At 34.6% G+C, this 53321-nt stretch overlaps 1 protein-coding gene, 1 long non-coding RNA gene and 1 other non-coding gene across 3 annotated transcripts; 2 read left to right on the top strand and 1 right to left on the bottom strand.

The window, feature by feature from the left end:
* The first annotated feature begins 4114 nt into the window (after window positions 1-4114).
* Window positions 4115-4222, top strand: LOC112760089 (small nucleolar RNA R71). The gene has a single exon (XR_003180543.1). It is a non-coding gene; the product is annotated as a small nucleolar RNA R71 (small nucleolar RNA).
* Window positions 4223-35693: 31471 nt separating this feature from the next.
* Window positions 35694-38170, bottom strand: LOC140179846 (uncharacterized). The gene is made up of 3 exons (XR_011873673.1): window positions 37813-38170; window positions 36539-37459; window positions 35694-36460 (listed from the first exon to the last, which is right to left on the bottom strand). It is a non-coding gene; the product is annotated as an uncharacterized lncRNA (long non-coding RNA).
* An 879-nt stretch (window positions 38171-39049) lies between these two features.
* Window positions 39050-50518, top strand: LOC112754856 (G-type lectin S-receptor-like serine/threonine-protein kinase At4g27290). Its single transcript, XM_025802650.3, has 8 exons — window positions 39050-40000; window positions 43457-44132; window positions 48254-48364; window positions 48517-48665; window positions 48933-49143; window positions 49272-49509; window positions 49588-49738; window positions 49827-50518. The coding sequence occupies exons 1-8, from the start codon at window positions 39404-39406 to the stop codon at window positions 50130-50132; spliced, it is 2439 nt and encodes an 812-aa protein (XP_025658435.1). The 5' UTR covers window positions 39050-39403; the 3' UTR covers window positions 50133-50518.
* Window positions 50519-53321: the final 2803 nt, after the last annotated feature.

The raw sequence follows: 53321 nt of genomic DNA, 5'->3' as shown, positions 1-53321 counted from the left end.
CCAGAAAATCCACTTTGAATGCAGGGAGGTCAGAATCCAACAGCATCAGCAGTCCTTCTTCAACCTCTGAATCTGATTTTTGCTCAAGTCCCTCAATTTCAGCTAGAAAATACCTAAAATCATAGAAAAACACACAAACTCATAGCAAAGTCCAGAAATGTGAATTTAACATAAAACTAATAAAAACATCCCTAAAAGTAACTAGATCCTACTAAAAACATACTAAAAACAATGCCAAAAAGCGTATAAATTATCCGCTCATCACAACACCAAACTTAAATTGTTGCTTGTCCCCAAGCAACTGAAAATCAAATAGGATAAAAAGAAGAGAATATACTATAAATTCCAAACTATCAATGAAACATAGCTCCAATCAGATGAGCGGGACTTGTAGCTTTTTGCCTCTTGAATAGTTTTGGCATCTCACTTTATCCATTGAGGTTCAGAATGATTGGTATCTATAGGAACTCAGAGTTCAGATAGTGTTAGTGATTCTTCTAGTTCAGTATGTTGATTCTTGAACACAGCTACTTTATGAGTCTTGGCCGTGGCCCTAAGCACTTTGTTTTCCAGTATTACCACCGGATACATAAATGCCACAGACACATAATTGGGTGAACCTTTTCAGATTGTGACTCAGCTTTGCTAAAGTCCCCAATTAGAGGTGTCCAGGGTTCTTAAGCACACTCTTCTTTTGCTTTGGACCTTGACTTTAACCGCTCAGTCTCAAGTTTTCACTTGACACCTTCACGCCACAAGCACATGGTTAGGGACAGCTTGGTTTAGCCGCTTAGGTCGGGATTTTATTCCTTTAGGCCCTCCTATCCACTGATGCTCAAAGCCTTGGGATCCTTTTTATTTACCCTTGCCTTTTGGTTTTAAGGGTTATTGGCTTTTTGCTCTTTCCTTTTGGTTTTAAGAGCTTTTGGCTTTTTCTGCTTGCTTTTTCCTTTTCTTTCTCTCTCTTTTTTTTTCGCTATTTTTTTTTCTGCAAGCTTTTTGTATTCACTGCTTTTTCTTGCTTCAAGAATCATTTTTATGATTTTTCAGATTATCAAATAACATGTCTCCTTGTCATCATTCTTTCAAGAGCCAACATATTTAACATTCTTAAACAACAACTTCAAAAGACATATGCACTGTTCAAGCATTCATTCAGAAAACAAAAAGTATTGCCACCACATCAATATAATTAAACTAAGTTCAAGGATAAATTCGAAACTCATGTACTTCTTGTTCTTTTATTTTTAAAACATTTTTTTTATTTAAGAGAGGTGATGGATTCATATTCACTACTTTAAGGCATAGACACTTAGACACTAATGATCATGTAATAAAGACACAAACATAGATAAGCACTTAACATAAAGAAAATGAAAAACAGAAAATTTGAGAACAAGGAATGAGTCCACCTTAGTGATGGTGGCATTTTCTTCTTGAGGAACCAATGATGTCCTTGAGCTCTTCTATGTCTCTTCCTTGTCTTTGTTGCTCCTCCCTCATAGCTCTTTGATCTTCTCTAATTTCATGGAGGATGATTGAGTGCTCTTGATGTTCCACCCTTAGTTGCTCCCAATAATTGTGTGGAGGAAAATGTATCCCCTGTGGTATCTCAAGGATCTCTTGATTTGCAGTCAAATGTTCTACCACTGAGCTATAGACCCTTGATGGAAGCTTTTGTCTTCCCTTTCTTCTTTCTAGAGGTTTCTCTGGCCTTAGGTGCCATCAATGGTTATGGAAAAACAAAAAAAAGCTATGCTTTTACCACACCAAACTTAGAATATTGCTCGCCCTCGAGCAAAAGAAGAAAGAATAGTAGAAGAAGAAGAAGATATGGAGGTGAGTTGATGGTTTGAATTTGAGTGGGTGGGTGTAGGTGGGTTGTATGATGGTTTTAGGGGAGTAATGGATGTGAGTGGTGAAGGGTTCTTGGGAAAGGGTGATATAGGATTATGAGGAGGTAAGGTGAGTGGAGGTATGTGGGGATCCTGTGGGGTCCACAGATCCTGAGGTGTCAAGGATTTGCATCCCTACACCAATTAGGCATGTAAAATACCTTTGCATGCAATTCTGACGTTTAAACGCCGAACTGATGCATGTTCTGGGCGTTCAATGCCCAGATGTAGCATGTTTCTGGTGTTGAACGCCAGTTCCATGCTTGTTTCTGGCGTTCAGCGCCAGCTCCATGCTCTGTTCTGGCGTTGAACGCCAGCCAGATGCTCCTTACTGGCGTTTAAACGCCAGTAAGCCCTTCCTCCAGGGTGTGATTTTTCTTCTGCTATTTTTGATTCTGTTTTTGATTTTTCTATTTATTTTGTGACTCTACATGATCATGAACCTAATAAAACATGAAAGAACAATAAAATAAAAATAAAATTAGATAAATAAAAATTGGGTTGCCTCCCAACAAGCGCTTCTTTAATGTCAATAGCTTGACAGTGGGCTCTCATGGAGCTTCACAGATGTTCAGAGCATTGTTGAGACTCCCCAACACCAAACTTAGAGTTTGGTTATGGCCTCCCAACAGCAAACTTAGAGTTTGACTGTGAGGGCTCTGGTTGACTCTATTTTGAGAGAAGCTTATTGTGCCTCTTTTTCATGTTTACAGAAGGATGACCTTGAGTTTTAAACACAAGGGAGTCCTTATTCATTTGAAGGACTAGTTCACCTCTGTCAACATCAATCACAGCTCTTGCTGTGGCTAGGAAGGGTCTTCCAAGGATGATGGATTCATCCTCATCCTTTCCAGTGTCTAGGATTATGAAACTAGAAGGGATGTAAAGGCCTTCAACCTTTACTAACATGTCCTCTACTTGTCCATAAGCCTGTTTTCTGGAATTGTCTGCCATCTCTAATGAGATTTTAGCAGCTTGCACCTCAAAGATTCCAAGTTTCTCCATTACAGAGAGTGGCAGGAGGTTTATTCCTGACCCCAGGTCACATAGAGCCTTCTCAAAGGTCATGGTGCCTATGGTACAAGGTATTAGGAACTTTCCAGGATCCTGTTTCTTCTGAGGCAATCTCAGTTGATCCAATGCATTTAGTTCATTGGTGAACAGGGGAGGTTCATCTCCCCAAGTCTCATTACCAAATAGATTGGCATTCAGCTTCATGATTGCACCAAGGAACTTGGCAACTTGCTCTTCAGTAACATCTTCATTCTCTTCAGAAGAAGAATACTCATCAGAGCTCATGAAGGGCATAAGGAGGTTCAATGGAATCTCTATGGTCTCTAGATGAGCCTCAGATTCCTTTGGTTCCTCAGAGGGAAATTCCTTATTGATCGCTGGACGTCCCAGGAGGTCTTCCTCCTTGGAATTCACGTCCTCCCCTTCCTCCTTGGATTCGGCCATGATGGTTATATCTATGGCTTTGCAATCTCTCTTTGGATTCTCTTCTGTATTGCTTGGGAGAGTACTAGGAGGGGTTTTAGTGATCTTCTTACTCAGCTGGCTCACTTGTGCCTCCAAATTTCTAATGGATGACCTTGTTTCATTCATGAAACTCTGAATGGCCTTAGATAGATCAGAGACTAAATTTGCTAAGTTAGATGGATTCTGCTCAGAATTCTCTGTCTGTTGCTGAGTGGATGATGAAAAAGGTTTACTATTGTTAAACCTGTTTCTTCCACCATTATTAAAGCCTTGTTGAGACTTTTGTTGATTCTTCCATGAGAAATTTGGGTGATTTCTCCATGAGGGGTTATAGGTATTCCCATATGGTTCACCCATGTAATTCACCTCTGCTGTTGCAGGGTTTTCAGAATCATAAGCTTCTTCTTCAGAAGATGCCTCTTGAGTACTGTTGGATGCAGCTTGCATTCCATTCAGACTCTGAGAAATCATATTGACTTGCTGAGTCAACATTTTATTCTGAGCCAATATGGTATTCAGAGTATCAATTTCAAGAACTCCTTTCTTCTGAGGCATCCCATTACTCACAGGATTCCTCTCAGAAGTGTACATAAACTGGTTGTTAGCAACCATGTCAATGAGTTCTTGAGCTTCTGTAGGCATTTTTTTAGGTGAATAGATCCACCTGCAGAAGTATCTAATGACATCTTAGCTAATTCAGACAGACCATCATAGAATATATCTAGGATGGTCCATTCTGAAAGCATGTCAGAAGGACACTTTTTGGTCAGTTCCTTGTATCTCTCCCAAGCTTCATAGAGGGATTCACCTTCTTTCTGTCTGAAGGTTTGAACATCCACTCTAAGCTTACTCAGCTTTTGAGGAGGAAAGAACTTGGCTAAGAAAGCCTTGACCAGCTTATCCCAAGAGTTCAGGCTATCCTTAGGTTGAGAGTCCAACCATATTCTAGCTCTGTCTCTCACAGCAAAAGGGAAAAGCATGAGCCTGTAGACTTCAGGATCTACTCCATTAGTCTTAACAGTATCACAGATCTGCAAGAATTCAGTTAAGAACCGAAAGGGATCTTCAGATGGAAGTCCATGAAACTTGCAATTTTGTTGCATCAGAGAAACCAATTGAGGTTTCAGCTCAAAATCGTTTGCTCCGATGGTAGGGATGGAGATGCTTCTTCCATGTAAATTGGAATTAGGTGCAGTAAAGTCACCAAGCATCCTCCTTGCATTATTATTATTTTCGGCTGCCATCTCCTCTTCCTGTTCAAAAATTTCTGTAAGGTTATCTCTGGATTGTTGTATTTTAGCTTCTCTTAGTTTCCTCTTCAGAGTCCTTTCAGGTTCAGGGTCTGCTTCAACAAGAATGTTCTTGTCCTTGCTCCTGCTCATATGAAAAAGAGGGAACAGAAAAATAATAATAATAGGGATCCTTTTTACCCAGGTATAGAGGTTCCCCTGTGTGAGTAGAAGAAGAAAAGAATGTAATGTAAAGAAGGAAAGAAGAGAAAATTCGAACACAGATGGCAGAGGGGATTCGAATTTGGGTGAGATGAAGTGTTAGTAGATGAATAAATAAATAGAAGGAGATGAGAGAGAAAGAGGATTTTCGAAAATAAAATTTTGAAAAGGGGTTAGTGATTTTCGAAAATTAGGAATGAAAGCAAATTAAAATTAAAAATTGAAACAATTAGTTAATTAAAAAGAATTTTTGAAAAAGAGGAAGGTATTTTCGAAAATTAGAGAGGGATGGTTAGTTAGGTAGTTTTTGAAAGAGATAAGAAACAAACAAAAAGTTAGTTAGTTAGTTGAAACAAATTTGAAAATCAATTTTGAAAAGATAAGAAGATAAGAAGTTAGAGGAGATATTTTAAAATAAAAAAAATTTTATGAAAAAGATATGATTTTGGAGAAGATAAGATAAAAAGATATTTTTGAAAAGATATGATTGAAATTAGTTTTAAAAAAGATTTGATTTTTAAAATCACAATTAATGACTTGATTCACAAGAAATCACAAGATATGATTCTAGAACTTAAAGTTTGAATCTTTCTTAACAAGTAAGTAACAAACTTGAAATTTTTGAATCAAAACATTAATTGTTGATGATATTTTTGAAAATATGATGTAAAATTAAGAAAAATATTTTTGAAAAATATTTTTTAGAATTTTCGAAAATAAGTAAGAAAAATGAAAAAGATATGATTTTTGAAAAAGATTTTGAAAAAGATAAGATTTTTAAATTGAAAATTTGATTTGACTCATAAAAACAACTAGATTTTTTTTAAAAATTTTTGAAAAAGTCAATCCAAATTTTCGAAAGAAAAGATATAATTTTTTTTTTGAAATTTTTTTATGATGAAAGAGAAAAAACATCAAAAAGACTCAATGCATGAAAATTTTGGATCAAAACATGTGATGAATGCAAGAACACTTTGAATGTCAAGATGAATACCAAGAACACTTTGAATGTCAAGATGAACATCAAGAACTTATTTTTGAAAAATTTTCAAGAAAAGAAAACATGCAAGACACCAAACTTAGAAATTTTTCATGTATAGACACTATGAATGCAAGAATACATATGAAAAACAAGAAAAGACACAAAACAAGAAAATATGAATATCAAACAAGAAGACTGGCCAAGAACAACTTGAAGATCATGAAGAACACTATGAATGCATGAATTTTTTCAAAAAATGCAAAGATTTTTTTTTTTGAAAAAATGCAATTGACACCAAACTTAAAAATTGATTCAAGACTCAAACAAGAAACACAAAATATTTTTGATTTTTATGATTTTATGATTGTTTTGGATTTTTGTAAATTTTTTTTTTCGAAAAACATTTAGGAAAAAGAAAATAAGGATTTCAAAATTTTTAATATGAATTACAGGAATCTTGTACTCTTAGTCTAAAGCTCCAATCCAAGGGTTAGACATGGCTTAATAGCCAGCCAAGCTTTAGAAGATACAAATCAGTCATACAACAGCAGGTGGATTAGGAACAGCTAGCTTGCTCTTGTGATGATGGTTTGGGAGCCTCAGTCTAAATGAATTAGACATGGCTTTACAGCCAGCCAGGCTCCAACATTTTTCATGAAACGCTAGAATTCATTCTTAAAAATTCTGAAGAAAAAATATTTTATTTTTTTGAAAATATTATTAATTTTTTTTCGAATATTAATTGGAAAAAACAAAAAAGAAGAAAAAATTTTTGAAAAATTTTTGAAAACTTTTTGAAAATAAAATAAGAAGAAAATTACCCAATCTGAGCAACACGATGAACCGTCAGTTGTCCAAACTCGAACAATCCCCAGCAACGGCGCCAAAAACTTGGTATGCGAAATTGTTACTCTGAGGTTGTAAAATTTGTTGTTCGTTCTTTCCCTGGCAATGGCGCCACAACTGGTGCACAATACCATGGTCCAGACATAACTTCATAACTTCGCACAACTAACCAGCAAGTGCACTGGGTCGTCCAAGTAATAAAACCTTACGTGAGTAAGGGTCGATCCCACGGAGATTGTTGGTATGAAGCAAGCTATGGTCATCTTGTAAATCTCAGTCAGGCGGATATCAAATGGTTATAGTATTCGAATAATAATAATAAATAAACAGAAAATAAAGATAAAAATACTTATGTAAATCATTGGTGAGAATTTCAAATAAGCGTATAGAGATGCTTTCGTTCCTCTGAATCTCTGCTTTCCTGCTGTCTTCATCCAATCAGTCTTACTCCTTTCCATGGCAAGCTTTCTGTAAGGGCATCACCGTTGTCAATGGCTACATCCCATCCTCTTGTGAAAAAGGTCCAAATGCTCTGTCACGGCACGGCTAATCATCTGAGATTCTCGATCATACTGGAATAGGATTCACCCTCCTTTTGCGTCTGTCACTACGCCCAGCACTCGCGAGTTTGAAGTTCGTCACAGCCATCCCTTCCCAGATCCTACTCGGAATACCACAGACAAGGTTTAGACTTTCTGGATCTCAGGAATGGCCATCCATGGGTTCTAACTTATACCACGAAGACACTAATATCTCGGACTCGGTCCCCTGTATTAGATATCCAAGAGATACCCATTCAATCTAAGGTAGAACGGAAGTGGTTGTCAGACACGCGTTCATGGGGGAATGATGATGACTGTTACGATCATCACATTCATAGTGAAGTGCGAATGAATATCTTAGAAGCGGAATAAGTTGAATTGAATAGAAAAACAGTAGTACTTTTCATTAATCCTTGAGGAACAGCAGAGCTCCACACCTTAATCTATGGAGTGCAGAAACTCTACCGTTGAAAAATACATAAGTGAAAGGTTCAGGCATGGCCGAATGGCCAGCCCCATGATCTAAGAACTATACGTCCCAAGATGTCTAATACAATAGTAAAAAGTCCTATTTATACTAAACAAATTACTAGGGTTTACAGAAGTAAGTAATTGATGCATAAATCCACTTCCGGGGCCCACTTGTTGTGTGCTTGGGCTGAGCTTGAAGTTTACACGTGGAGAGGTCATTCTTGGAGTTGAACGCCAGTTTGTAACGTGTTTCTGGCGTTCAACTCTGGTTCGTGACGTATTTCTGGCGTTTAACTCCAGACTGCAGCGTAGAACTGGTGTTAAACGCCCTTTTGCATCATCTAAACTCAGCCAAAGTATGAACTATTATATATTGCTGGAAATTCCTGAATGTCTACTTTCCAACGCAATTGGAAGTGCGCCATTTTGAGTTCTGTAGCTCCAGAAAATCCACTTTGAATGCAAAGAGGTCAGAATCCAACAGCATCAGCAGTCCTTCTTCAACCTCTGAATCTGATTTTTGCTCAAGTCCCTCAATTTTAGCCAGAAAATACCTGAAATCACAGAAAAACACAGAAACTCATAGTAAAGTCCAGAAATGTAAATTTAACATAAAAACTAATAAAAACATCCCTAAAAGTAACTAGATCCTACTAAAAGCATACTAAAAACAATGCCAAAAAGCGTATAAATTATCCGCTCATCACTATACTCGTGAATTCGACAACCTGTGCCGTCTCTTAAGAGTTTGTCAGGAAAATCCAACCGACTATGAGGATTGGAAGTGTGCTCAGTATGAGAAAGGACTTAGGAGAGACATCTTTAACTACGTGGATCCGCAAAGGTTAACAAATTTCACTGAATTAGTTAAGAAGAATCAATTCGCAGAAAATTACTCCATGAAGTGGGCGATGCTACAGGAAGGCTATAGAAAGACTGCTCTAGACGAGCCTCATAGGGCCGGGCTAGATGAATGCTACAAGTGCGGGAAGCCGAGGCATATGGCTCGAGACTGTCCATACAGGAAACGCCGGGATGCATCCGAATCCGATTCTCAGACCCGAGGTAACCATAAATTAGCAGTTGAATTTTGAACTTCCTTGCATATTATTAATATGTGATATTCATTCGTAATATATGGCGCGCGTTGATAATTGTGAAGCTCAAGTCGATGACTGGCCGAAGGCTATTAGTTATTAAGACGGAATAATGTTTAATTAACTTAGAAGGGTGGATCGGTTTGGAGTGATGTTAGGTTTAAAATAGATGAGGGTTAGAGATGAAAATATTTTAAAAATTGCTTTTAGGACACGTTATGGTCATACGATGATGCCTTTTGGGTTAACCAATGCTCCGGCAGTATTCATGAGTTATATGAACAAGATTTTCCGGCCGTACCTGGACAAGTTAGTTATTGTCTTTATTGATGATATTCTTGTTTACTCTAAGACTGAGGAGGAGCATGCTAATCACTTGTGAACTGTGCTGCAAATTTTGAGAGACAGGAGGTTATACGCTAAGTTATCTAAATGCGAGTTTTGGAAGAGTGAGGTGAAGTTTCTTGGTCACGTAGTGAGCAAGCAGGGAATAGCTATGGATCCTGCTAAGGTAGAAGCAGAAATGAAATGGGAGCGACTAACTTCAGTAACAGAGATCAGTAGTTTCCTAGGTTTGTAGGATATTATCGGAGATCCATTCAGGGATATTCACAGCTCGCCTTACCTTTAACTAAGTTGACTAGAAAGGATACCCCTTTTGTCTGGACTTCAGAGTGTGAAGAGAGTTTTCAAGTATTGAAGCAAAGGTTGACTATTGCGCCTGTGTTGGTACTGCTTGAGCCAAGTGAACCGTTTAAAGTGTACTGTGATGCATCATTAAAGGGTTTAGGGTGCGTTCTGATGTAGCATCGAAATATTGTAGCATACGCCTCACGGCAACTAAGGCCACACGAGATGAACTACCCGACTTACGATTCAAAATTTGCTGCTGTTGTGTTTACTCTAAAAACTTGGAGGCATTGTCTCTATGGCGTTAAGTTTCATATCTTCTCAGACCATAAGAGTTTGAAGTATCTCTTTAAGCAGAAAGAGTTGAATATGCGTCAGAGGAGGTGGATGGAGCTTCTGAAGGATTATGATTTTGAATTGAATTACCATCCAGGAAAAGTGAACGTTGTGATGGATGCCTTAAGTCAGAAGTCTTTATATGCAACTTGGATGATATTTCAAGAAGAAGAGTTATTAAAGGCATTTCAAGGTTTGAAACTGAGAATTAGGGAAGAATCTGGAATTCTATTTTTGAATCGGTTACAAATTTCAAGTAATTTTAAATTTGAACTTCTGAAGGCTCGTCAAGATGGCGAAGCGTTACATAAGGTATTGCCAGTAATCGAATAGGAAAAACAGTGGAGAGTGTTAGAAGGTCAGGATGGTTTGTGGAGGTGCAAGAACTAGATTTTTGTGCCAGATGTCGGAGACCTGCGACAAAGTATCTTGAAGGAAGCTCATAAGAGCGGGTTTTCAATTCATCCAGAAAGCACCAAAATGTACCAAAATCTGAAAGTGATGTTCTAGTGGCCAGGGATAAAGAATGATGTGGCATTGCATGTATCTAAATGTTTAATGTGTTAGAAAGTTAAGATTGAGCATCAGAGACCATCAGGAACCTTTCAACCTTTAGAGATTCCATAATGGAAATAGGAGAGTATCGTAATGGATTTTGTGACAAGTTTGCCTAGGACTCGGACTGATTGTGACGCTATTTGGGTTGTTGTGGACCGACTGACAAAATCAGCTCACTTTCTCCCCATCCAAATAAGTTGCACAATAGAAGAATTAAGCTCGAATGTACATCAAAGAGATTGTCAGATTGCACGGCGTGCCTTCTACCATTATATCTGACAGAGATCCTCGTTTCATATCAAGGTTCTGGGGAGCTTTTCAACGTGCATTTGGAACTCAGTTAAGTTTAAGTACTGCATATCACCCTCAAATAGGACAATCAAAGAGAACTATCCAGACCTTGGAGGACATGCTAAAGGCTTGTGTTTTGGACCAGCCGGCGAGCTAAGATCGATATATGCCGTTAGTGAAAGTTGCTTATAATAATAGTTACCATGTGAACATCGGAATGGATCCGTATGAAGCTTTGTATGGTAGAAAATACCAATCCCGCTATGTTGTAGAAACTGGAGAAAGGAGCTTATTAGGGCCTGAGGTGATAGCTGAAACTACTGAGCATATAAAGAAGATTTGTAGCCGAATGCTTATAGCCCAAATCCGTCAGAAGAGTTATGCTGATCACAGGCAAAAGCCTTTGAAATTTGAAGAAGGGGAGCATGTCTTTCTAAAGGTTACACAACTACTAGAGTGGGAAGAGCTATTAAGACTAAGAAACTGAAATCCCCGTTATATTGGACCGTTTGGGATCCTGAAAAGAATTGGGCCGGTGGCTTATAGGATTGCTTTACCACCATATCTTTCGAATTTGTAGGACGTGTTTCATGTATCACAGCTTCAGAGATATACTCCTGACGCAAGTCATGTTCTGGAACCAGAACCGAATCAAGTGAGAGAAGATCTAACACCTCCAGTAATTCCCGTAAAAATTGATGACACCAGTGTTAAATGATTACGCGGAAAGGAAGTATCATCGGTAAAAGTAGCTTGGAGTTGAGCTAGTATTGAGGAACATAATTGGGAACTTGAATTAGATATGCGAAAAGACTACCCACATCTCTTTTTAGGTAACTACATTTGAATTTTGAGGGCAAAATTCTTTGTTAGGTGGGTAGAATGTAAACTCCGTTAAATTAGTAGATAATTGGTTGATAAATTAGTTTTAATAAAGAAGATTAGAAAGGTGAATATTATATCAAATTAGGATAGAGCTCATCGAAACGAGAATTTTGACACTAATTTCGAAGAAAACGGTCTAAGATTGGACCGAACGGGCCGAACTGGTTGAACCGGGCCCAAACCGGACCGTGGGCCCAACCGGGACAGCTTTTAAATGATCCCAATGCCCTTCTCTTCCTCATTTCAGCTGAACGTTGTTGAAGGCTTCAGGGAGAGAAAGGAATGTCGAAAACCCTTACTGCAAAATTTAATTCACCGTAGCTTCTCCGTTCGAGCTCCGATCGCCGCACCGTTTGTGGCCACACATCCACCGTATTGAACTCTACGTTTCTACTGGAACAATTTCATAGGTAAGCCAATAATTACTCTCAGCCACTCTTTTCCCCTAATTTTCGAAAAATTTGAAAGAGATGTTGATTTCTTGGATTTTTAATGTTTTAGGACCCAATTAGCTTGAGAAAAATATTCACTCTTGCTTATGTGAAGCTTGGGTAAGGTGAGGATATAATAATTCTATCTAAATATTCTGAATTTGTGTTTTGGGAATTAAATTGGGTATATATGTGTTCTGAATGTGTATTAGGTTGTGAATAAATAGTTGGAGCTTGAAATTGTGAATACCAGTACTTGGAGGAAGCTGTTTAGTTGATATTTTGGGACTGTGTTGGTTTTAGTTAAATTGCCTTTATCATTACGTTGGAATCGGCCAAGGTATGGTTTAGGTTTCGTGCATTTAATATATAATGTTCTGTGAAAATTTAGGCTAGATGACCATAGGATAAGTTGGAATGCAGGTGTATATATATAATGTTTAGTAATTTATGAACATGTTGGTTTGATGCTTGATGGATAATTAGTAATTTGATTTTATGGTTAAAAGTTTATTGAAGGAAAGTATGATGGAGTTGTTGAAATATGAAATTGTGCAAGGTTATTAAAGGGTGGTTGATGAGATGATGTAGTGTTTTGTTGAATTTTGCTGCTGGTGTTTGGATTGGTAATGATAGGTTAGGTAAAGAATGGAATGGAAATGTTGATTGAAAATGAGGTTTAATGAGTTTGTAAAAGTTAATTTTTGGGCTGAAATTTGGCGGGATATAACTTGGCTTCTGGAACCCCAAATTGATTCCAAGTTATTTTAAATAAAAATTGGGTTCGTGAAGTTTATGTCGTTCGAAGAATGGAAGAAAAACAATTTAAAACGAGCAAGTTATGCTCGTCAGAAGTTTTGGAATATAATATGTTGATATGCAGGTGGTGTTCTCCCCGATTGTGTAGCTCTCTGGTTTATCCTTATTTTTTTAAGAACGTACATCCACGCGTACGCGGCTGGTCTCATGCGCACGCATAAGGGGTTAGCAAACATGTCCACGAGTACGCGTGACCCACGCGCACGCGTGATATGAGTTTTCACCCACGCGTACGCATGATAAGGGACGCGCGCGCGAGCTGCAGTTTCACACTCCCACGCGCACGCGTGAGCCACGCGTATGCGTGGCCCCTGTTTCAGCAAACATAATTTTTGGAGTTTTAAACTTTATTTCAAACCTCTAAACCTCTATTTTCATTCCTTTAGTCATTAATAATAGTATTAAACCTGACATTCATATGAAGTTAGGAAATGCAGATAACTTGGAGATGAAGTAAAGCTGAAAAGTAATGAATTGACTATGAAATGTTACGGATGATCATGTATGGTACTTGGCTTGATAATCAAATGAATGATCATGTATGATATTTGTCTTGAATGAGTGAATGATCTAAGATACGAGATTCCCTGGGTAAAGTACCGTGGCTCGCCTCCACGTGTACCAGGTTGAAAGCTCGATACTTTTTTGACCCTACGACGTAAGGGTGACCGGACACTTATAAATTCCCGGGAATGTTAACCCCATTGAGCAATATTGATTATTTCAGAAAAAGCTATGTATAGACTCTTGGGGATGCACGTCAAGGGACAGTTGATGAACGGATTTTTCGTATGGTTTAGAATTTCACAAATAAAATCTCGTTGCAAGTATAGTTCTAAACCAACAAACAATCCTCTCATGCAAAAATTTGTTTGTCACAAGTACAAACCCCAATAAAAATAAAAACCAAAGTATTCAAACCTCGGGTTGTCTCTCAAAGGAATTACAGGGAAGTGTTCTTGTTATTGGTTATGGATAGTATATTTTGGGGTTTTGGATAAGGGACATGAAAGATAAATGGCAAGAAAGTAAATGAAACTCAAATAGTAAAAAGGTCTTGGCAAGGGTTGATAGTTAAGGATCTTTATCCTTGTTACTAACCACAACATGATAGTTGTAAGGATCAATTCCATTAAGTCATCCTCTAATGAATGGAGGAAAGTCAAATGAGCTATACCAATCCTAATCCATAAGTCCTAACCACTCACTAATTAACTTAGTGGAAGCTAGAGTCAATGAATTCCAATTATCAAGACTTGGACATTAGCAACTCAATTTCACCTAACATCCTTCCAAACATTTTGTCAAACACTTGGAAGGCACAAAAGGAAAGCAAGATAAAGTTGCAAGAAATTTAAATCTATAACTACCAAAAGCAAAGAATTAACAACAACAACTCAAATCAACAATAAAAGAAATCAAACATGAATTGCATTAAATGAGAATAGAAGAAACATGAGTGCATCAACAACAAAGTAAACAAATACAAAGAGTAAAATACTAAACTAAGAAAGCAAAGGTAGAGGAACAAGAAATTAGAAAAGAAAAGTAAATCAAAGCATGAATTAAACCTAGATCTAAGAAATCCTAATCTACATCTAACCTAATTCTAGAGAGAAGAGAAAGCTTCTCTCTCTAGAAACTAACTAAAGCATGATGAAAACTCAATTATGTGCTCTCTCCTTGACTCTTCCTCAATTCTGCATGTAATAGGCTTAGAAAATGAGTTGGATTTGGGCCTGGGAAGCTCAGAAATCGCCCCAACGTTTTCACTTTAATGATGTCACGTACGAGCATCGACACGTACGCATGGGTCACGTGTACGCGTCGATTAGCATTTTTGCTTTCCACGCGTACGCGTCATGTACGCGTACGCGTCGCCATGCGACTTCAAATTCACGCGTGCATGTCGTTCCACGCGTGCGCGTCGGTGAATGCACTCCCAATCCTTGATTTTCCATGATTTCTCCACTTTGCATGCTTTTCTCTTCATTCCTTTGATCCATTCCTAGCCTTTTCAACCTGAATTCACTAACAAACACATCAAGGCATCTAGTGGAATCAAAGGTGAATTAAAATTAACCAATTAAGGGCCTAAAAAGCATATTTTCACACTTAAGCACAAATTAAGGAGAATTTATAAAACCATGCTATTTCATTGAATAAGTGTGAGAAAAGATGATAGAATCCCCTCACTTCAGCATAAAATACACCACAAAATAGTGGTGCATCAACAGTCTAAGGTTTTCAGACTTGTCGGACTGGCTGGATAACCGACAGATGAGCTTCATCAGCCATAGGAAAGGAATGCATCATATGCATACTACCTGAATTACTTGTTTGTGCATTAACTGGGTGTGCCTAAATGTACTTGCCATGTTAAATGTATATTTGTTACCTGCAGTACTGGTAACCTTCTTGTGCTTGCTTTTATCTGTTTATTTGCCTGTGAAATATTGACGGAGATGGAGGTATGGAGGAATGACAGTATGGGACTTAGATTTTAAAGTTAAGTTAAGTTAGGCTTAGATACTCTTAGAAAACCACCTTTATGACTTCTTCTTAGTACTTTAAGCTCTATAATCTGAGTGTCAGTGTTCTAGGATTGCCTCTGGCATTTCCAAGACCTTATATATTATGTGTATGGCACCTTTACCATACTGAGAACCTCTGGTTCTCACCCCATACTATATTATTATTTTTTAGATGTAGGTCGAGAGGCAACTCGTTAGGCATCTGGATTCCTGGAGCAAAGTGGTTACTGGGTTATTTTGTTGTACAGTGATGTATATATATGCACTTAGTTTTCTCTCCGCATAACTTATTCTCTTTGATCCTTTATGTACTTTTGGATTTTGGATATGTATATATATATATATATATATATATATATATATATATATATATATGTGTGTGTGTGTGTGTGTGTGTGTGTGTGTGTGTGTGTGTGTGTATGTGTGTGTGTGTGTGTGTGTGTGTGTGTGTGTGTGTGTGCCCTGACTTCGCGAGCTGAGTTAGGAGCTTGTTATTTTGTATCTTTGGCTATCTATTCCTACTTTTATTATCTTAAGTTTGATAGTTATAGTTTTCTTCACACATAATTTATTCCGTTTCCGGAGCGGTGCGCTTTTCGTTTCGCGATTTTGTTTTACCCATTTTTCAAGGCTCCTAGTCTATTATATTCTTTCTGCTATTATATGTACACATTTTATTTTAGAGGTCATAATACCTCGCCACTTCTATTTTACATCCTAGGTGTAAAGCTTTGGGTAGTAGGGTGTTACAGATTTACGATTAACTGTAATTGATTTTGAGAACTGTTAAAGATTGAAGTTTAATTATTGAATTAATTTCTTGAAATCTGACTTTTAAAACAAAATAATAACTTTGCTAAAGAGGAAATGACTTTAAAATAACTAGAACTATGGAAGGCTGATTTCTGGGATTACTAGTTGATTGAGTTGAATTTTGGAAAGGATTCTATGATATGTGAAAATAACTATGAATTGATGAGATTGGAGTTGGATTAATGGATTACATGAGAATTGTGGGGTATGATTGACTGAGAAATGTCTGTTTGATAATTGTTGAGAAGGAGGGAACTCGTAAGGGTATGGCTAAGCCCGAGTTTTAGGCGAAGTGCTGTCGAAATTTTTATAAAATTTGAGATTTTATTTGAAATGCTATTTTAAAGATTTGATTTGGAAAAGTTAAATTATTTGAGACTTATTTAGTTGGAAAAAGATTTATTCTATTTTGAATTCGATTTATTAAGAAAAGTATAATGTTTTAAATTCTATCTTTTGAGAAGGATTTTGCTTTAAGTTAGAAATTGAGTTCGGTTTATTAAGAAAGTAACTTTTAACTTGAATAAAAGTTAAAGAAGTTTGGGTATTTGAAAATTAAAGGCTTTGATGTTAAGATTGAAAATATACCTATGAGGCGATGTGGATGTAAGAGTGATTGATTATTTGGTAATGCGGAGGTATGTGTAATTAAGCGGTGATGCGGGTGTATGTTTAATAATGTAGGTGATGTGGAGGTATATGTACGTAATTGGTGATGTGGAGGCATAATAAAGAGAAAGAAAATAAGAAGCTATGTATGAAAGAGATAATCATGAAAAGTGTATGTCGAATGGGCCTCGTGCCAAACTGCTAATGCGGAAGTGCCCACCTGACTGATAACCTAAGATTACTAATGCGGGAATGTCTGCCTAACTTATAGCATATGGAATGTGAATGGGCCTTGTTTCAAATTGCTAATGCGAAAGGGCCCGCCTAACTAATAGCATGAGATTGCTAATGCGGGAATGTTCACCTAACAGATAGCCTGTTTCTACCGTGATGCCAAGATATCCTAATTGACATACCCATGATGATAATTGTGCCTGACTGACATGGTAAAAAAACCATATTCGGGGTTCGCCCCGAGTAACGTCAGGTTGCGGGTAGACAACCGACACGTGAGCTCATGGCCTGCTTAGGACAGACATGCATCACATTGTTTGCGCATTTGCATTTGATTGTGCTGTTTGCCTTATTGCAATTTGTTTGTGTGTTGATCTGTTTCTTGTGCTATTGTTTCTCTGTGATTGGGAACTGAGGTTGTGATTGAGATTTTCTTTAAGTTCGGAAATTTAAAGAAGGTAATTAATTATGTAAAGTAAAAGTAAAAAGTATTTCCAAAGGTTTAACAAAATAGTATTATTGAGTAAGTTAATTATTTGTATTATATTCATTACTTTTATGGCATTCCCATTCCCTACTGAGAATGTGTGGTTTGTTCTCACCCCAACATCTTCCACCATTTCAGTGACACGGGTTGAAAGACTCAGTTTGAAGCTGCAGGCAATTACTAGTCTTATTTGAGTTAAGTTTATGTGTTGAGTTGCTTTCATAGAATTGTCTCGCCTTTGTTATTTAAGATATATTTTATACAGAGGGATAGGAATTGTATCTGAATTTCTTTTGAATTCTTTTATATAATATTTATTATTTTTAATAATTATGTGATTATTATTACTTGGTGGTCTTGGATATATGATTTTGATTAGTAGAAAATAAAATTTTCAGGCATTTTCTTAAAATTGAAACGCGACATCGAACTAAAGGCTCAATATTAAAGTCCATGTAGCTGCTGCGTTCGCCCCCTTCTTAGCCCCATTGACTAAGAAGAGGCTGCAGGTTCGGCATCTACTAAAAAAGAAAGAATCCACTTGATATAACCACGCCTCTGCTAGGCAGCGTGTGGTTTGTTAATAAGAAAAACAAGTTAGTAATGCCTTACTTTTGATACGATTATGACGTGTTAAAAGTTAGGGTATTACATATCGGGGCTAAAGAAATGTAATCTCCAAACATGACTCAACATATGTGTTTTATGCCATTAAGGGCACAATTCAACACCATCGGTTTGAACTTTTTTTAATTAAAAATGGTAAAACACAAAATGACACAATTGTTTTATATTTTTCAAAAATTAAAAATGATAAATGACAAAATATCATATCACTGTCATTTTATCTTTTTCAAAAATAAAAAATATAATAAATGACAATTTTGTCGAATGGTGCAGTTTGCATTCTATACTTATATTCATTCACATGTATGAAACACAAAAATCATCAAATATTTTTAGAAACTATTGAAATTATCTCAATATTTAAAAATTCAGCCTGTATTTAACATATGAATCAGCATGTAAGAATCAAACTTTTTATAAACAGCTTTTTTTGACTGAAAAAAAATGAAAATTAAAAAAAAAAGAGAGTTATGAGTTTAAATTTTGTTTTATGAAGATACTAATGAATATTAAATACTATCTTACCATTGGCTTTGTTACCACACCAGAAACTTTTGAGCCGCAAAAACGCTTTTAGTGACGATTGTGCATATACCGAGAAAACTCTAGTAACCGAAAACTTCATAACCGGTGGTAAAAGTAAATTCTATTCAAGTAAATATGTCTCTAGATTCATGTTAGCTATCCCTTCATGATTAACCTCTTTAAGAATAACTATTAGCCATTAATTATTTTACCGCCCGGTAAAAGTTATCTGAACCGAATTTTTGCTTAGTATTCCGCAAACGACTCCTAGGGGCTTCGAATTCTCTTGCTTGATACCTAAGTAACTTGCCCCCCCCCCCCCTCTCTTAGCCTCTAGGCCAAGATTATCTCAACCTCTCACCCCTCTCAGCTGTGTTTTAAACTACGAGTAATTAACCACGGTTAACTGCAGATAAATACGCCATTATGATGCTGACTGTGTTTCCTCGAAATCACGCCCCTTCTCTCTTACTATCAGCCCATTCCTCTATAATTTTTCTAGTCCTCTTTTATCACATTTAATTAGGTTAGACTTCAGATTTTATTTAAGACAATTACCAAGCAAGAATTCAATAACATTTACCATAAAGAGAGAGATAAAAACCGTAAGTGGGAGAGGAGAAACAGAGAAAATTATGCGCATACTACCTGCAATTTCAGCCCCTTATCTCACTATTCATACACTATTCTTGAAGTGTTCTTCAAGGACTCAAACCATACAAGTACAAACTCTTGCCGTTTTCGTCAATCCTTGCGTTTATACCGAATTTCGGCTAGGTAAACTCGTGTTCTTTCTCATTTTCTTTTTCTTTTTAAAAATAGTAGCCATGATAAATTCTTACTCTTCTCCATGTATATGGAACTTCTCTTGAAGCACCCATGGAGCACGCCTAAGGAGTTTAGGAGTTTCGAGCCCACAGTGGTTGAATTTTGACGTTTTGCGACACATTAGGCCAAAAACAAAACTCACCACCACCAGCTGTGTTTCTACCCTTGTATGCATGTTTTATAGTGTGAGAAAGGTTTACTAACTGAATTACATAAGAGGTAAGGATTATGATTAGTTAGAGTATGGTTGTGCTTGTTTTCGGTGCTAATATGAGCCATTTTGTGGTGAATTTGTGCTTGTTTTGAATTTCTGAAAATTTTGTGAGTTACCACTATATTGACTTGCTAAATATGTGTAATATATTGTGATATTGCCTCTGGGTTTTGTGTGAAAACAGCCGAAAATATGGAAGCGCTTGGGGTTTAAGTTTCAAGCTTTAAAAGTCACAAAAAATGAAGAAAAATATAAAAAACTGCACCTCTGAAATTTTCAGTCACTAAAAACATGAAAATTATGATGGAAAAGAGTTAAAAAGTAGTTAGAAAAATAGTTTTAATCCTATGGAACAAAGGTGTAAAAGTAAAAAGGATGTTATGGTCATTTTTGGGTAAAAAGAGAGTTAAAAATGTAATTTAAATGAAAAATAAGTAAAATTCTAAATTTGGTGTCATTAGAGGTAAAATAGTAATTATATAAATTATTTGGATCAAGATTATAATTACAATAAAATTTCGGGCATAAATAAAATCTCTAGTAAAAGTTAGAAGTAAAACGGTAAAAAAAATGGTAACTAGAATAAGTAAATAAATTAATAAAGGAGTAAATTAGTTTTAGGTCCCTTATGGTGAAAAATAGTATTTAATAAAAATATTATGAATAATTTTAATTATAGGCAACTATTAGAATTAATCCGGTGAAATTTTGACGCTAAATAAGGTTAAACGTTAAAACTAAAGTACTTAGGGGCATATTAGTAATTTCAGGTATAAAGTCAAATTAAAAGTGAATAATTAACTCAATGAAGGAGAAAAGGTATATTAAGAAAAATATGAAGATACAATGGTAAAATAATATTAGGGGGTGAAAGCATCATAAAAAACCTAATGAAAACGGTAAAAAAAAAAAAAAGTTAAATAAAAAGGGCAAAATGGTAAAATGTGAGAAGGCTGCGATATTTTAAAGAGCTGGGCACAAGTTTTTATAAAATAAGGGAGGAAAAGTCCCTTAGAATTAAATTCTGTTGAGATGTGCCGCAGAAGAAGAAATTGTAAACCCCAAGGTGTTAAAAAGTACCTGGCAGAGCGGACTTCCATTCCGCCTAGCCAGAGACTATATGAACGTGGGAACATCTGCCATATGGACTGTTACTCAGCGGAAGCACCTTGTATTTTTGGGCCATTCTTTATTAGTGCTGTGATTGTATTCCGGGCACCGGTGCACGACTGACCCAGTGGAGTAGCCATATTCGTACTTGGGCCGGGTAACGTCGAGATGCGGGTAGCCAACCGACGCATGAGCTCATGACCTGCGTAGGACCAGACATGCATCACACTTGGTTGCTGTATTTCCTTGCTTGTGTCTGCCTGACTATTATACTATTATATACGTGTGATTGCATCTGTTTGTATGATTGATTACTGTTGTGACCTTATAAACGATTAGACTTAGGTTGCAGACCCCCTTAGGTTTTTCATATAGTACCCTATTGGGAACCTTAGGTTCTCACTCCTTTTTTTCCCATGTCCGCAGATGGGGACCGGCGTGATCTTCTTTGAGTACCCAACATATGGCCGCTATGTGGACCCCGCAACAGGGAGCGCGGTGTTTTGAGGTAGTCTGCGTACACGCACCTACTATCTTCCTGACCGTCCTTTCTCTCACCCTCTGCTCAGCTAGGAGTTTGACCTTCACATGCCTTATGATACACTGCTATCCGAGCTTCACCTCGGTAGACGCCAGTATCCTCTTTTGCCTTATCCTATGAACATGGTAGAGCCAATACCGAAGTCTCCGATCATTGACATACTCGAGTATCCACCATGGTTCAACCTCGAAGAGGATCAAATAGTTCCTGATGTACCTATGCCTGACACTCCACCACCATCCTCTGTAGCCGAGCCAGGATTCGACGGATCAGGGATTCCTGAAAGCTCTGGTTTTGAACCTTCAACCGAGTTTAGCTCAGAGGCATGGATTGATCAGATGATGGCGGATTTGTACTCTAACTCTTTTGAGATCGGGGAAGAGGACTCCACGGAGGATGCGAGCAGCAGCAACATCACAGGTACGTCAGAGTGATTCCTCTGCTTCAGCATATTTTGACAAGTTTCCGAATATCCAATATCAGCAGTTGCAGTAGTAGAAGTAGTAGTAGTGGTCCTTGTCCTCGCTTTTGATAGTCTTTTTAGATGGCTAGCTCTTTTTATTTATTTAATAAAGTAGATTGGGTCCCAGTCTAGGGTGGCCCTTGTGAGCCGGGGCCTGTAAGCATTAAAATGATGCATGTAATTAAGTATGAACTTGGATTTTGTGATGAATTAAGTCTACGGGCGTTTCATGTATGATATGATTATGCTATGCTATGCTTCTTCCATTTCATGTATTAACTGCTTAATTTATAATTATTCCAATATGCGCGAATAGATACACGATTCTCGACTACATGAGTATGTAGCGCAAGTCGAGAATCGTGTATCTAGTTACGCATATTGGAATAATTGTAAATTAAGTAGTTAATACAAGAAACGGAAGAAGCATAGCATAGCATAATCATATTATACATGAAACACCCGTAGGCTTAATTCATCACAAAATCCAAGTTCATACTTAATTACATACTTCATGGGGCTCACAAGATCCATCCTAGACTGGGACCCGATCTACTTTATTAAATAAATAAAAAGAGCCAGCCCTCTAAAAAGACTATCAAGAGCGAGGACAAGGACCACTACTACTACTTCTACTATTGCAACTGCTGATACTGGATATCCGAAAACTTGCTATCACAATATGCTGAAGTAGAAGAACTACTCTGACGTGCCTATGATGCTGCTGCTGCTCGCATCCTCTGTAGAATTCTCTTTTCCAATCTCAAAAGAGCTAGAGTACAGACCTGCCATCATCTGATCAATCCATGCCTCTGAGCTAAACTCGGTTGAAGGTGCAGAACTAGAGCTTTCAGGAATTCCTGACCCGTCTAATCTTGGCTTGGCTATAGGGGATGGTGGTGGAGCGTTGGAAATAGGTACATCAGAAACCACTTGATCCTCTTCGGGGTGAACCATGGTGGATACTTGAGTATGTCAATGATCGGAGACTCCAGTATTGACTCCGCCATGTTCATAGGGTAAGGCAGAAAAGGATACTGGCCTCTACCAGGGTGAAGCTCGGATAGCAGTGTATCATAAGGCATATCAGGGTCAAACTCCTGGCTGAGCAGAGAGTGAGAGAAAGGACGGTCGGAAAGATAGTAGGTGCGTGTACGCGGACTATCCCAAAACACCGCGCTCCCCATCGCAGGGTCCATGTAGCTGCCGTACGCTGAGTACTTAAAAAAGATCACGTGGGTCCCCATCGGTAGACATGGGAAAAAGAGGGTGAGAACCTTAGGTTCCCAGTAGGGTACTATACGAAAAACCTAAGGGGATCCGCAGCCTAAGTCTAATAGTTTATAAGGTCGCAACAGTAATCAATTATATAAACAGATGCAATCACAAGTATATAATAGTATAACAGTCACATATATAAGTAAGCTGACACAACTAAGGAAATGTAGCAACCAAGTATGATGCATGTCTGGTCCTGCGCGGGTCATGAGCTCATGCGTCGGTTGGCTACCCGCAGTCCGACGTTACCCGGCCCAAGTCCAGATATGGTTACTCCACTGGGTCGGTCGCGCACCGGTGCCCGAAATACAATCGCGGCACTAATAAAGAATGACCCAAAAATACAAGGTGCTCCGAGTGAGTAACAGTCCATATGGCAGGCGTCCCTACGTTCATATAGTCTCTGGCCAGGCGGAATGAAAGTCCGCTCTACCAGGTACTTCTTCGCACCTTGTGGTTTACAGTTTCTTCTTCTGCGGCACATCTCATCAGAATTTATTTCTAAGGGACTTCTCCTCTCTTCTTTTATAAGAACTCGTGCCCGAATCTTTCTTAAAATGTCTCAGCTTTGTCATATTTTACCATTTTGCCCTTTTTATTTAACTTTTCTTTTTACTGTTTTTATTAGGTTTTTAATGATGCTTTCACCCATAATGTTATTATTTTACCATCGTATCTTCATATTTTTCCTAATATACCTTTTCTCCTTCATTAAGTTAATTATTCATTTTTGCCTGAAATTAGTAATATGCCCCTAAGTACTCTAGTTTTACCGTTTAACCTTATTTAGCGTTAAAATTTCACCGGATTAATCTTAATAGTTGCCTATGATCAAAATTATTCCTAATATAGTTATTAAATTCTAATTTTCACCATAAGGGACCTAAAACTAATTTACCCCTTTATTAATTTATTTACTTATTCTAGTTACCTTTTTTTTTACCGTTTTACTTCTTACTTTTACTAGAGGTTTTATTTATGCCCGAAACTTTGTTGTGATTATAATTTTGATCTAACTAATTTATATAATTACAATTTTATTCCTAATGACACTAAATTCAGAATTTTACTTATTTTTCATTTAAATTATATTCTTAACTCTCTTTTTATCCAAAATGACTATAACACCCTTTTTACTTTTACACCTTTGTTCCATAGTATTAAAACTATTTTTTAACTATTTTTTAACTTTTTTTCCATTATAATTTTCATGCTCTTAGTTACTGAAAATTTTAGAGGTTCAGTTTTTTATATTTTTCTTCACTTTTTGTGACGTTTAAAGCTTGAAACTTAAACCTCAAGCGCTTTCATGTTTCCGACTGTTTTCACAAAAAATCCAGAGGTAATATAACAATATATTACACATATTTAGCAAGCCAAAATAATGGTAACTCACAAAATTTCTAGAAATTCAAAACATGTATAAATTCACCACAAAGTGGCTCATATAAGCATTGAAAACAAGCACAACTATACTCTAACTAATCCTAACCCTTACCTCTTATGTAATTCAGTTAGTAAACCTTTTCCACACTAGAAAATATGCATACAAGCGCAGAAACATAGCTGGTGGTGATGAGTTTCGTTTTTTGGCTTAATGTGTCGCAAAACGTCGAAATTCAACTACTATGGGCTCGAAATTCCTTAACTCCTTAGGCGTGCTCCATAGGTGCTTCAGGAGGAGTTCTCTATAAATGGAGGAGAGTAAAAATTCATCATAACTACTGTTTTTAAAAAGAAAAAGGAAAGGAGAAAGAACAACAGTTTACTTAGCCGAAATTCGGTATAAACGCAAGGATTGGCGAAAACAGGCAAGAGTTTGTGCTTGTATGATTTGAGTCCTTGAAGAATAATTTGAAGAATAGTGTATGAATAGTAAGATAAGGGGCTGAAAATGTAGGTAGTATGTGTAGAATTTTCTCTGTTTCTCCTCTCTCACTCACGGTTTTTATCTCTCTCTTTATGGTAAAATGTTATTGAATTCTTGCTTGATAATTGTCTTAAATAAAATCTGAAGTCTAACCTAATTAAATGTGGTAAAAGAGCGCTGGAAAAATTAGAGAGGAATGGGCTGATACTAAGAGAGAATGGGCCTGATTTCGACGAAACACAGTCAGCGTTATAATAACGCACGTTTTTATCCGCAGTTAACCGCGGTTAATTACTCGTGGTTAAGAACACAGCAAAGATGGGTGAGAGGCTGAGATAATCTTGGCCCAAAAGCTAAGAGAGGGGGGCCGAGTTACTTGGGTAGCAAGCAAGAAGATTCGGGGCCTCTAGGAGTCATTTACAGAATACTAGGCAGAAATTCGCTTTGGATAACTTTAACCAGGTGGTAAAGTAATTAATGGCTAATAGTGATTCTTAAAAAGGTAAATCATGAAGGAATAGCTAATATAAATCTAGAGACACATTTACTTGAATAGAAATTACTTTTACCACTAGTTTTGAGGTTTTCGGTTACTAGAGTTTTTCTTGGTGCACGCATAATCGTCACTAAAAGCGTTTTTGCGGCTCAAAAGTTTCTGGTGTAGTAACTAAGCCAATGGTAAGATAGTATTTAATATCCATTAGTCAAATTTGGCTTAGAGGGTTTAATTACCCTCATAAAGCCAAGTTTGACCTCGTAACTCTTTTTTCTTTTTAATTTTCATTTTTTTCTGCCAGAAAAATCTGTTTACCAAAAATCTAGTTCTTACATTCTACCCTCTTGAAAGAAAATTTTGCCCTCAAAATTTAGTCACCTAAGAATAATTGTGGGTAATCCATCTTCATTGTGCTCTCTAGCTCCTAGGTGTGTTCTTCCATGACATCTCGTCTCCAAGCAACTTTTACTAACAGAATCTCCTTGCCTCTTTGCTGTTTGATACTCCGGTCAACTATTTGCATGGGTGGTACTCAAAATGTCAAGTCATCCCGTAATTGTACTGTTTCAGGTTCTAGTTACTGCTTTTTATCATTTTACTTCTAATTTTTACTAAAATTTTTATTTAGTCCTGAAACTTTATTGTAATTATAATTTTGACCTAAATTATTTATAGAGTAAAGTATCGTTTTTGTTCCCAACATTTGAGGTAAATCTTATTTATGTTCCTAACGTTTGAATCGTCCTATTTGTATCCCTAACGTTTGTAAAATTGATTTAATGTTATCATGTCGTCAATTACATATCATGAGCGCTTTAGTTTGAGTTTTAAAAATCTCTTCTTGAAGTTAGAATACAAATATCTGGGATAGAATCGATGATCTACTCCGATAAATAGCACATCAGATGTTGAAACTAATTCCTACAGCATTTACATAATTCACTTTTCTAGGGACGTAATTGAATTTAAACACAAATAGTGGGTATAATATTAAAATCGAAGACATCCAAGTGAGACCTAATTGAGAATGAATACATCCAAGTGAGAATAATTGAAAAATATAATCTGATTTGTTAGTATAATTGATAGTAGAATAACATTGAATCACTTTTATAAACGTTAAGGATACAAATAGGACGATTTAAACGTTAGGGACACAAATAGGACTTACCCCAAACCTTAGGGACAAAAACGATACTTTACTCTTATTTATATAATTACTATTTTATTCCTAATGACACTAAGTTCAGAATTTTGCCTATTTTTTATTTAAATTAACATTTTTAACTCTCTTTTTACCCAAAAATTGATCATAACACTCTTTTTACTTTTACACCTTTATTTCATAGGATTAAAACTATTTTTCTAACTACTTTTTAACTCTTTTCCATCATAATTTTGTGCTCTTGCTGACTGAAAATTTTAGAAGTGCAGTTTTTATATTTTTCTTCACTTTTTGTGACGTTTAAGATTTGAAACTTAAACCCTCAAGTGATTTCATGTTTTCGGCTGTTACCACACAAAATCCAGAGGAAATATAATAGTATATTATACATATTTAGCAAGTCAAAACAATGGCAATTCATAGAATTTTTAGAATTTCAAAACAAGCACAAATTTACCACAAAGTGGCTCATATAAGCACCGAAAATAAGCACAAACAAACTCTAACTAATACTAATTCTTATCTCTTATGTCATTCAGTTGTTAAACCTTTCACACACTAGAAAACGTGCACACAAGGGCAGGAGCACAACTGGTGATGGTGCAGTTTCATTTTTGGCCTAAAGTGTCACGAAAATGTCGAAATTCAATCACTTTGAGCTCGAATCTCTCTAACTCCTTAGGCGTGCTCTATGGGTGCTTCAAGAGGAGTTCTCTATACATGGAAGAGAGTAAGAATTCATCATGGCTACTATTTTTAAAAATAGAAAAGGAAAGGAGAAAGAACAAGAGTTTACCTAGCCAAAATTTCGATATAAACATAAGGATTAGCGAAAACGGGCAAGAGTTTGTGCTTAACTTTATTTTAAGTTTCAAACCTTAAAAGTCACTAAAAGTGGATACAAATAAAAAATTGCATCCCTGAAAATCCAGCCACTAAATAATCATGAAAGTCACGTGTATAACGGTTAATAAGAGGTTAAAAAACTGATTTTAATTCTATGGAATAAAGGTGTAAATGTAAAAAAGGTGTTATGGTCATTTTTGGGTAAAAAGAGGGTTAAAAATATAATTTAATTGAAAGATAAGTAAAATTTTGAACTTAGTGTCAACAAGGATAAATTAGAAATTATATAAATCAATTGAGTCAAAATTAAAATTACAATAAAGTTTCATGCCTAAATAAAAGCTTTAGTAAAAATTAGAAGTAAAACGGTAAAAAGCAGTAACTAGAATAAGTAAATAAATTAATAAAGGATAAAATAATCTTTTAGGTCCCTAAGGGTAGAAATGGCATTAACTAAAACTATTATGGATAATTTGGTCATAGAAAAATATTAGGATTAACCCGGTAACATTTTGACGGTAAATCAGGCTAAACGGTAAAACTAGAGTACTTAGAGGCATATTAGTGATTTTAGGCATAAAGTCAAAATTTAAAATTATTAATTAACTTAATGAAGGGTAAGAAGGTCTTTTAGAAAAAATATGAGGATAAAATGGTGAAGTAATAACATTAGTACTAAAAGCGTCACTAAAAGCCTAAAAAAAACTAGAAAAACGAAGTTATGTACAAAAAGGATAAAATTGAAAATGTACAAAAATACCAAGAGCAAAATAGTAAAATATGTTACAAGGTTGAGACATTTTAAAAAGGACCAGGCACAAGTTTTATTTAAAAAGAATGGCAGAGAAATCTCTTAGAGATAAATTTTATTGAGATGTGCTGCGGAAAAAGAAATGTAAATCAAGGTGCTTGAGGTTGTTTGGAGGCGGGTATTACTCACTGACTGCTAAAACTCTATTTTTCTTTTGTGCGTATATTATGGCATCAAGCTTTGCAACGATTGCCTGTTGTCACGAACTGGTGGTATTTTTAACCACATCGACACATATGCACGGATGGACACAATCGGGAAACCATATCTAGGACAAGTTCCTAGGTAATGTCGGGTTCCGGGATGTAAACCAACACGTAAGCTCATGGCCTGCATAGGACCAGGCATGCATCATACTTGGTTGCTGCATTTATCTGTGATTGTGGTTTGCTTCCTGTACTTTGTGTTTGTTTACTATTCTGCTATATACTTGTGCTTGTACTTGTTTGTGTGACTTACCAACCTAATTGCGCGAAGTCTTAGACTTAGGCTACAGAACTCCGTAGGATTCCTGTATAGTACCCTGCTGGGAACCTTAGGTTTTGACCCCTTACTTCCCGGTTCCATAGATGCAAACCGACGAGATCTTCTTTGAGTCTCCAACCTTGGGACTAGCGAGCAGTAGTAGCATTACCGGAGGGTCAAAGTAACTTCTTTTACTTCCACACAACGCTTTCGTGTTTCTTCAGCTGCCAAGGATCAGTGAATAGCAGTAGTTATAATAGTAGCAGTAGTAGTACTAGTCTTGGCCCTCGCTCTGTATAAACTTTTAGAGGGCTAGGTGCTTTTGTAAATACCTATATAAACAAGTTAGAACAGGTCCCAGACTAGAGTGACTCTTGTGAGTCGAGGCCTGTTAGTTTAAATATAGAGTCTATAAATATTTTCATGAATAAGCAACGACGTAACCCGTTGTAAATTATGATGTACAAAATGAGCCTTCGGATATATATGTATATTACTATGTTTTCTGTATTTTCGATGCTTCATGTATATATTATCTATTTAGTTATTACCTATTTTGTTATATCTATATATCTAATACGCGATATCGAGTAGCGCTACAGGCTCATATGTATATATTTAATATAAGGTCTAAAGTCTCTAGGAAAAGCCGTGTAGTAGTGCCTGGCGGCTAGCTTGGAGATGACGTGCTAAAAGTTGGGTCGTTACAAATGGTATCAGCACACATAAAAGGTAAAACATATCAAATGATGAAAAAAGTTGGAGAAAGATAAAATAAAAATTAAAATATAAAATACACATTAAAAGTTATAAATATATGTATTATACCCCTAACTAAAAAAACAAAAAACAAAAACGATGAATAAGGGGGAAACGGGGAAGGGATTCGCGGGGGGGGGGGGGGTGGGGTGGAATGGAAGGGAGTTGGTTCAGGGAAGAAAAGGGGGGAGGGGGAAGGGCCACCGTCGCTGCTCGTCGTCGTTCGGTGGCTTGATCTCGCCGCTGTTCCTCTGGGCTCGGCGGAGGTGCTCGATGGCAGTGGGTTCTGGTTCAAGGCAAGAATAGGGGAAGGCTTCAATGGTGAGCCGAGGGAGGAGAAGAGGTCACGCTGTGATGGTGGCGCGAAAAGAGAAGAAGAAAAGGATTGTGGCACTGTGATGGCTGTGATGCCAGTTTTGGGGTGGCTCGCCAACTTCTGCTTCCATTCTTCAACTGCTTCTGCTTCCATTCTGCTTTTGCTTCTATTATGTTGTTGATTTTTTATTATTGTTGCTTCTGCTTGCTTCTGTTTCTGATTGATTATATTGTTTTATTATTGTTGTTGTTGTTCTGCTCCTGCTTTTGTTTCTACTCATGCTTCTATTTCTGCTCCTGCTCCTACTTCTGCTTGATTACATTGTTGATTCATTGTTGTTGTTGCTTCTGGTTCTATTTCTGCTTCTGCTTCTGCTTGTCTACTTCTGCTTCTGCTTCTGCTTGTGCTTGATTTTAGGGAAGAAGGAGAATGAGTATTTTGGTCTGAAGGACGGTTTTAAAACTAAGTTAAACCTTCGGGACCATTTTGTAGCGAAAAAAGGCCGAGGACAAAATAAATTTTCGGCCTCTACGTTAGGGACCAAAATCATATTTAGCCTTTTAAATTACTACGTATCTTTCAAAATATTTTTTCTCACAAATTTTTAATGATATTTTGATATTTAAGAGTACCAAAAATATCACAATTATTTATAAAGACCAAACTTGGGCCATCAACATTACAAATGTTAAAAAAAGAGTAAAAACTAAGACTTTGGGGCAATCTGGTCTTTAGTAGACTGGGAGGTTCCTCAACAAGAGCAGCAGAAGAAGTTATAGGATTATCAGATTGTGAGGCATCATCATCGTCATCAGGAATGAAGGCGATCTCACCATCTATCATGACCTTGTTAAGGTCGATTATTGAGATATCTAGCTTGGGAGCAAGGACTTAAAATTGGGCCTTCAAATTATCTTTTGTATCATCCAATCCCATAACAGGAGCTTCTTCCAACTCCTCATACTTCTGCTTTTGCTCTTCAAGTATCCTCTCTAGCTCGACCTCTCCCCAAAGATGCGAATATTAGTTCTCCTTCACTCTCTTTTGGGCTGTCTCAACCTTATCACACTTTTCGTCAGACTACTTCACCATCTCGCAAAATCAAACGGCATCCGACTTCATTGCAGTCCTCTCAGCATCCTACTTAGCTTTAGCCTTCTCGATCTTGGCCACTTTGGCACGAAGCTTGGTCACTTCACCTTGAAGAGCATTTGGGGGAGCTTGACAAAGTTTTTTTATGAGAGCTACGCAGACCCCACTGTTTGGATACCCCTCATTGGCTAATACTTCTAAGATACTCGCTATGGCAGTTTCATCCATGCCAATTGAACTATCACTACAATATTTTTTGTCTAAAGTAACCCTTATTCGAAGCAACATTTAATAAAAGTTGCCTTAAATAGAAAAATACAATATTTTTTTGGAGTTGTCTTTGAGTAAGGCAAAGATAACAAATTTTTTGGCCACCCACAAAAATTGTTGTCTTTAATATCTAAAGCAACACTTAAAAAATATTACAATATAAACTATTTAAGGCAACATTTTTAAATAAAAATACAACATTTTATAAGAGTTATCAAAAAATTAAATAAATAACTTTTATAAAATGTTGCCTAAAATCATTCATAGCTAAAAATTTTAGAGGAAAACTTTTCATCATATTCCCCCCAATAATTACTTTCCAATCAAATAACACTTAGAAAAAAAAGAAAAGACCTTTAGTTTCTTTAGAAATGCTTCAGCACGTTCATCACTACCCAGGCCAGCACCCACCATAAGCCCTAACTTTCCTAATCAACCCAAAAGGCGACACAAATGGTAGCAGGAGGTCTCCTTCACGTACAACTTCTGGTCTCCTTCGCGGTGCTGTCGGTGACGGTGCGGTGCTCTCTTTCATAGGCGTTGGCGCGTTGCGGTGCTCTCCTCCAGGGGCGTCGGCGCGGTGCTCTCTTCCAGGGGCGTTGGTGCGGTGCTCTCCTTCGCGGTCATCGTCTCCACGCACGCTGCTCGACGGCTTCTCCTCCTCCTGTCTCGGCTCCACGTACGCGGTCACCTTCGAGAAACCCCTCTCGTTCTTCCTCTTCTTCCCCTGTCTCGCCTCATCCTCTTCGCAACTGGCATCGGCACCGGAGCAGGCAACTCACATCATCACTCTTTCCGATCAACACTTCTACCGTCGTAGCTCAGCAAGTAATTCATTTTCTTCTTGCGCTCTCTGTTTTACCTATCTGATTTTCTCTTCCGTTTAATTCAATTCTTCAATCGATTCCAACTAGTGTCTCTGTAGTGGTGTCCATTGGAAAAAAAACTAATATGGATTAGATCTTTGTACTCGCAAATTAGGAGAAGCTGTATTTGATGATAGATATGATGCAGAAGCATGGTTATTTTAATTAATGGATAGAAAACTGCAGAAGCATGGTTCCCATAGATTCTAAGGGTTTTGTAGACAAAAGTAATGTCCGACAAGTACGGTGGGGGAAAACAGAAGAAGGTGAAGATGAGCCCATGATTATTATTGGTGTGATGTGATGATCACTACTAATTTCAATTGATTATTGCTATCTTTATATGTTGTTAATTAACAGCTACAGCACATAAGCTCAAGCCAGGCAAGTTTTTTATGATAGATATGATGATGCATCATCCAAGCCTAAAAATTGAACTCTTATTGATTCATTAACTTGAATTCATTAACTTGAATTTATTAATTTCTCCTTCCTCTTTACAGTTTACCTTCATGGGGCCAAAGCTATATGTGAACACATCACAGATAAACATTTTCCTTCTTGACCCTGAACATCTAGCTATTTCTTGGCTGTGCCTCTGATCCTAAGAAATCCACGTTCATGCCCTTTAGATGGTGTTATTTAGCAATTAGCAGGGAAACAAAATAAAAAGTGTGATAGAAAAATCTGTGTGAAATGACTTTTAGGATGTGTAGTAGTTTTATGTCTTTATTAGCATGTGTAGTAGTTCTAACTTGGACATTCTGAAGTTTGTGCTCGACATTCTTTTATTTTATTTTACCTTAAGTGGAAACTGGGTGTTTATTTTACCAAGAGAGTTCCTTTAAATGCATCCTCAACTCGAAATTAAAGTTAATGGGGATGGTGAATATAGTGAAAACCTAAAATTCTTTTAAAAGCATGAGTTAAGCTGGGTGTATTTAATGTTATTAGTATCTTTGTGTAGTATGTTTACACTTCTTTAATCTCGCAAATACATCTATATATTCTGAATTTTTAATCAGAGGCCAATAAATGTATTAAATGAAAAGTAAACTTTTACTTCTATTTAATTTGTTGACTTTGTTTTGACTAATCTCTTAGCCAAATAAATATCTTAATTGAAAGTTATGCCATGCTGCAGGTACCAGAGGCTCAGCTAGCATAGTAGAACTACATCTTGGTTGTTAGAGAGCAGGAAGCAAAGACTAGACAGGTGCTACTTATTTTCACTTTGGAGTTTGGATGCTGCATTAACAGTTCTCACTTTCAGGTACAATTATTTAGTTGAGTTATACTGAATCCATTTGATAATATTTTGGTTGCTGTTATCTGCATAATCCATGCTAGCGTTTTTAGTAAGAATTGAATTCATGCACTTTAGCTTGTTTATACTTTATAGTAGCATTTAGTGATGCATTATTAAGCAAAGTTGCTCTTATAGTCTCTATGAATTTGATTGTTTTCCTCCACCTTAAATTGAGAAAGGCAAAAACACTGAATAATAATGTTTTTTATCTTGCTGAAAGTTAAAACATATTGAAAATATTGTTTGGAGATTATTTTTTGCAGGTCCTTATTGATTAGATTATGTTACTTTCCGGTTGCAGGATTTTAAAGTAGTTCGTATATTAAAGCTCTCGATATTTATTGAAGCATATGTCCTAGTTCTTTGAAGTTATCATTTGAAATCACAGGCATCTTGCCTTTTTGAACTAATATTTCTGCGAGCCTGCAATTTTTTTCTATCTATATTCATGGTGTTCCTTTTGAAATAAACTTTTTTATAGTTAAAATATAAATCTAGCTGTTATATATATCATCAATGTTGAAATTAGTCCTTGTACAATAAGAAGGCCTTTATTTCAGTCTCTACCCATGTAGCTGTTTTAAAGAAGCCCCTACCATCAAGTGAAATTAGTGATTATGTTTCACTACTTGATTTGCTCCTCATTTTGCTGTTTTATGTGATATAGAATTTGACAATTTTTATTATGTTTCACTACTTGATTTGCTCCTCATTGTGCTGTTTTATGTCTGTTTAATATTTTTATACAGCAACATAATAGAAAATGGAGCAACTTCAAAGAGGAAAAGGCTAGTAAAAAAGTATCAAGCTCATTTGGAAAGAGAAGAGGAGCATATTGAAGTTCCAATTACTGAGGATGATAGATCTAGGCCATTCCCAAATGATGGAGGAAATTTTCATATCCCCATGAGGAAGATTATGTTAGTGATGAACATGAAAATGACAATTTTGATGTGGAAGCAGACCAAGTTATGGAAGATGCTCATGTAGAAGGTGATGTCCTTTTGTTTGTTACTATTTATTTTATATTTTCTAATTATCATTATTTGTTTTACAAATCCATATTTGATTCACGGCTTCCCTTTCTATATGAATAGTAACATGTGCATATACTTGTTTAATTTGAAAAGACTTTTATATGATTCACGGCTGTCCCTTTCTATATGAATAATGGCTGTTTTTTTGTTTTAATTTGTACTATTTCTCAATTTTTTAATTTAGAAACTCCAAAGGTTAAAAGACTCATGGAAGAACAAGATGCCTAAAGATTTATGCAAGAACTTGGAAAGAAAGGGAGGAAGTGACTTTTGATCGTGGAGTAGTCGTGGGGCCAACTCCTCAGAGAGTGAAGGAATTAACCAATTTTATTGGAACAATGGGAAGGAATAGTGATTTTATTACCTTGATGTACACTAATTAGAAAGTTGTGCCTAGGCAAATCAAAAAACACATATGGAAGTATATTAATGTAATCTCCACTTATTTTTATGTTATGCCATATGTTTATAATCTTTTTATTCATATGATATGATAAAATTGATGTGTTTGTAGTCAAAGTTCATTCTTCCAAAATTCTCAAAGCTATGGGTGATGACGGGTGTTCAAGAAGCATGGAAGCGATACAAGACAAGAATAAAGAAGAAACACTTTGAACCATAATTTATTGTAAGTTAGTCTATAATTTTCTTGTTTTAGTTGTTGTTTTATGGTTGTTTTGGTTGTTGTTTTAGTTGTTGTTTTATGGCTGTTTTATGGCTGTCATGGTTGCTGGTTTATTTGCTACTTTATGGTTGTAATGTGGCTGTCATGGTTGCTATTTTATGGCTGTTTAATGGCTGTCATGGTGGTTGTCGTGGTTGCTGTTTTAGTTGCTACTATTGTTGTAACACTTGAATACACATGTTATTGTTAAGCTAATGTTTTGACTATAATTTTTTTGTCCATTTAGATTTGACTGCGACTTTCTTATGGTTGGATGAATTTTTCTGAAGAGATAAAGGCGACTCTTGGTACAATGGTGAAGCACAAAGTCTTTTTGGTTTCAAATGAAAAAACTAGTTTTTTTTTGTTCAATTTCATCATGAGAAAAATATGTATTTTGTTTACTTATGTTTATCATTTATTTGACTTGGTAACTTAGCAAGTATGTTAATTGGTACTTGGAAGACCTTTCTATATATATGCAATATATTTTTATTAGCTTATTCTCTTCTTATATTGATTAAATTGAATTTAAATATTTAAATATTGTTCCTTTAAATATCATATAAATATAATAAAGATAAAAAATATATTGCTTTAGATATAAAAAAAGAGAATCTAAGAAAAACTCAATAAGGTGTTACTTTAGGTATTAGAAAAAGACAACTATAAATAAATTTAGATAAATGTTGTTTTAGGTCTATAAAAAAGGCAACTTAAAAAAATCTGGACAAGTGTTGCTATAAGCATATGAAAAAGGCAACTTATAAAATTTGGACAAGTGTTGCTTTAGGTATATGAAAAGGCAACTTAAAAAAAATCTGGACAAGTGTTGCTTTATATATTAGAAAATACAACTCGTAGAAAATGTTGACATAAAGTCTTATCTAAAGTGTTGTCTTTGGGTGCTCTAAGGCAACCCTTTCGTAGAGTTGCCTTTTTTGTAGAAAAGGCAACGTTTTTTGAAGGTTGCCATAAAAAGGGTTCCCTTTGATACATAAAAGCGTTGCCTTAGAGCAAAGGTAACGGCCATATAGCCAACCCCCCAAAAAACGTTGCGTTTTGTCAGAAAGTGTTGCCTTTGATCAAAGGCAACACTTTTTTGTATTATAGGCAACGTTTTCAAAGGGTTGCCTCATCCCGAATTTGTTGTAGTGATATATATCAGGAATAATAAACTCTTCATTAAATCCAAGAGCGTCAAACCCTTAATGAAAGATGCTCTCGTATTTGTTAGAAGGAGTTTTCCTCTTATTACGAGAAGCTCTAGACTTTGATTCTTTTGAGGGCTTAGAGAAAGGGGGCACTAGAGGGATCACCCGAGGAGGAAAAGTCTCTTGCAAAAGAGGAGGGGGTTGTGCATACTTGCCCGCTTGATAAGAGGTCGAGCCAGAGTTGGGAGGAGGAGTTGAGTTACCACCCGACTTCTCAGCCTCCAACTGCTGGGACTGACGAGCTGCAATGTTTTCTTTACCTGTTTGAGCTTTCTGTAGGTGTTTGAGTTGTTGACCATTTTTTCTACAAAAAATCAAGAAGTGATTACGTAAATGCAGAAGTTATATATAAGAAAGCTATCTACAAAATAAAACTATATACCTAACTTTGTCAAGACATAACTCAGTTTAGCTACCAAAAGGATTTTGGTGTTGAGTTTAGGAGCTCGACTCCAACACTCTTGAAATAAAGTTACGATCAATTGCTCCTCTTCATCAAGATCCTCGAAGTCATACTTTACAACTATTGACTTTTCTTCCCAGTACAAGCAGAACATATATTGGGATTTGCCACTAATGTAAAAAGGTCAGACATCCTCCCGAGGTTGGATTTTGAAGTAATAATTTTTGAAGTCATGGAAAGACTCTTCAAAAATAGAAAATACTTTTCTACCCTGAATAGCTTGAAAAGAGGTCCACTATTGCTTTTTTGAGCTAAAAGGTCTAGTCAATTAGAACAAATAAAAGAAAATTTAAAGAGTCATGAGAAGGTCAAGCACACGACTATCTAATTAATAGATTTTCATAAAGTCCCAAAAATTCGGATATAATTGAGTAGGAACAACCCGAGAAGACAACAATACATCTTGCTCGAAGTTGGTAAAAGGGATTCTCATGCCTAGTTTAAGAAAAAGGCATTCATACATAAAAAGAAAATATGGTTCTGATTTGTTAAGTCATGCATAACAAATTCTTCCGGATCAGGAGCTAGTAAAGTTTAGTTTTCTTTAGATAAAAAAAAACGTAATTTTCTTTAGCCTCTTGTTTCTTACAGATAGGGTACTTAAGGCGGAAGTTTTCTAAGGTTTCCTTATCCATCACCGACACAGCTGCTAATACTATGCTATTTATCCAATCTAAATCGGTAGGAATTATAGGCATTATTTGAATTACAGATCGAAACATATGGGTGTATACCTACAGAAAGAAAAGTAATTATACATATAAAATTCAGAGGTCGGTTAAAAATCAAACAGGTTGGGCCATCTTCAACGATGAATAATCAGAGCAACTCTTGCCATTCCTAACAATAGCACAAATTAAAAAAGGCTTAAATCCAGAAATATTTATTGGCACTATCATTAGAGGCAATAACAGCACCACTCAAGAGCAACAAAAGCTCCAAAAGATCATGCATAGTGACAAACCATCAACCATCTACCATAACAAAGTCTAATTAAATACCAATTGTAGCGTACTTTTAACCAATGTTTTTATGGAGTCACATAGTGTTTCAACATTTACATAAAAGCATTCAGAAATTTACAGACAAGTAATAAAACTGCACAATAAAAAATTTCTAGAAATACAAGAAAATTACAAAGAGCAAGACAACAAGCTAAGGCATGAAGGAGAAGAACGAAAAAAAATTCTAACCTGGGAATGAGAGTAGCAAGAAAGAACACCCAGAAAATTTTGGAAGCACCAAAGTAGTAATGAAAAGAAGTTCTTGAAAACAAAAAAATACAATGAAAAGCAAGGTAGTGTAAATGAAGTCTCTCTGACAAAAGAAAAAGAAAGAAACTTTGAAGGGAGCGGTTTTAGTGAAATGAGAAGAATTTTTGTGTAAAATTTTGTGTGAAGAAGATGAAAGAAAAGAAGAACCAAACTTATAGTTATGAATAGGGACAAAGAGGTAAAATCAGCATGCTTTAAATGTTGTACAATTACCAAGAAACTATTTGGTTGCTAGAGCCCGACTTGCATAAACTCAATCTCGAGTAGAGATACTGTTCATACCCTGTCCCGCAATTAAAGTCATACCTAAAATAAATAAGCTCAGTCTATAAAAAGAGGTCTAGAAGATCCTTTTTTAAGTTATCCGACCCGACTTAACAACGAAAAATTCTCCCAACTACACCAACGTGTGTGCCTATAATCTCGTCCCTCGTTTTAAATATGGAATAACAGCTTCCCCTAAGAAATAGGAAGTAACTACTCACCACTATAGGTGGAGGAGTTATAGGTCAACCTCTCACCCCGATTATATAAATATCCCTTCACTGTATTTCTCAAACCTAATTCATCAAAGCCGTCTAAAATCTTCTCAAACCTAATTTATTAAATCCGTCTAAATTTTTTGCTAAATAAAGTATCGGAATCCTTTAAAGATACTACCATCCATTCTCACTCAAAAAATTCGGACGGATTTAGAAGAAATTTGGACCTTATGTTTAGACCCAAGTTATACCAATCGTAGATAATTTTCGGAACAATATTAAAGTCTAATTTTTTTAATGTTTGTATCATTTTTTATATGTTTTTATGTTTTTTAATAAACTCAGCCGCGTAAATTATTATTGTTGAATAATTGCTAGTAGTCGTTGGCCATGGACCATCACGCATTCATGACATTGTTAAAGATAATATGCTATAGCCTCCGATTTTCGACTATGTCATGAATAAAATATGTGGCTGCTATGATGAAAAACAATAATGTGTTCCTTTTACTTTGGATGCCGTTCGCCTCACGTTATTAAGCTTAGAATTAGATACTAAACGAGCGTAGATAGGCCGTAAACTATTTTTTATTCTCCATCATGAAATACTTTTTTTATCTAGAATAACGGTGTCTTGGCTGTATATTATTGTGGCTTAACATATTTCTTAAATCAGCACTCAGTTACGTCCTCTTCAGTTCTTCTAAATCATATAATTTTCCTTAGTTTATGCCTTCAGCTTCTCAAAGTCTTCAATAACGTGAAAAAAAATAATTGTGCATAATATTTATTTCATAAAGTTAATACACATTTTATTTATTAGTTTTCTTTATCATTGTCAAATGAGTTATATGAAATACATTCAATGTAAGACATATTAAATGGCAATAAAAAAATATAAAAGTCAAAGTCAAGCTTTGAATATGATTCAACATGTCTACTCCAAACATCCCTAATCCTACTTATAATAGGCATAAAAATAAAACTGTCAGTTGTTGTAACTGTGAGAAGCCATTAAGTGAAAGAGAATGACAATTCTACCCATCCTTCTTTTCACTCTATCATTCTTGTTCTTCCATCAAATTTCTTCAGCAAACGATACCATAACACAATCTGCACCACTTCATGATGATGGTAGCACGATAACTTCCAAGAGTGGAACCTTTGAGCTGAGTTTCTTCAACCCAGGCAGTTCCACAAACCGTTACATAGGAATATGGTACAAGAAGATTTCAGTTAGAAGAGTAGTTTGGGTCGCAAACCGCGACGATCCAATCAAAGACAACTCCGTCGTACTTCGCATAAGCAAAGAGGGGAATCTTGTTCTTTTGGCAAAGAATCAGACGGTTGTTTGGTCAGCAAACTCGACGACGAAGGCGACTAAGAATCCGGTTGCGCAGCTCTTGGACAGTGGAAATTTAGTAGTTAGAGATGATAGTGAAGATGAAGAGAGGTTATTATGGCAGAGTTTTGATTATCCATGTGATACGTTGTTACCAGGAATGAAGCTTGGATATGACTTGAAAAGTGGTCTGGAAAGGAAGCTTACCGCTTGGAAGAACTGGGACGATCCATCCACTGGGAACCTTTCTTGGGCCATGGAGCTTACTAGCGACCCTGAATTGGTACTTTAATTTCCTACGTCCAGTTACTTTCATTTTCTTTACAATCACTACTCCGCGAAATTATTTTATATGAAGTTAATATTTAAAAATTATTAGATAATTTGATAAATTTAACTAAAATTATTATTTAATAATTTTTAATTATTAAATTTATATGTGAATTTTTATTTAATTAATCATATCAAATAATCTACTAAGTCTTAACTATTAATTATTATATATTTATATAGTCACTTTTTATATATATATATATTTTTTTTTAACTAAAATTTTAAGTATATGCTATTTTCAATAATACTGTAACTATTACATCCATATTTATCAAGAAAATTTGAGTGATGTAGTATTTATAAAGTAGTATATATATATATATATATATATATATATATATATTTTACATAGAAACAAAAGATAAAGTTTAAGTGACTAGTTAATATTTTTTAGCCATTCTGTAGCCAACAAACTTGTTTTAACTAACTTATTGATGATGAGAAATCATTTATGGATTTTTATTTTATTTACAATAAGAATGTAAAATAATATGCAAGTTTATAATCATGGTGGTAAGAACTTTGTTTTCTAAATAAATAAATTGTATGTCATGTCTCTCCTTTTCTATTATTAGTCAACCCTTTTATTTGTTAAAGAAATTTAAGGTAATACTATAAATAATAATTTATTAATAAATCGTGTTGACTTCAATTTGAAAATACAAAATAATGGATGACAAAAGAAAAGTAGTAAGGTGACATAAATTTTTGAGAATTTAGTTTTTAGACAGACTAATCCTTGAAGAAAAAAAGTACTAACAAAGTGTTTTAAAATAACAAATGTGAATAAGTTAGTTTAAATTAAGACTTTCTACTTTAATTATAGGGACTAATTTAAAGATAGTGTCATTATAAAAAATATTATTTTTTTCGACGCAAACAATCGACGGCCAGCTTTTTTGTCGATATTTTTCAACGGCTTATTGTCGATAAAATTTAAAAATAATTAAAAATAAAATATTAAAATTGACAGCCATGTCATCCATTATTTTAGTGACATTAAAATTATCATCACATTGTCAGCGAAACAGTGGATGAGAATAGCTTTTCTTTAAATATTTTGTATTATTAATGATTTCTTTAAATATTTTGTATTATTAATGAATTACGATTTAGATAAATATAAATCTAAGTTTAATTATTTATCTTGTTTTGAATCTTTATGTTAGAGAATTATTTATTATCTTGATAAATTTGTAAATTTTTTATCTAATATTTAGTATAATTTTATTTTTATATTTAAAATTTTATTTGCCTCATTATCTAATAATATTTAGCATAAATTTTATTTCTTTATTTAAAATTTTATTTGTATTAATTGTCTATTATTTTTAAATGAAAAAAAATAATAAAAAATTTATGGCTATTAAAATCGACGGCAACATCGTTGCTTTTTTAATTATAGACAAAAAAAGGATGGCAATGATGTCGCTTTTTTAATCTAATATAGACGAAGAACTTGTCGATCGGTACTTCAATAATTAAATCGACAGCTAATGTGTCAATTTTAATAAATTAAATATCGACAAATATGTCGTCGATTTTAGATAATATTATCAACAATTAAAGTGTCTTTTTTATTAAATATGTAAAAATCTTAAATTCATATTATCAACAAAGTAGTTGTCAATTTTATTAAAAATTTATCGATAATATGACAAGCCATCGATTTTATTAGATATTTAAAAAATCGACACATTTAAAAGCGACAACTTTCGCCGTCGATCGATTTAGCTGTCAATTTTAATGGTGTTTCTTGTAATGTGTATCCACATCTATTATTTTAAAAAATTGATACTTTTTTTTAGAGATTAATCTATCCAAAAAATAAATCCTTAAAATTTATTTATCACATTACTCTCAAAAATATTTATAAACCAACTCCAATTAAATATCTTTAATCATATATATTTTTCTCTTTACTCAAATTTTTCGTAGTCTTCTCCATCTTCTCTGCTCTTTTTTTATTTTCTTTTTTCTCCACCCTCCTTTATATCTCATCATCAATCTCTTCATTCTTCTTTATTTGTTTCTTTCTCTTAACTATCCTTCTCTTTCTTCACTTTCACCTTCTCTTTTTTATGTGTTTTTTTTAATTTATTAAAAAAAATAAAAAAAATAAGAAGGAAAAAAGACTTAAATAACAAAAATAAACACAAATTTTTTTTACTAAAAAACAATTTTTTTAAGGTAAACTGTAACTATAATAATTAAGGAAAATACACTTCGTATGATCTCACTCCAAAATATGATGATTATGTGAAAAATGTGTAGGAAAGAATAATTTAGGCCTTTAGGGAGAATAATATATTAAACTAAGGTGATGTAATAATTTTTTTTTCTTTATCAATTTTTTGGTAATTTTTCTTTTTTCTTGGTGAAATACAAAAAAAAAAAAATCAATTAAATGCAGAAATATGTTTACCATAAACACATAAATTTTGAAGAAAAACATATAAATATATTTTGAAGGTCAACACAATTTTTTTTTTTATTTTAATTTGTCCATACTCAATAATTAAAGGATCTTCTAAACACCATTAATGAACCTATCTGTAACACCAAACCAGGATGGAACGAGGAAGTAGTTATAGAAATTAGAAAATGCATACATGATTCATGCTTACATAATGTGAATGGTTTTTTTGTTGAAATAGTTTTGGACTAATGAGTTATTAAACTAACTTAGACTTAATTATTAAAAGAGTAATATTAGGGAGCCCAATTATTTCTAGTTAATATTAATTAATTTTTTATAAATTATTTTATTCATATTAATATTAAATTTTACTAAAATCTAAATAATAAAATCACATTTTAAATATTAAATTATAAATTTAAAAAATTTAACTAATATTAACTAATTAAAAATTATTTTTTATACATTCTCATATTACTTCCTCATAAAGCACCTATCATACAACAAAAATGTTTTAAAACTATATATATTTTATGGATAAAGCACCTATCACACAACAAAAATATTCTAAAACTATATATATTTTATGGAAAAGTATAGGGTACTAATAATAGTTATTGTCAACAATAATTATGTATAAAGAGACACATAAAAAAAATATATCTATAAAGATATTTTTATTAGACTCAATCATAAAAAAAGACATTTTTATCAGACACATCTACAAAAATACTTTCATTAAACATAGTTATAAATAAGAGTTGACAGAAATGGGTTGTTGATAACATAACAGAATTGATATTTTATTCTCTAACTTGGATCAACATCTTCTAACATAAAAAAATTAATAAAGTAGTAAAGTGAAAGTGAATCACTCTTCAATTAAGATCATATATAGAACATACATTTCATGACCCAGTTTACTAACTTGGTGGCTACAGAGATCTAAATTCCTCTAACTAAATGAAAGTTATGGTTGCAACTCAGGTGCTGTGGAAAGGGTCAGAGAAGTACCACAGGAGTGGACCTTGGGTGGGGCTTGGATTCAGTGGAGCACCCTTATGGAGAGGCACTCAACTGGTTATTCAAAACATGGTGAACACCACAAGCGAGGTCTACTACTCATACACTCTCATACAAGGCACTTCCATGATTACAATCACTTTTGTAAACCAAACCCTAAACGTTCGTCAACGAATCGTGTGGGTTCAAGAAGAGAACAAATGGAAGCCCTTCCAAACAGTGCCCGGAGATTCTTGCGATTATTACAATACTTGCGGCCCATTCGGGTATTGCATTTCGAATCACTCACCCAATTGTGACTGTTTGGAAGGATTCGAACCCAAATCCCAACAGGGTTGGGATACACTCGATTACACACAGGGTTGCGTGCGGAGTGACCCGTGGAGTTGTAAGGTGAAAGGTAAAGATGGGTTTCGGAAGATTTCTGGGTTGAAATTGCCGGATACTACGCATTCTTGGGTTGATAGAAATATGAAGCTTGAGGATTGTGAATCCAAATGCATGGGGAATTGCTCTTGTACGGCTTATACGACGTTAAATGCGAGTGGTGGTAGTGGCTGTGTTATTTGGTACGGTGATCTTTTTGATCTGAGACTTTCTGATGGAGGACAGGAATTGTATGTCAGAATGGCTCATACAGGTATACATCACTCTTTTCCTCTACCTATTCTTATTAAATTAAGCCGTATCTAAAATAGATCTTGTTTTTTGTTTTTAAGAAAAAAAATTATGTTGAAAGTATAAAGTAAATCGGAAACCTTGGGAGTAAATAATCTAAAGTAATTTTATTTATTTTAATATTTATAATTTTATTTATATAATATTTATAATTATATTTATTATTATTTAATTATATAAGTAATACAACAACAACAATAATAACAAAGTCTTGTCCTACTAGATGGGCTCGACTACATAAATCAAACAAAGCCTTATCCTACTAGATGGGCTCGGCTACATAAATCAAACAACGTCATTGAGCTCTATCATGTATCATGTCTACAGAGAGACCTTTACATGTAGATCTCATTTGACCACTTCATGAATGGAATTCCTAAATCTTCTTCTGCCTTTCACCTCTTGTCTATCTTCCATCTCATCCACCCTCTTGACTGGGTGCTCTGTCGGTCTTCTTCTCATATGTCGAAACCACTTGAGATGCGATTCTATCATCTTTTCCACAATAGATACTACTCCAACTCTCTCTCTTATGTATTCGTTCCTTATTCTATCCAATCGCATATGGCCCACTCATCCATCTCAACATCTTCATTTTTATCACACTTAACTTATGTTCGTGCTCCTCTTTGGCCGCCCAACACTCTGTACCATAAAGCATAACCAGTCTGATAGTAGTGCGAGACTTTACCTTTAAGTTTTAAAGACACTTTTTTGTCATATATAAAACCAGACGTACTCCACCACATTTTAACCAACCTGTTTGGATCCTATGATTTACATCATATTTAATCTCTCTATAATCCTATATGATACACCCAAGATACTTAAAACTTTTAACTTTTCATAAGATGTTTTCTTCAATCTTCACCTCTGTATTAGGATCTCCCCTTCGACTGGCGAACTTACATTCCATATACTCCGTCTTGCTAAGGCTTATGCGCAGACTTTACACTTCTAGAGCTTCTCTCCATAAATCTAACTTCTTATTTAGGTCTTCCATTGACTCTCCCATAAGAACGATATCATCGGTAAAAAGCATGCACCATGACATAAGCTCTTGGATATTCTTTGTGAGTACTTCCAAGACTAATGTGAAAAGGTATGAACTTAAGGATGATCCTTGGTGTAATCCTATACCAATAGAAAATTTCTCTGTCACACCATCTTGAGTCTTCACACTAGTTGTAGCCCCATCATATATGTCTTTAATTGCACGAATATATGCGATCCTTATTCTCTTCCTTTCTAAAATCTTCAATAAGACTTCTCTTGGCACTCTATAATATGCTTTTTCCAAATTAATAAACACCATATATGTAGATTCCTTTTATTACTATGATACCTCTCCATCATCATTCTTAACAGGTATATCGCTTCAGTGGTAGATCTGCCTGGCATAAAACTAAATTGATTCTCTGTTACTTGTGTCACTTGTCTCAACCTCCGTTTTATCACATTTTTCCATAACTTCATGGTATGGCTCATGAGTTTGATCCCTCTATAGTTTCCGCAACTTTTTATATCCTCTTTATTATTCTTGTAAATAGGTACTAAGGTGCTCTTTCTCCAATTATTTGGAATCTTCTTTGACCTTAAAATCTCATTAAAAAGCTTGGTTAACCAACTAATACCTTTCTCTCCAAGGCCCTTTCAAACTTCAATCGGAATATTATCGGGTCCTACTGCCTTGTCATTTTCCATCCGCTTTAGAGCCTCTTTTACCTCAAAGTCTCGAATCCTTCGATAGTAGTTGAAGTTTTGATCTTCTTCCCTCGTGCATAACCGACCAAGGCCAGAAGAGTCTTCTATCCTTCATTAAATAACTCGTAGAAGTAGCTCTTCCACCTTTCATTAATCTTCTTTTCTTGAGCCAAAACCTCTCTGTCTTTATCCTTTATGCACTTAACATTATTCAAATCTCTCGTTCTTCTTTCACGGCTCTTTACGATTCTATATATACCTTTTTCTCCTTTCTTCATGCCTAAAGACTGGTAGAGACCATATGTTCTTGTTCTTTCTTCACTTACATCCACTTTTGTCTCTTTCTTAGCTGCCTTATATTTTTTTCAATTATCTGTATTGCAGCACAAAGATTACTCCTTAAAGCATTCCCTTTTTACCTTTATCTTTTCTTGTACACTCGCATTCCACCACCAGGACTCCTTGTCTCTTGGTCCCATCCCTTTAGATTCACCAAAACTTTCTTTTGCTGTTCTTCTAATAACTTTTGCCATCTCCCTTCACATCTCCTCCGCGCTTCCATTTCCATCCAACTTTGTCTCTTCTCCTACCCGTCTTAGGAAGTTTCTTTGTTCCTCACCTTTCATCCGCTACCACCTCGTCATTGGGTTCTTCGTATGATTCCTTTTTCTCAACTTTTGCTCAATATGAAAATTCATTACGAGCATCCTATGTTGTGTTGTTAAACTCTCTTCCGGAATAATTTTACAATTAATGCAAAATTTTCGTCGACTCTCCTCAACAAGAAGTCGATTTGAGAGCTTGTTGTGCCACTCTTATAGGTTATAAGATGTTCGTCTCCTTTTTTAAAACATGTATTTGCGATGAGAAGATCAAAGGTTGAGAAAAAGTCGAAAATAGTTTTACCCTCGGTATTGACTACCCCAAAACCATGGCCTCTATGAATACTTCTATACCCAGTCACTTCTTTTCTAATATGACCATTTAAATTTTCTCCTAAAAAAAAAAATTTATCTCCCGAAAATATATCTTAGACCAAACTCTCTAGATCCTCCCAAAACCTTATTTTGTGTTGCTCATCCGAACTCACTTATAATGCATAGATGCTAATTACATGAAAAGTACCTTTTTCTACCACAAATTTAATAATTAAAAAATATAAAATAAGATAATTTTGGATTGCTTACTTTGAATTAATTTTTTATTATATTCGAAAATCTTTTAAAGTAGCATTTTTATATGTCATAATAGAGTATAGTTATGATAAATCAATAAAAAATGACATTTGGAGTGTTATATTTTAATTTGTTAAACTTTGAAAGTAAAATGGCACCTTTTTTTATTGTCAAATCATAATATTTTATTCTAAAATAATATTATTTTACTTTATGTGAGAATATTAATAAGTAATTAAGAGAAGAGTTAGATACTAACTAAAACAAATATGAAAGAGATTGATTGAACTAAAATGTTATTTTCGTTTTAGTCAAATCATAATATTTATCCTAAAGTAACATTATTCTACTTCATTTGAGAATATACAAATATTTTATTAAGAAAAGAGTTAGCCATTAGAATAGATCTTAAAAGATTTTGAAATTAACAAAAAGAATCGAAAAGATTAAAAAAACTACGATTCTCTAAAAACTATTTCAATTATAAATAAATTCAACTGCTTAATAACAACTTCTTTATATAACTGAAAAAAATTAAAAGGTAAGTAGAATTTAATATTTTTTGTCAATATTTTTAATTATTAGTTTAATTTCTATAATCTAATAATTTAATAATATATTTTTAGTCTATATTTTTAAATATTATTGATTAATTACTAACCAAAAATAATAAATTCTAATAATTCTTTAACATTATTTCTCTATATAATTAAACCATTTGAATAATAAAAATATTATGTGCATCCAAAAATTCGATCATAATATATTTAATATGTATAATTTTTTATATTTTTAACGTATATTTTATATTTTAATATTAATAATTGACTTTTGTTTTATACATAATATAATTGTTTTAGAAAATACCATATATTTTAGAAATTTTGTCATTTGCTTGTTCTTTTGAAGTCATTTTGTCAATTTTAAAATATTGATTAATTAGTTTTATAAAGTCTGAAATTATACAAAAACTTTTGTGTTTCGCACATAACCTTCTTGCTAAATAACACATCTCTTATCAAACTAAGAGATTTTACAAATTTTTATCATAAATAACAGTAATGCTAGAAAAATAAAAAATAACAGTTATAATTTATTTTATTTAATATTTATTAATTATTATAATAATTAATAAATGTTAAATAAAATAAATCGATTGTTTTGGACTAATTTTTTTTTTATCAAATACTTTCGTTTAATGCAGATTCCAAAAAGAAGACTATCGTGTTAGCACTTTCTATCACACTTCCAATAGTACTCTGTGCGCTACTTCTAATCTTCTGCGTTTATTATAGAATCCGAAAGAAACGTCAAGGTAAACTTTTCTTTAATTTGTTTTCTTTTTAATATATTTGTTTAATTAATTAATATATACAATATATCATATCCATACCCAGTTGAACATTTGGAATAACGTAGAGCTCACATAATCTTGATTTTCCTTGATGATGATTTTCTTTTATAAAGAGAAAACCATGCCAGAAGAAAATAAAGAGGAAAGAACACAAGAAGATTTAGAGCTTCCCATCTACGACCTTGATACAATAGTGAAGGCCACTAATAACTTCTCAATCGACAATAAAATTGGAGAAGGAGGATATGGGCCAGTATACAAGGTAAATACAAAAAAAATTATTAGGAGTCCTAAGTCATCCAATAGTAAAAATTAGAGACTCATATGCAGTTGTTATAATGCAAAGTTGATAATCGAAAATCATTAAATGAATTGATATATTTAACCAAATTATCATCTAACAGTTCTCAACTATTAACTCACGTGAAGCCAAAATAGATGTAAGCTTTTACCATTGTAAAATATAAGGCATGAATAATTTTATAAAAATGAATTAGCTTCCAATCTTGCTTGTACTATGAAAATACAGGGTGCACTTGCAACTGGACAAGAAATTGCAGTTAAACGACTTTCAGGAAGTTCTACACAAGGAATGATTGAATTTAAGAATGAAGTAATACTGTGTGCTAAACTTCAACATCGGAATCTTGTCAGGGTTCTTGGATGCTGCATTGAAGGAGATGAGAAAATGCTAGTTTATGAATACATGTCTAACAATAGTCTAGACTTGTTTCTTTTTGGTTAGTGCACATATATATTTAATTTCTTTTCAAAACCTAAACTTCTTTATTTTATAGTTCCTTCTAGTGTTCTGTCCCGTTATCTTTCGCCAAAGAACTAACATCAATGATGGACAATCATATATCAGATCCAACTCAAAGCAAAATTTTGGATTGGAGCAAGCGCTTTGACATCATTTGTGCAGTTGCTCGAGGGCTTCTCTACCTTCATCAAGATTCCAGATTAAGAATTATACACAGAGATCTTAAAGCAAGTAATATTTTATTAGACCAGAATATGAATGCAAAGATTTCGGACTTTGGCATGGCAAGATTGCGCAGGGGAGATCAAGATGAAGGGAATACGAATAGAATTGTTGGAACATAGTACGTTCTTTGATTATATAATTTTCTCTATTATGCAATGATTGAAAATCAAACTAATCATGTTGTTATTGTTTTTAGTGGTTATATGGCTCCAGAATATGCTATTGATGGCTTGTTCTCCACAAAATCGGATGTATTTAGCTTTGGTATACTACTGTTAGAGATTATAAGTGGAAAGAAAAATAAAGGACTTACCTATTCTGGCAATACTTATAATCTCATGGCGCATGTAAGTCAATTAATTAGCCATTTTAATTTCCGTTATTATAATTATGAAGTTGATGTAAGTAACAAGTGATTGAATTGTGTTATTATAGGCATGGCGGTTGTGGAATGAAGGCAACTTAAACGAATTGATTGATGAATGTTTAAGGGATTCATCATCATTTATTGTTCCAACAGAAATGTTTCGTTGCATTCATATTGGTCTTTTATGTTTGCAACGGCATCCGGATGATAGACCAACAATTACATCGGTGGTTAAGATGTTGAACAATGAGAACACACTGCCACAACCAAAGGAACCTGGTTTCTTGATACATGAAGTATCTACCGATCGTGAAAGAAGGGATACTACTTCTTCCATAAATGAAGCATCTGTCTCATTGTTGAAACCTAGATGAACATATTCATCAACGGTCTTCTAAGGCATATTATGGACATGTTTTGGTAGCTGAGTTGTTAGTACATTAGCACTTTCAAACACATATTTTTGTTTGATCTTCTTAGGATTGTTAATGTATATTTGTTGCCAATATATACCACTTACTTGATAATTCTGAGTGTTATTCTATTCAGTTATTTAATGTTGTTTAGCAAATTATATCTATATTGTACTTTGCTGTATGCATTGGCAGAGCTTCTTTGTGATAATGGGAGGTCATAGTATTAAGTTGTTAAATGGTCCCTTTTTTTTTCTTTGGTGGTTATAGTAGTTTTGTAAATCATTCTTCATTGAATATATTTAGCTTTCCTTTTCTTTAAATACCATCAAAGATCCATTTTTCTATTTTTATTTATTTCTATCTTTATTTTGAATTTAGATATTCTGAAGTAAAAAAATTGATAAAGTAATAATTAATAAATTAAAGAGATTAATCACTATTGAATTTATAATTTTCAATCTATGTGAACGTCGTTATTTTAATTTAAGCAGGACTAACCGATTACTTTATCACTATATTACTTTTTCACTTTAAAAGATCTTAATCGCTTAATTTCATATTATAATTATGAACAATATTTTTTAAGTTGATATTTAGAAGCACAAACTAATTATTTTAAACTATAATGATTTTACTTAAAGAAATTTAACTATGAAATACCAAATAATATAAACAAATAATTTCAAAACTGTTTTATTAATTTTAATATTTTATGATAATGCAAACGAGTTTTCAATTAATAAAGTATAAAATAAATAAACTAATTTCACATGATTTATTAAATAAGAAGCAATTATAAACTTATAAATGTTTATTAAACCACCAATTTCGCCTCCCGAGTTATCATGAGGCTAGCAAAAATGACTATTATTTTTTCACTAACAAAAAATATTGAATACTCTTGGATTTATTCACGGAATAACAAAAATAATTGATCAATAAGATATTTATCGATAAATTTATCGTCCAAAACAATCCGACGGTATAACCGTCGGCAATAATTATTACTATTAGATTGTAAAATCCAACAGTAATTATCGGCAAATTTTGCGACAAATTCTTTGCCCAAAATCTATTTGATTATTGGCGGAACTTTTTTGCTGGTAATTTTGGCACCACACTATTTTGTTTCCCACCTAATTACTATCAGATTTTTCTCCCGATAAAACCGACGATAAATTCAATTTTTTGTTTTTTTTAATACAATTAGTAGTCAAATTTCATTTTTTTTATTTTATTAAATATCAAGTCTACGAATAAAATAAAAAGTCAAATAAATAAAATACATAATAAAATAGTTTATAACAAAATCCTAATCACTATGGATCCTGATAGTCATCGTCATCATTTCTCTGGTCCTACTAAGGCAGCAGACTAGGCGGTGATGTTGGTGCCCCTCTAGCAGGGTCACTACTAGCAGCAGCGTCGTTACCATTAGCGTGCATCTACTCTTGGTACACCGCCATCTGTTGAAGCTGCTCCAGCTCCTGCCTAAGCTCTAGCTTGAGGGAATCTGTGCCTGACATGCATCCGAGGACCTCGTTATACCTCTCATCAGACTACTACAACCGTTGAGCCTGTTAGTGAAGGCTTTGGGTGAGATTCTGGACCAGCTCCCTCAAATCGACGCTGTCCTCAGGATTGACAGTGCGGCTGGTAGTAGAGGCAGATGAAGCCCTCGATGTGGAGGTGCAGAGATTGTTGGCGAAGAACGATTCCAACTTGTAGATGCGATTCTTACCCGTAGATGCGATTCTTGTACAGCTCGGATGCAGTCTCACGCCAAACTATTTTAGGATCGATGACTGCATCAGCGGGATTGCTGTCGTCCTTTTCAATAGGTTAGGATTGCTGGGTTGCGGCCTTCAGTCCCTGTGTATATGCTCCTGCATAACACATGTTATTATTAGGATAACAATTAATTGAAATTTTTACGTCAAATGATGTTTACCCACATAATGATCCGCAAACTACTGATCAGCAAATCTCTCCTTATTCTCTTTTAAAGTATGACTATACTTGAAAGTCTCTGCCATCGTAGCATCACGATCCAACAACTTAGACTACATATGTTGAAACAATATGTGAAATCAAGTAATATTGACATTAAATGTCAAAGACAAAACGAACTTAATAACAAAATAAAACAAATTACATACCAGCCTGGCATTTGTTTTCATGAAAGTTGCTGAGCCATTGGTATACTTCGATGACCTGACTGATGCCCTATTAACTCCATTTGTGAGACGGCGATGCCTGAATCCCTCATCAGTCTCTCAATGGACGTACAGTGCCTTCTTAATATCCGAGCAAAGCAAAATAGTGAGGTCGCTGCACTTCTTGCATCCGTCCTCCATCATCTGCTGAAGCCGCCTAGCCATCTGATGATCAAAGATCTTCCTAATCATGGCATCATGACTCTTATCCCATATAAATTTTTCTTGCACAAAGAACATTTAGCACTAGTTAATCAAAATTAAATACACAATTAAACAAAATAGAAGATCTAAACTAGCTAAAGTTTGAATCAAATTGAGTTTTTACCGCCCACTTCTAAAACTATCCCTCTCTGGTCTCAGCAGGGATCAGCTTGATGACATTGGTACACTCTTGTGTACATGCATTGTTATTTGGCACAAATCTATCAATAAAAAACTTAATATTAGTAGTTTAAATCAAATTTGAAGTAATCTATAAACTTCACAAGTATATTTAGATTTTTTAGAAATTTTGGCAAAGTTTCATCTATAATTAAAAGGCGCCAAAATTTATTTTCATCTACAATTCACTTAAACAATTCACAAACTAACCAATATGGTATTATATTTTTTAAGCAGCAACATCCATCAACAATAAAAAATTCTCAAACACTTTCAGACAGTTTAATTCTACTACCTAAATCAAACCTATCTTGAGAACCTAAATCCACTAAAACCAGAAATTGAATATAACTAAATTAAACTAACTAACTAAAATAAAAAACTTAAGATTAGCAACCACTTATGTTGAATAAGAATATCAAAACAGTTTTCATTTAAAAGACTTAAAATAGTACTCACACTGTCAAACCATTAGGCCAAATCATCATCCGTATAATGGAAGGTGATGGAGGGGCATTTGACTGGGATTCGTGACAGGATTTCAACA

This window comes from Arachis hypogaea, chromosome 16 (genome assembly GCF_003086295.3).
Source record: "Arachis hypogaea cultivar Tifrunner chromosome 16, arahy.Tifrunner.gnm2.J5K5, whole genome shotgun sequence".
Taxonomy (NCBI): Eukaryota; Viridiplantae; Streptophyta; class Magnoliopsida; order Fabales; family Fabaceae; genus Arachis; species Arachis hypogaea.
Note: the sequence above shows the minus strand (reverse complement) of the source record. Positions and strands in the feature narration are given on the sequence as shown.

Coding starts and splice junctions, on each gene's coding strand:
- LOC112754856 (XM_025802650.3), top strand. CDS start 39,404: ATGACAATTCTACCCATCCTTCTTTTCACTCTATCATTCTTGTTCTTC. Junction 40,001..43,456: donor TTACTAGCGACCCTGAATTG/GTACTTTAATTT, acceptor GTTGCAACTCAG/GTGCTGTGGAAAGGGTCAGA. Junction 44,133..48,253: donor TGTCAGAATGGCTCATACAG/GTATACATCACT, acceptor CGTTTAATGCAG/ATTCCAAAAAGAAGACTATC.